At 44.4% G+C, this 70,008-nt stretch overlaps 6 protein-coding genes and 1 long non-coding RNA gene across 18 annotated transcripts; 3 read left to right on the plus strand and 4 right to left on the minus strand.

Annotated features, from left to right (window-relative positions):
- Positions 1 to 3,085: 3,085 nt before the first annotated feature.
- shisa9b (shisa family member 9b) lies at positions 3,086 to 12,935 on the plus strand. Of its 3 annotated transcripts, none has more exons than XM_029157913.3 (4): positions 3,086 to 3,899; positions 4,688 to 4,791; positions 7,081 to 7,221; positions 9,358 to 12,935. In XM_029157913.3, exons 1-4 carry the CDS (start codon positions 3,391 to 3,393, stop codon positions 9,735 to 9,737), a joined length of 1,134 nt encoding a protein of 377 aa, XP_029013746.1. In that variant the 5' UTR covers positions 3,086 to 3,390; the 3' UTR covers positions 9,738 to 12,935. The 3 variants fall into 3 exon arrangements, with proteins under 3 accessions (XP_029013746.1, XP_029013747.1, XP_029013745.1); XM_029157914.3 differs by having other exon boundaries at positions 3,087 to 3,797; positions 9,355 to 12,935; XM_029157912.3 differs by having other exon boundaries at positions 3,089 to 3,899; positions 9,355 to 12,935.
- Positions 9,726 to 22,228, minus strand: LOC114859865 (uncharacterized). The gene is made up of 3 exons (XR_003786558.2): positions 22,114 to 22,228; positions 17,302 to 17,487; positions 9,726 to 9,859 (listed from the first exon to the last, which is right to left on the minus strand). It is a non-coding gene; the product is annotated as an uncharacterized LOC114859865 (long non-coding RNA).
- igfals (insulin-like growth factor binding protein, acid labile subunit) lies at positions 19,232 to 21,853 on the plus strand. The gene is made up of 2 exons (XM_029157911.2): positions 19,232 to 19,359; positions 19,605 to 21,853. The coding sequence occupies exon 2, from the start codon at positions 19,610 to 19,612 to the stop codon at positions 21,341 to 21,343; it is 1,734 nt and encodes a 577-aa protein (XP_029013744.1). The 5' UTR covers positions 19,232 to 19,359; positions 19,605 to 19,609; the 3' UTR covers positions 21,344 to 21,853.
- Positions 22,224 to 26,700, plus strand: LOC114859858 (dynein axonemal assembly factor 8). Of its 7 annotated transcripts, none has more exons than XM_055510685.1 (16): positions 22,224 to 22,391; positions 22,691 to 22,736; positions 22,817 to 22,997; positions 23,079 to 23,367; positions 23,444 to 23,635; positions 23,720 to 23,848; positions 23,933 to 24,106; positions 24,195 to 24,302; positions 24,434 to 24,578; positions 24,724 to 25,000; positions 25,096 to 25,178; positions 25,301 to 25,455; positions 25,547 to 25,673; positions 25,806 to 25,937; positions 26,033 to 26,197; positions 26,335 to 26,700. In XM_055510685.1, the coding sequence occupies exons 1-16, from the start codon at positions 22,368 to 22,370 to the stop codon at positions 26,619 to 26,621; spliced, it is 2,514 nt and encodes an 837-aa protein (XP_055366660.1). In that variant the 5' UTR covers positions 22,224 to 22,367; the 3' UTR covers positions 26,622 to 26,700. The 7 variants fall into 7 exon arrangements, with proteins under 7 accessions (XP_055366660.1, XP_029013735.1, XP_029013731.1 ...); XM_029157902.3 differs by having other exon boundaries at positions 22,267 to 22,594; positions 23,522 to 23,635; XM_029157898.3 differs by having other exon boundaries at positions 22,268 to 22,594.
- A 140-nt stretch (positions 26,701 to 26,840) lies between these two features.
- On the minus strand, positions 26,841 to 41,478 carry unkl (unk like zinc finger). 4 transcript variants are annotated; one of them, XM_029157909.3, is made up of 16 exons: positions 41,320 to 41,478; positions 40,452 to 40,661; positions 38,878 to 39,054; positions 38,252 to 38,385; positions 37,988 to 38,123; positions 37,788 to 37,905; positions 37,540 to 37,624; positions 37,200 to 37,366; positions 36,791 to 36,979; positions 36,115 to 36,165; positions 35,819 to 35,996; positions 35,631 to 35,741; positions 35,299 to 35,535; positions 34,591 to 34,778; positions 34,228 to 34,485; positions 26,841 to 26,973 (listed from the first exon to the last, which is right to left on the minus strand). In XM_029157909.3, the coding sequence occupies exons 1-16, from the start codon at positions 41,382 to 41,384 to the stop codon at positions 26,968 to 26,970; spliced, it is 2,310 nt and encodes a 769-aa protein (XP_029013742.1). In that variant the 5' UTR covers positions 41,385 to 41,478; the 3' UTR covers positions 26,841 to 26,967. The 4 variants fall into 4 exon arrangements, with proteins under 4 accessions (XP_029013742.1, XP_029013741.1, XP_029013740.1 ...); XM_029157908.3 differs by lacking the exon at positions 26,841 to 26,973 and adding an exon at positions 28,633 to 34,055 and having other exon boundaries at positions 35,631 to 35,720; XM_029157907.3 differs by lacking the exon at positions 26,841 to 26,973 and adding an exon at positions 28,633 to 34,055.
- A 453-nt stretch (positions 41,479 to 41,931) lies between these two features.
- gper1 (G protein-coupled estrogen receptor 1) lies at positions 41,932 to 47,467 on the minus strand. The gene is made up of 2 exons (XM_029157915.3): positions 47,329 to 47,467; positions 41,932 to 46,074 (listed from the first exon to the last, which is right to left on the minus strand). Exon 2 carries the CDS (start codon positions 45,758 to 45,760, stop codon positions 44,696 to 44,698), a length of 1,065 nt encoding a protein of 354 aa, XP_029013748.1. The 5' UTR covers positions 45,761 to 46,074; positions 47,329 to 47,467; the 3' UTR covers positions 41,932 to 44,695.
- A 3,170-nt stretch (positions 47,468 to 50,637) lies between these two features.
- Positions 50,638 to 57,774, minus strand: gpr146 (G protein-coupled receptor 146). Its single transcript, XM_029159839.3, has 2 exons — positions 57,433 to 57,774; positions 50,638 to 53,967 (listed from the first exon to the last, which is right to left on the minus strand). The coding sequence occupies exon 2, from the start codon at positions 53,926 to 53,928 to the stop codon at positions 52,927 to 52,929; it is 1,002 nt and encodes a 333-aa protein (XP_029015672.1). The 5' UTR covers positions 53,929 to 53,967; positions 57,433 to 57,774; the 3' UTR covers positions 50,638 to 52,926.
- Positions 57,775 to 70,008: the final 12,234 nt, after the last annotated feature.

Below are 70,008 nucleotides of genomic sequence, written 5' to 3' on the forward strand. Positions count from 1 at the left end.
GGTGAAATGGATTTTGATTTCGGAGTCTTGTAAGTCATTTCGTTTTACAATCAAACGTGCTCTGGCGGAATTACGTCCAATCATGGGTCTCTGCATTAAACCTCCATCAAATATTCCCCTACAGCTGCCACACACTGACCGCAGGATCACGCAATCACGCCGGCCCAGTCAGTCCGTGTGCCGCAGCCGCCGGCGCCCGCTCCCGGTGGCCGGGTCATTATTCCCGGCGAAGCTTCGAGAAAAGCGAATTCTCATGCTCCTGTAATGAGCCCAGTATTCACCACAGGCGCGAGGCGCCAAAGCGGTCAACTTGGGCCGAGGCGGCCGCCGACTGGGGGAAATGAGCAGAGCATCTTATGGCAAATGGGCTGTTAGGTATCGGCTGCCAGGCATCGCCCCCTGGGCTGCTCTCCGCGGAGCGGGACGATCTGACTTCTAAGACACACGCAACTATTCTCGGACTCAAATCCGGCGGACGTGTTGACTCCTGCTTCATTCTTCATCCTGCTCTCCAGGTGTCTTTACCTTCAAAACACTTGAATCCCCTTTTTTTGTTTTTCTTCTAAGAGCAAGAGAAACTTTCTTTAATTATGCTGCATTGCCACAATAATGCACTCACACTTAGTTATTTTATACGTTGCATATTAGAACTTACTAATGTATCCATATAGATTCACCTGCCCCAATTATTTTTGCAGAGATTCAGCTTTTTTCCAAAACACAGGGACTTAACAGGCAACTCAACAAATGTATTGGACAGAAAAGGCCCATTTCCAAAATAGACCCATCAGGGAAAACAGCTTTAAACACAGGAGGTATTTGAAGTCTTTCCGGTGGCTATTTCCAGCTGGAGGAGACAGATACTATGAAGACTTTCTTACCAGGCTTTGCTGGAATAATAAGCAGACACAAATGCAGGTATGTCATTGACCGAGCACTTCAGCGAAGTTCAGCTGTCTGCTGAATGAATCCCCTTCCTGTTTCAGAGAGCAGCCTCTCCACAGTGAGCGGAGTCTGACAATACAGTTTTAAAAAGCCTTGAACAAGAAAGATCACTTACAACTGAAACATCAAGCTCAAAATAGCAGCAAAATTATTATTATTATTATAAACTCCATCTATTTAGAAAAGATGAGCTGATTCTGCCAGGACGAAGTTTTCACAAGTTCCTGAAAGGCACGACAGTGGGTTTCACGTCCTCAGTTTTAAAAGCAGCTTAAACGAATGTGAGCCGCATTAACGATGCGTCTCGTGGTAAAGACCATTTCAAAGAGAGCGGCGACCTCCGCGCGCGCTCGTCCGACGGCGGCGGCCATTTGCATCTGTATGAAATCTCCGAATAATATCCTGCGGTTGCACTATCGGGTCAGGAGCCGTGTGCAATCACGTCGGGGCTCACTCACGGCCACGCTGGTTATTTTTTTCCGTTGCCACGGCAACGCCTCTCCGCACTCCTCTGCCTCTTGATTGTGTGGAAAATGAACAGGGAGACAAATGGGAAAATGTCAGCGGCTGAGAAGCAGAGATTGAACAGTCGCCGCGGACTGCCCTACTTTGTCTACAAATTACTTAAAGGCTCGTGTGTTTGAGTTGTTGCACGTCTGACCAATTTTAGTCTGTGTTCCTGGCTATTTATAGGCGTGGAAAAGTGTGTCGCTCCATCTCACGGGCCAGTCATTCACTGTCATTCTCCATTAATATAAATACATCACATACAGAATAAAACTTCTCTCACTGACGGCTAAAAACAACGTAGGTTTTGTGTATAGGCTCTGATCACATCTGGCCTTTAGCACACGCTCAATACAAAAGACGAGGGTCCCGCTGTGAGGTCGCTACACAATAACAGTGGTTAGGAACTCCACGGGACACCTGTATTGTTAACGTGAGACACGGCGAATGGGAAAACGTACGGCGAGCCCTTCGCGGGGAGCTCGCGCCCTTTCCTCCGCAGCCTCGTGCAGCAGCGACGGGTTCGCGCTCTATCGAGAGAACCTGGAGATAAAAGGAAAACACGGAGCGAAGAAAGTCGAACCGCAAGGTCGCGAACACGTGTTCGCCCGCCTCGCTTTGAAGCTTCCAGTCACGCCGGCGTGAATGAGCGATACAGCGGCGAGCGGAGGCCGCGACGCTGCTCCACCCCCCTCCGCTTTGAAATCCATCTACAAAGGTTCTGCTGTTGACTTTATGGTGTCACTCTCATCAAAAAGGAGAAAAGTGCCGCATTTGTCGCCGCTTTAACAAAACAAAATACCCGGGCTGCGCTTTTGCTCAATCGGCTGGGAGACGTACCTGTATAGCAGCAAAAGCCGAGCGCGTGCCATGCGGCAGCTGTGCAGCGGGAACCACTGAGGAAGATGCCAATTAGTTACCATGATCTACAGGAACACCCTGCTTTCAATTAAATGTGGCCATACGTGCGCTTCCTTTCACCACTTAGAGTTGATTAAGTCCTAACGAAGCTCTAGTGTGCTTCTATTTTTTCCTCGGAGACTGTATGCGCTATTTATAGGGAACTTTAAAGCCAAACATCTCCTGACAGCCAGTTGTAAATAAAAGTAGCCTCTGATGGCAAAGTTGATTGCACATCAAATAAAACACGCTGTTTCTCAAGTGGCAGCTGATGAGCCTATTTTCACTAACGATTTATATAAAACGGGTTCTCTAAAAATAAACCTGCATTAAAACACTGAACATATACAGCAATGACACCAAGGAAGACCACGGTCCACGCATGACTACAGGGGCCTCGATCCTTTCAAACAGGATTCGAAACATGTATGGGTTAAACACACACACATGATAAATGCTGAAAAGGATGTAATTAGAGCCTCTCTCTCTTCACCTATCAATCGGGTTCTCTCTCTCTCTCTCTCTCTCTCTCTCTCTCTCTCTCTCTCTCTCTCTCTTCACTTATCCATCAGGGTCTCTCTCTCTCCCTCTCTCTCTCTTCACCTATCTATCAGGTTCTCTCTCTCTCTCTTCACTTATCCATCAGGGTCTCTCTCTCTCCCTCTCTTCACCTATCTATCGGGTTCTCTCTCTCTCCCCCCACTCTCTCTCTCTCTCTCTCTCTCTCTCTCCGCATCTGTGACTGGCTCGGCCCAGTGAAGCAGTCGCAGAGGTTTCAGACACACTCCAGCGCAGCCAGGGGCTCGTCTCCAACGATGCCACCCCTCCCCAGCTATTTACTACAGTAGACCGACCTTTGGAAACTACCTGCGTCGCCTTTTGCACACCTGCCCCTCGCTCTCCTCCGCCGGTGGCGCGCCGCGTTTTACGCGTGGAAGTTGGAATGTGCCTCGCTGCCGTTACGCGCGGCTGGATCCCGTCTGCGCGGAGGATGCTGTGGGGTTTATGAGCGCGGGTCCCACTGAAAAGTGAGCAGCCATGCGGGGCGCTCGGCTGCTGCTCAGTTACTTTCTGGCGAAAGTTATGGTGTGCGACGCGGAGGGCGAACCGGGTCAGGGCGCCGACGACTTCATCCTCGTGACCGGGTTCAACGGCTCCAAGGAGGCGGAGAGCGACGTGACGGAGAGTCCGCACGTAGAGGACAAGTGCCGCGGCTACTACGACGTGATGGGCCAGTGGGACCCGCCGTTCGTGTGCAGGACGGGCAGCTACCTGTACTGCTGCGGCACCTGTGGCTTCAGGTTCTGTTGCGCCTTCAGAAGCTCCCGGCTGAACCAAACCACCTGCAAGAACTACGACACGCCGCCGTGGATGATGACGCGCCGGCCGCCGCTGAAGAAGGACGTGGCACAGGACGCAGCCAGGGATAAAACCAACCTCATCGTGTACGTGATCTGCGGGGTCGTGGCCATCATGGCACTGATCGGGATTTTCACCAAGCTCGGTTTGGAAAAGACGCAGCGTCCGCACAGAGACAACACGTCGAGGTACAAGTGTATGAGACGTGTGATTATTCATAACTGAGCCAATGGAGCCAAAGCATCCAAAAAGTACCGTAACCCTGCGTTAATAACAAGTGCAACAAGTGAAATGAATGTGTTCGGCAGCATTAAAAAGTTTTAAATGAATATTAACCTGCCAGGTTTATGGACGTTGGAAATACCTGAGCTGCAGCCTAATTAAGGGACAACACAGTTTCTCCTCAGCCCAGACTTTTCTGTCAGACGTACAGTAATGATCCTGCATTTCACACAGACTGCACCGACACAAAACACTGAGCAAAACAAACCCACATTTTTAAAGAGATGCATTCGAGAGGACCACAGTCTAGAAAACATTCTCTGCATTCGTTGCTCTTAAGCTCATGTCACAAATCTCTGGAAAATAATATTTAAACCAGCCATAGTGAGGCGTAATATTGATTCAGGTGACCGTTCTAAAACTTTCAAGGTCAAACGCGGAGGCTGGGTAATAATTGCACCCAGTTATTGCACCATATGTGTAAAACTATTTGAAGAAGAGACGGAGGCTCCGCATCGTTGCTTAAACGAAGGGAGCGGTGCAGAACTCTTCCAGTCTCTCTGGGGAGTCATTCACAGCGTCCTCGCTTCTTCGTATGTAGACTGACGAAAATAGCTCCGTCACGAAGGGAAAAACAAAGAGCTGGGAGAATCCGGTCTCCTCTCTCACATCGTCACAGAAAGCGGGGACCGCTCGGTTCCGGAGCTCGCGTCGGTTACTGACCGTCCTCTCCTCTCCGGCCTCGTGTTTCCAGGGCGTTCGCCGAGGTGATCCGCCACCCCGCCTCGGAGCTGGACGACGTCCGGCTGGGTCAGCCCTATGAGAACATCCAGACCCGAGTCACGGTCAACAGCCTCCGTGAGTACGGACCCTGGCGCCAGCGCGATGTGCTCGGATCACTTAACAGACGCACTAATTATCGCACAGCCTCTATGCGATCACCCACACAGACACAAAGAAGAGGTCCCACCAACGCTGGCCTCCAGCTGCATCAATAGAGGTCACTGCCTCCTCCATTCAACCGATACATGTTTGCATTACAATGCATTGGAGCAGTGGTGTTATTATTATTATTATCATTGCATCAGCTCCTCTACTGCTCCTGTGACCTTTGACCCCGTGATGCAGTGCTATACAGACGCTACACAGATGAGGGAGCTGTTTAGACACGTCTCTAGCGCCTTTGCCCTAGTTCTAATAGCGGCGATCGAGACGCTCCCGAGGGAACCCGCGTTCCCCATCTGCTCCTGGGCCGCGTTCTGCGAGCCACCGGCGCCGGCAGGTCCGGCTCCCCGCCGGTGGCGCGCGTCCGCGGGGCAAATGTGAAACGTGGCCACTTTCCGCTCCGGGCAGCGGGCCACAGAGAACAAAGTCGCCCCTCACTGCCAGCACTCCACTGGTGCATGACAGTCCATTTCCTCAGTGCCAGGTAGAAATGTATTTCAGCTGCATTATGTCTGACAGCAGCTGAGAAATAGATCCCACGTGCACCTATTGCTCTATTTACCGCCTTCTTTTCAGCAAAAGCCTCAAAGCTACAAGAACTAATTACAAGTTGACAGCGAAGCTTTATGATTTGACAGTTTCATATTTGGGTTTGTAAAATATGAAATGGACTTTAAAGGTGGAGTTCCCTTTTTATTGTAGTTTTTCACCATTTACACTGGCCACTTTATTAGGTACACCTGCATAGTCTGCAGGTCACAGAGGCTGATGGTGTTTTACTGATGCTTATTTCTCCCTTTTCCAGCAGCTTTACCTCTTACACACTGTAACAGTGCACATGCAACATTTGAGGCACAGCTTAAATCCAGACAGGTTAAATAGAGCAGTCTAGAGAAACCAGTATAAATCAGTAGTTAATTAAATAATTCAGTTTTATTGGCTTACAGATGGAGTCACAGATTAGAACAGCGTGAAAGCTCAGTGGAGGCAAAGTAGTTCAATAATGAGGACAAATTCATTCCTAATGTGTCAACGAGCTTGTTTAATTTCCTGTATTTTAACTGTGTGGGACTAAATTGGTATTTACTGCATAGACCTGTGTATTATCCTAATTAATTGCATTCAGTGCATTTGATGGCAGCAGAAGATCTGACGTGATGGTTGGCTTCAATGGGAACACAGCAGCTTGGCCCACTTACACCCACGCCTATGAAAACGCAGCCCAGGACGAACGAACACAGATTGATTTTTCATAAAGATCTGCTAAATTAATTTCATTGACACTATGACTGACCATGACACAGAGCTAAACGCTGACACACAGTACAGTATTGTCTCATGCTCTGTATCGAGGAGCCCTCATCAAAAGCACAGTCTCCAATTCTGATCCACCTCATGAGCAAATTGTCCGAGCTGTCCTCTGCATCATTTCATGAGGCAGCATTGATAGTTTGAGAATTTCTCAATTAATTAGCACAGTAATAACATTTCTTGCTGACCAGCGGGGAATAAGAGTCTAATTAGCCTATTTTTGGAGTGAATGATATGTTTTCATCAGAAACATTCTAGACCAAGGACTAGTGGACTCCCCTGATTTTAAAGTTTGTAAACCAGAGACTTCGACACTGAGAAGAAGCCATTAAGCTCATGAAAAATACCAGATTTGATTGACTCCTGAGGTTAAAACAACCCAGCCATACTAAATGAGTAATTAATGAAGGATCAAACCTATCCAGACCATAAACTGCTCCATAAACGCTGACATCCTCATTCATTTTATAGACTCCCTGCTGATGCTGGTGAATTGGTACATACCATTAATCTCACCCAATCTACACAAGGAGAAGATGCTCCGAACATCTGTTTGCTCTGTCATGCCAGGAGGCAGGGGGCCAGTCGATCTGTTGCACACCCATTAATTTAGCAGATGTCTACTGTAGGATTAGTACAGTTGTACAAATAGCAGCCATGACTCTCCAGCTGGGCCTCCAGAAAAGCCTACTTAAGGAGAAGTGGCACTATCGAGTTGGAGCAACAGCCATTCTATATCTACATCCATCCGTCACATCTTGTTTTAGCGAATGCATCTAGACATTTGCACACATCCTAATAATTTGATTGTTTTTTTTGTGGAAGGCATAAAAAGTCTTATTCAGAGTGTCTGAATTTCTGCATTATGCACTTATGTTGTCCCTCGTTCAGACAGCAACCAGATGAACAATGTGGTTCAGACGTCAACCCTGATTACTCAACCTTACCTGACTCTGGGACCGATCACCAGCCCCTACGAACAGCAGAAGCCTGTCAAGGACCTCAACACGTATGCGACGCTCAAGGCTGTGGGTAAGTTCTTGTTTAGGATTAGAAATGTCAATGATGAGTAATAATAATCATAAAATGACATGTTGTATTTATTTATTACTATTATTATTACTGATATTATTAGTCTTGTTCTAATGTCTTGATCTAAAAATCCAACACATACTTGACTGGTCTTTGAACGCCTCACCAGGAGGAACTGCATTGTGTGCGTCCAGTCCCTGAATGCCTCACTCAGACTGCTGCTAGCTGGCAGAGACTACAATGTGACTTTTAATGTATAACCTGTGTACAAAGGCAAATAATTAGGAAGAGAGAGCATTTCCATCTCTACCACCATAATGAGATGATGGCGCAGGGAAATATCCACTGTTGTTTGATTAGCTGGGCGGTGAGCAACTGTCACACATCGACACAAATGTTTTGACTTGACAAACACTGTGGGTTGATTGGCAGCTCGCCTTGGCAGCTGCATCATGTCTGTGTTGGGGTCAACCTTGAATGCAGACAAAGGACAGAAGAACAGCAAAGCTTTATTCAGAGCCCTAGATTTAATCACCAAACAAAAAAGTAATACTATAACACTGTCACAAAGTGTTAGTTTCCGGTCTGAGAAGTGTCAGGAATGAGTGATTTAAAATCATAGAGACAGCGTTATAGTTTAGAAGATGTGAAATTAATCTGCTGTCAGAAATGTACTTTTCTGTAAATAGAATCAAAGTTGGTTTGATTTTCTATCAAATCCCTGGAGAACACACACTTAGTCAGTTTATCCACTGAGCATCAACTCTGAAACAGATGGAACTGAAACTGTATTTATAGCAGCAAGCTTGTTGTTCTGTGTTAATTTTGGAAACTTTAAGTGTCCAGACCAGCAGCAACTGTAGCGAGAAATCCCAGCTAGTAAAAAATAGCTGCATACTCTATGTAATAGTTTACAATTATAACAATGTGTTTATTTAGTACCAACAACAGAAAAAACATGTTTAAGTATTTTCTAAGGTTTACGGCCTTACACAACTAAACCCAACAGATCCCACATACAGCAAGCCTTTAATTGTTGCCACAATTATGATTTGAGGGCAACTTTGAAGAAGAAAAACTCCCTCTCTAATGAGGAAGAAAACTCCATTGAACCAGGTTAATGTAAGCAGTCATCTGCCTCGACCGGTTGGAGTGAGGCAAGATTACAAGTTGTATAACACACCCATTTAGTTAATTGTAAGAAGTCTCTCCACTACTTGGCCCTTTGGTCTAGAAATAAGTGGCATGAAAGCGGAGAGTAAATGTATTTGTAGCTCTGTGTTTGATGCTATTATCCTAAGTATAGGAGTCTTTTTATAGATGAGTCAATTATCAGCGTTTGACAGACCTGGTGGAAGGGACGGCAGCTATCAGCAGGAGTGTGCTAGGCCCAATCACAGACAAACACTCAGCTCTCTTTGAGATTCAGCTGCGCAGCTGAAGATTCTCCACTGCTAATCCGCTGAAGTGCTGTCAAACAAACTGATCATTAGGGAAAATAAAAATAGACCAATTCGTAGCTAATGAGACGGGGGGCAGGAATAAATCAGGCGCAATCAAAACACGAACGCCGGGCTACTGTACGATCTCCTCCATCGGGTCCTCGTCCACCTGCGCCGACGGACGCCGCTCGCATCGACGGTCCGAGTCTGATCGGAAAAGGCTACGCTGGAACGTAGCGCCATTCGTCTGAGCTAGCGGCGAAGCGAAGGCTTTCTGCACCCGACTGGAGATAAACAGTCGCACTGAGGCGCAAGCTTTGAACAAATGTCAGCAGATGTTTATGGCAACATACAGTAAATGCCATGAGGCAAGATAAAGAAAAAATAGCTTCGGTATCGCCAATATCATGTGTGACTTAGAACTACTGTCTCTAAACTAATACACAGGTTTCTCCTTCCACTTAGAATCTAATGTATTCATATAAGTGAGATAAAGTCAGTTTGGTTCATTTTTAATGAATCTCTTCATTATCCCTGATAACTACTGTGCAGGGTGTCAGATTAGATGACTTCACTTCCTCCCTCTGTTTTTGGGGGCCCATAGCTGCCTGTCTGCCTCGGCACCAGGAGCGCAAAGCAATAACTAATTATAAGAGAAACATCTCATCCCCCTTATTTGTGTATTTGTTAGCAGAGAAAGCTAACGACAGCTTCTACAGCAACCGCCGGCAAGTGATGGAGATGGCGAGCAAGGGCGGCCTTCCCATGGAAGCCATGGAGACGGAGGCCGAGCCCAGCAATCCCTACAGCCCGCCCAGGCAGCTGTCCGCCAAGCAGAACTGTCACAAATACAAAAGCCCCAAACGCCGCAGCGCCCAGTCGGTGTCGTACAACCCGGACGCAGCCGGCAGCCCGGGGGCGCTGAGGTGCTGGGAGAGCAGGGACACGCTGGGGCTGCGGGCGAGCTGCGGCGCAAAGAAACTGTGCATCATAGAGAAGGAGCTGCACACCACGCGCTACCTGCCTCCGCAGCCGTACTACGTCACCAACAGCAAGACGGAGGTGACGGTGTGAGGGACTGTGGAGGAGGAGGAGGGGGGGGGACGCTCCCTGCGGGTGAGTGACGTTTCATCCATGCTGAAGACACAAGCTGAAGGTGGCGTGTACAGGTACCAGACTGGTACCGGCCGCTGGGCCTAAGGAGGACACAGAGCAGAACATATCTGTCTTCATGTAATTAAGGCACCTGCTCTAAATAAATCACATGAAACACGTCACATATACAATGTTGCCAATATTCACTAAAGACCTGAGAAATAACAATTTTCATGTACTGAAAGGAAAGAAATTCATGTATTAATGCAGTAGCTGGATTATACTGGACATGAAGATGCGACGTCACAAACTTTCTCCTGAATATCCTTTACGTTTAAGCTCAGCTCTGTGTTGACGCGATTGGATGTTAATCAGTACACGAACACACTTCCACCTTAACTGACATATTGGGAGCACAGAGTGAATTTTTAGACCTTGCTAAAATGTATTTTCTTCTCCTAATGAATTAGACCCCAAGCTGTGCCGTACTCTCATTGTGAGTTGGTCGCACTCAGTTTGGATTATCGAACATCAGTGACTGCAAGAAAACGTGGAAATGACATGAGGTCATTTCTTACGTGGGTCCGTACATTTAGGTACAATCCACACTGTTAAAGTGTAACATTTGTGAATATACTGTGTCTTTTTTGTCCTGTCCAGCAGGTTAGCATGCAGCATGTAATGAGCTGAAGGTCACATAATGATGGACAGTTTGTTTTTTTCAGGAAGAGTAAATGAAGATAATATCATCCTCTTGTTGATCTGTGTTTAAAGTCGTTGTCGTTAAAAGACAACTGTGTGTTTTTAAATTGGTCGAATTTTGAGCATAACTGGATGTTTTTAGAACCAGGTCACTGCCAATAGTCCAACAACACATATGATCAGCAGTAGAAACAGCTGCAGAGTGTTAAACCAGTGATGCATGGGTGTAATGGTGCCTCTCATCACTACCAGCACATGTGATTATCCTGCCCCCAACAAAAGCCATTTCAGTGGTGGGGGATTCACATTTTCATAAATATATGCAAGTGAAGTCCTTCTAGTTCCAACTCTGTGTTTGAATGTTTCTGGCCTCCGTGAACAAATTCCGTCAGAGCAAACGCGAAAGTGTCGACTCGAGCGAGCCAAGAATTAGGTCAAGTCACTGGGATTCATGCCGCACCCCAGAAAAGTTCCCAGTCAATAATTGGAGCTGATCGTCTGCTCCAGCGACTCCCCAGCCGGGGCGTGTGTTAAGGGACGCTCACGCCCGCCTGCAGGTCTTAGTCATGACTATTTCAAGCAGCCGAGGACGAGGCTGGACTCAAACGTGATACACAAGTGGGAAGTGGGAGCTGGTAGTGTAAACGGCATATTTGAGCCTTCTCACGTCCAGTTCTTACGAAGGGACACGGATGCAGGTTGTTTTATTTGGGGAGCGATTAATATTCTCACACTTCCAAACAATCTGTATGCATATTTGTCCGATACCTATAAATACAGTATATACAGCGCACCAAGCTCTCTGTTCATATAATTATCAAGTTCACAGTTAAACTAATTCTGTTCACATTATTTAAAACCTATTATTAATTCAGCTAAAAACTTCATAAGAACTGTAACTGTTGTACAGTCACTAACGTTGAACGTGCCTGTGTTGTGAATACGAAATCAAATCATAGTCACATATGGAGTGCCAAATGTAAAAGGAGCACCTATAACATGTTTTCTCACATTTAGAGTAAATGTGCAAAAGTCTAAATGTAAATGTTAAATGTAAATGTAAATGTAAATTTAAATGTTAAATGTAAATGTTAAATGTTCGCCGAGTGTAAACTGAATATTCATGAATGTGCAAGTAGACTCCACCCCTACCCTCAAACAGCACTGGTCTAAGATCAGAGACGCGAACTCAATCACCTCAAACAGTGCGCGCAAACCCCGCCCACATCTGATCTGGAAACTTTTGTTTTTAGTCTGGACGTAACTTCGGCTAGCTAGTATAGTTAGCCAACTAATTCTACACCGGCGCCACAGAAATATTCTATTTAAACCTACTTAACTCTCCATTAATGGTGTTTACGACAGAACAGCAGTTTGAAGCGGAGCCTCAGCCCGCACACCTGCCGCTACAGCCCGTTCAATCTCCACTAGCGGGAGGGAGTCGGAGCTGGCGGCCATGATGGCTTCGACTTCAGGCTTCTCTCCAGTATTTTCGTGCACTGATCCAGAGTCAGATGTGGGCGGAGCTATGCGTACTGTTTGACGTGTTTGAGTCCGCGTCACTGATCTAGGATAATAGGGGGTGGAGTCTACTTAAATATTTAGTTCGATCATTTAACAATTACGTTTAATATTTACATTTAACATTTACATTTACATTGAACATTTACATTTAACATTTACATTTAACATTTACATTTATATTTAACATTTACATTTAGACTTTTGCACATTCAACTAAATGTGAGAAAACATGTTGTGTCATTTAGTTAAATGTGAGAAAACTAGTTATAGGTGCTCCTTTTACATTCGGCACCCCATAGTCACACGCTGGAGTAAATCATAATACAGGAAGATCTACTGTGATAACGCCGCATAAAACACCTTTGTGTATAGTAGTATTTGTTTGCAAACCCATAGTGAGAAGCAGCACTAACAGTATATTTGACTATGTTTAAAGTCCATATGATCACAAGTCAAATATTATATATTTGCGTCTGGTGATTTAACTGCACTATTAACTTAACTGTACGTACAATACAATTATGTTATGTTGGTTCCCACTGTTTGACGTTTCACATCATTGTGGTGTTTTATTTTGAAAATGGTTCAGTGCAGGCTGGGATGTTTTCTCTTGTGACTGCATTTAGAGGGAACACCCTGCAAAATGGTCAGGAACTCCACCTTTGACCCTTCAAACTGCAGCACGTGACAGTTGAACAAACATCCCTTCTTGATTATAACTGAGTGATTTAAGCATGTGGACGAACATCCACAGATGTGAGCTGTCTGTAGCATCTTTGGTGCCTAAGTGAACACCTGCCCCAACACCAAACTAGACGAGGGACGGACCGCTTTCATATGATGTGCTAGCAGTTGATGGGACTTTCTGTTTTAATATCACCTTTCTGTAAAAATGGTTCATCGTGTCATTATATTATCTGCATTAAATTATTTTGAATAACTACTTTAAAACCACATCCTTTGTCAGTGATTGTCATCTTCACCAAGTTGATTTGACAGTTGTGAAATGACATAAACAGTGATTACGACATTTTGACAGGTGACTTAGTCCAAAGTTCTGCGTTTGGAGGAAAAACCACAACTTTTCCCGAGTCTTACGAATGGGACCTACACACATTGGCTTGCATGTGTGCACTGGAGCCTCACTACTAAGAGCATTGCCTTCAAGGAGCTGCCTCTCCCATGTGTAACGCTCAGTGCATGTTTATCTGCCAAGGCCTCGTAGATAAAAGAGCTGAATGGATTTAGGAGCTGAAGCCTTGTGGAGTAAGTTAAATTCCATGGAGATGCCGAGGTTGGTCCTATGTGGATGAGTAGAGTAAATGAATAAAGAATTGAATTTTAGGATACAAAATGTAAACAAAACCAGTTTATTTAGTCTGTTGCAGCCAAACAAACAGCACTAGAGCTGACGACTGCAGGCAGCTTAACCAGAGACTGATCCTGAACCAGCTCAGCTCATGTCAGACCTGTTACAGACAACTCCTGTTTACAGCCGTCACATCGGGAGTTCTTACCAAGCCTCTGGGAAAACTGTCATTTTCACAAAGCACCAGGAGACAGACGTTAATTAGCAAATGATGCTTCCCACCACCAGAGTGGTTCCCCCTGGAAATTAAACCAGCACAATAACCCAGTTTTATTCTAATAGAGAGGCACATGTCCTGGTGTGTGGAAACTTTTAAGGCTCCAGGAATTAAATCAAAAGCCTCTGATTTTAAAAACATTAAACATGTTGTTTTACATAAACTAACACAAATAAAGGTGATGTTGGATTTACAGACTAAAGTGAAATGTTTCATGGCTGCGCCTACGACAATTTTTCCTAAACACAGATTAAAGTGGTCAGTACACTGTAAATTTAAATTATACACAGACGTGGAATCTTTGAGAAACGCCCATCAGGCAGCTGCACATTGTAAAATCAATTGGAGGGGGTGGATGGACTGATGAGCAGATGATAGAAGAACAGCAACCTACAGTACAGCATATCCTCCATCTATTGTGGGTGGCAAAAGATGCACCAGGGCCTAATTAAATGTGAGACATTGTGTGTGTCAGGATGGGGCATGATGAAAATGAAGCATTGAAAACGGATTTATGACTTGAAGCATTTAGCCAGAACTATCACATCACATCATGCAATCTTTACCCCTATTAAACGTGGATGGTATGAAACGAATACAAAGTCTGAGCCTGGTGAAAACTTGGGCTGATGCACACTGCAGAGACACTCACCCTCTACTGAAGAACAAGCAACCAGGCGCTGCTAAATTTACTGTAAGCTGTTGGGATAATAAGGAGCAATTCAGCATTTTGGGAAAACTGCTATTGTCGAGTTCAAAAATACCTACTGCATAGGTGTTAGCGACAGTTATACTGGAATAGGCTTCTGAAGGAAGTAGATATAGATGGTTTTCTTCCTGTCAGAGCCAGTGACAGAAGAGAAAAAAGAGCGAAAGACAAGGGGAGGGAAGTCTAATAGCTGTCTGACAGATTGCTGCTCTTTTTGCACCACAGCAACATAATGAACTAATGCTCTATTCTACGGATGTTGTGTAACGCCAGCACGTCCTGTCCTCCACAGAACACAATACAAAGCACAAAGCTAAATTCTACAGGGAGCTACCTTCATTTTGAAAGGAGACACGACATCAATGGCCGTAATATCATGTGTAGTTAGTCCAACTGGATGGTTAATAAGGGAGTCATTTACGAGGAGCCAGCAGGGCCAGAATAGGCTGTCCAGGCTCCCAACGAATCCATTCTACAAGCCACTGCAGAGCGACATAACCCAGATCATTCTGCCACTACAAGAGAAAAGCAAAGCAGCTTGGAGCCAATTCTGAGAGTTTCTGAAAGGCGGCACGCAGAGATTAGGAATGTGGAGCTCCACGGAGAGATGCCTCCACAGCAGACAAAGGCGTTTGAGGCGTCTTTCTTCCAGGCTCAAGGCTGAGAGAAATGTCATGGTGTTATTTTGGGATAGGAACTGTTTTCCTGGGTTAAAACTCTGCGATAGTCTGATTACCTTCACAGCGTCGTAAATGCAAGAGGCTGCAAAGTTGAGTTTAATTCTGTCACGTTGCAGCTTGAGGAAAGGATCCCTCCATCATCCATCCATCATCCATTTATCCATCCATCCATCCATCCATCCATCCATCCATCCATCCATCCATCCATCCATCCATCCATCCATCCATCCATCCATCCATCCATCCATCCATCTTTACATACATCATCCATCCATACATCCATCCATACAGCAACGTGTAATCTCTTGTGCTCTGGCCATACGTTGTGATGCTGTTTAACGTCTTACATCCCTATTAAGCAGCTCAGAGGCACCATTATCTCCAGGTGAAGCCACAGAGTCCACAGTGCTCATTTTATTTCCCAAACCTCTTCTCCAGTACAGCTTTGGTTCACGCCATCAGACTTGATTAACGTTTCAGCTGAATTAATGCACATATCATTGCTGAGACTGTTATACAAGTCTACTCTACTTCAGTAATTTCCTCAGAGGCAGGAAATTGCACTGAAGTTTTTGGCTTCAGTGACTAGAAATCCTGCAAATACAGAAGGCGAGAGCAGATAGAAATGTGAAGCTTTGCTGCAAAGGAAGCAGCAACAGTCGAAGAGTGAAAGTGGAAATAACTGATTCTGGTGACAGACACTGTGAAAAGAACGAGTGGCAGCAGACAGAAAGCTGATAAGAGCAAGATCCGGATCGACTTATTTAAATACCTGGCCTAGAACCTCTTAGTTCAGGAAAATATCTAGAACATCTCAGAAGGTTCAAAAACAAGGCAGACGTGAGGCGACGTGTTCACATTCAAGTTTTCTACAAGACTGAAAACAGACACGGCAGCTACAGTACAGGTCGACAAAAGAAGACATAAAGCATCCAGAATAAAACAAGAAGAATATCAGTAGGCTCATAGCTCATTGATGCTGGACAGAATGAGCTCATCTGAAACAAGACTTTAAAGAGGATACAGGTTAGTGGTACAAACTCGTGAAGCCATTTTGAAAATATGAGCATCTTCTTTCACCCTTGAGGCTCTTTATAGCTAACAATGCAAGCAACAGGTCAGTCTAACAGTGGCCTCCAGTGTGCTGAGTAGTTTGAAGACTTTATAACAAAACCTTGTCAAAGTGATAACTGTGTGTGTGCTAAAATCATTGTCTAAGAAAAGGAACCATTAAAATATTCCCCACATCCCACAGGCACGGTGTTATTTTTTATTATTGACCTACACTTCCATCCACATTTATTCAAACCACTACCCTAAATGTGGAGCAGGAGCCCTGGGCTACACACACACACACACACACACACACACACACACACACACACACACACACACACACACACACACACACACACACGATCAACAGTGTATTTATGATTAAAAACAAAGGGCTGACGTTTTAAATTAAATACATTTAAAGCCACCGTACAGAATTTTTCAAATCTTAATGATTTCTCCAAACACATAAATCACATAAACACCTGAAAAGTGGACTGCAGGCAGGTTGGGTCCTGGCTCGTGCCCTCATTAGTCTTTGATTTTACTATTGGTCCATGTTGAGAGGGACAGAAGTGACCTGGATACAGTTTGGCAGCAAGAAGGCAAGGATTATAATAGTGTAGGCCCTCATGTCCTGAAATGTCTGGATGGTGGAGTGAAGCCAAACAGGACATTTATAAGATTATATTTAGAAGACGAAGACTTCAAGGATGCCTGCTTATGGTTTGGAGATTATCCAATAAACGCTTGAAAGTCTGAGGCCAGAGAACTGACAAGGGGTAATTCCACAACTGTTACTGATTCTAGTGTGACAACCGCATTGACATGGTAGATGGATAGATCTATCCAGATGGCTCATGAGGACACAAGTACAAAAGAGAGACAGCTAGCCCGTTTCCCATTTCCTTTTCAAAGGCAAGGGATGAGGATAAATATCGAGGCTTTTTAAGGATGACACAAAGGAGATTATTTTCTATTCTGAGAACAAGTTTTGAAAAGTGACAAATTTACTCTCATTTGAAGAACTGAGAAGTACATGAACATGCTGACCTGCCCGTGACTGAGGAAGCATTTCTATTAAGATAATATAGGATCCAGTTTTGAAGGAAAGTAAAATAGCACGCTAATATAAATGAATAACTCATTTTAGATCAACTGTAAATATGTAAAAACCTCAAAACAGAGCAGAAAGCTTCTCCTGGGATTTAGCTGCTGCTGTTTCTTCCTCTGATTGGGGTCCACGTCTCCTCAAAGCACGTGTCTGAGTGTGTGGAGTGTCTCACCTGTCCTCTTCCAGCTCTCAGAAACTAACATTGCTTTGATGTCCTCAAGGTGATTCAGCAAAAGTCAAAAGATGCCGTCCGTCCATATGAGTTCATTTGCTTCCTTTCCCTTTGTAGACAGAGGACAGAAATGTGCGCAGTACATCCTCTTTGTGATCCGCCCCTCCATGCATTATAGCACTTGTTCTGTAAGCAGTTATAAAAGAAAACAATATAAGAAGAGTTTTCTTAGGAACTATGATTATTATGTTATGTCACATGTTTATTCTCATGCACAAAGCTAGAAGCTAGTGTGACACAATCATATAATAGCTCAGCTGCGATGATTTGCTCTGGTCACAATGATCACAATCAATTAAGCAGTGGCTCAGCTGCTTTCGCTCCCCAATGCAGAACCAAAGCTGATGGTTTCTCTCTCTTTTCCTAGAGCTGTGTTATTATTAATAGCCTCTGCATGGGTTTTGGTGGCTGTCAATAGATTAAGGTGGCACTAGGTTTCAAAGCAGTGGCTTAAATGGGCGAAAGGTCATCGAACAATTTTATTAACAAGCGTATTCCTCAAACAAGACATTCCTGGTTGTTTCATTGTAAATGCTAAGGGAAGACAATCCACCAGAGGATGGCGGTGTTGTGTGACGCTACATGTACAATTACATAGTACATTAGAGGTGGTTGTGACAAAAATGTCCCCATGTAATCTGTTTGATTTACTGTGATTGCCTGTGTAGGGACGAATAAAACAGTGTAGTTTGTTAAATGTTTTTACTTTTGAGCAGCAGATCATCATTCATCCTGCGCTATTCTTGGACAGCTACAAATATGTTTGCATTGCGTCCATTTGCAACATAAAGCAGCATCTGGTAAATCATAAAGAACTGGGCAGACCCTGAACTGTTACAAAATATGAATCTTCGTTCGCTTTTGTCAGCAGCCACGTCATCTACAAATACAAGGAACTGACTTCCTGTGCCCACACAATGGCAGCTACTCCATGCTTCACAGATGAGGTGATGTACTTTGGATAATGGATCATGGTTCCTTTCCTGGAATTATTCTCTTCCAATGCGTGTGCCACGAGTTGATCTTTGTCTCACGTAGTCCTACAGGTTGTTGTTGTATAAAATAAGAATACAAATCTGGTCTGAGGTGGAACAACTGTGACAGCTCCTTGTGACAAACCTGCTCTTTGACTGACTGACATATGACTAAGAGCATAATATCTTTTAATGGATGCAGCATTGACAAGTTAATTCATGTGTGAGCACACAGTGTTATCTGGATTCGGTTGTCCTTCCGTGCATGACCTGTTCATGGTTGTCCACGAGAACCCAGATACCAAGAAGAGCGCAAACAAAAAAGTTACTTTGTACAATCATAGAAATAGACCTCTGGAACTGACCTCATCATACACGGTCAAAATTATAATATAAATATATACATTATATAAAATAATGGGAAATAGTTCGATTTTTAAAGATAAAGTTTAAGCAAAAACTTAATAAACATGAATTCAAATAAGGACACTGGGTTCATTTTCAAAACTAAAGTAAATAAACTCTGTGTCAGGAACCTGCCATTTGTAAATACCAAAGGGCGTTTGGATATAGTGTCTTATTAGGTTGGGAATATGTAGGCGTGCGTGAAATATGGAATAACGAGATTGGGTGTACATTTAAAAGTTATTACTGAATTATTTATACCTTACTAAGGGTAACAGAACATTTGCGTATCTGATTGTTTGTATTATTACAGACCTGAAATAAGCATAATAATAATCAAAAGTCAAAAACATACATCTCTACCTTGAAGCTGGCATCAGCAGCTTATGCTAAAATAAACCATAACAATGAATAAATTCAGCAACAATAAGCCCTGAGAAAAAACCAACAGACCTTCAGCACCTGGAAATCAATGGGTTAATTGTACACTTTCAGTGTGTCTGACTCCAGAATGGTTCCAGGCAGACTTTCCATTCAGCAGGCAAATATATTGCACAAGATCCCTTCATTCAGTATTTCACAGCCTGTCCACCTTAAATCAAGAGCGTTCAGATTTAAGGTAAGCAACATCATTTCAATTTCTATCCGCTGTATTTTAATTACATTTATTTATATAGAGTCAAATTGTAAATCAATCATCCGTAGTCACTTGATAATGTAAAGTTTTAGACCTAACAATTACATTCAATATTTTAGCATTATGAAATTCAAATTAAACTTTATTTGAAAACTATTACAAAATCACAGGATTTTTTCAGTGTAGTGATTTGAGTCTTTATATCTGTATGGTGACATTGTCCACAGCTGGCATGCAACCCATTGTGCTGTTGGTGCTGTGGGTACTGGGATCATCACTGGTAATGCCAGACCCCGACACGGCCGCAGAGAAGGTGACTGAGGAGCCCGTTCCGTGTTCTAGGGGATGCACCTGCCTGCACGATGACTACAGCCTGGAGCTCAACATGTACTGCAGCGCCCGGAACTTCACGCAGATCCCATCGGACATGCCGCCCTCCACCCACTCTCTCTGGCTCGACGGCAACTTCTTCACCTCGCTCCCGCCGGCGTCGTTCAAGGACCTCGGCAACCTCGATTTTTTGAACCTGCAGAGCGGGCGGCTGGCGACGCTCGACCCCCAGGCTTTTAGAGGCCTGAAGTCACTAGCGCACGTTCACCTGGAGCGAAACCACATCCGCGCGCTGCCGGGTGCGCTCTTCCAGAACACACCTAACCTGGCCTCGCTGAGTCTGCACAACAACCAGCTGGCTCGTATCGAAGACAGACTCTTTGCAGGACTCTCGCACATGTGGCTCCTCAACCTCGGCTGGAACTCCATAGCCGTCTTACCAGAGACGGCCTTTCAGGATCTGCAGGGCCTGCGAGAGCTTGTTCTAGCGGGGAACAGACTCGCTTACCTGCAGCCGCAGCTTTTCCAAAGCCTCACCGAGCTTAAAGAGTTGGATCTAACTGGAAATGCCCTCAAGGTTATTAAAGCTAATGTTTTTATTAAACTCACTAAATTACAGAAGCTGTACTTAGCCCAGAATCAGATTGGGACAGTGGTACCCAGGGCGTTTTTAGGTATGAAGTCGCTCCGATGGCTGGATCTCACCAACAACAGACTGGCTTCTCTGCATGACGACACGTTCTTGGGCCTGCACAGCCTTCACGTCCTGCGCCTCTCCTACAACTCGCTCACTGGAATTAGGCCCAGGACTTTCCGTGACCTGCAGTACTTGGAAGAACTGCGGCTCAGTCACAACAGGATCCGAGCCCTGGGCGAGAAGATATTTGAAGGGCTCGGTCACCTGGAGGTTTTAGAGCTCGAGCACAACCAGTTGCAGGAGGCACAGCTGGGTAGTTTCACCGGCCTCTCTCGCGTGGCGGTTATCAACCTGTCAGGAAGTTGCTTCAACAGTCTACCAGACCAGGTGTTCATAGGCCTGTCCAAGCTTCACAGCCTTCACCTGGACAAAGGCTGCTTAACAAGGATAACAACTCAAGCCTTCACTGGACTCACTGGCCTACGGAGGCTTTTCTTGCAGCATAACAACATCTCCGTGGTGGAGCACCAGAGCTTCGTGGACCTGGTGAGTTTGCTGGGACTGGACTTGAGTTTCAACAAATTGGAGGTTCTCACAACCCACACATTCACTGGCCTAAAAAATCTGGAGTACCTGCTGCTGTCCAACAACGAATGTCGGCAGTTCTTGCAGAACGGCACCAAGCAGCTACTTCCAAAGCTGCGCTACCTGGATCTCAGGGATAACGCATTGACGAGCATCATTCCCGATTTCCCACAGAACATGGAAAAACTCTTGCTGTCTGGGAACCAGTGGAAATGCGACTGCGGCGCCCTGCCGCTCAGAAACTACAGCATGAGGAATCCAATGGTGATACCTCGGCAAGTGGAGACCCATGGAGAGGGTGAAGAGCCCGACACAACTATCACCATATACAACAACATCACGTGCATCAGTCCACAGCGTCTAGCTGCTCAAGATCTACGAGATATTGACAATGAATTCTTCCAAAGCTGTTAACAGTTTAATTTTGGGGAATGCCTGGTACAGAGTACACAACACTACAATAATCTTAGTTGTAATACTACCAAAACTGTGAATTCAGAAATGCAGATGTGTGATTCAGGTTTATGCTTCACTTGAACTATTGCTAGATACGCAGGTATCCTTTTAAAAATTGTATTTTGTTTCATAAGTTACCAGTAACTTTATTTTTTCTTTTGCTTCAGAGAGCTGCATTAAACCCATTTAACTGCCACAACAAATGCGCTTTAAAAGGAATAATGTGGAAATTAACTTTGAAAAGCAGCTTATTATTCTGCTTATGATTGACACTCTTTAAAATAAATAGATTTAGTTAAAGTTAAAGTTAGGTTACGTCAAGAGATCAGAAACTAAATGTTGGACAATATGTGCAGTTCGGTTGTAATGTTAGATGTCAGAAAGACGTAAGAAAACTCCACGTATGTCACTTTAAAATGTACGGTGAAAGTGGTTTTACAGCTGCAATAAAAGTATTTTAAACTTTGATTACTTTCTTCAGAGCTTCAGAAGGACAATGAAGTTTAACAGAATAATAAAGTGTGGTGAGCTAAAATCAACCATGTGGGAAAACAACAGGACGTAGTTACTAGACGTTACGTTTGAGGCGAATAAACAAAGTGATAGTACAGTGTAGCGTAACAGTCAGCTATAGCTTTTCCATATTTCACTTCATCAGAAGTGCAAACACGTCCATTCAGATTATTTATTACTCATGCCGCACTCTCAGCCTGCTGAGCAGAACCTACCCCGCACGGAGGACTGGACAGTGGAGGATAAACGTCTCCTTCCTGTATGTTTGCAGTTTAAGTTTGTTGCGACGCGTTTGAGAGCACCTGAACGCGTCTTAGTCGAGGAAGCGCGCGCGCGACGCTCGCAGGAGCCTTCTGTTGCCATGGGCAACCAACCTCCAACTGCCCCACACTTTTAGCACTTTTATCGCGCTTGTTGCGCAAATTTCCAAATGTACTTGAGTCCTTCGTCGATCTTGAAGCGTTGAGGAATGCAGAACTTGAATTTCGCAAAAGTAAGTTTATTTTATTTTTTTGCCCAACTAACGCTGGTTGCTGTCGACAGCAGATAACGTCAGCGATGCGAGCGACGGCCAGAAATATTTCTTCTTTTCCGTCTGAGCCCGAGGATGCGGGTGTTTCCAGCAAATTACAAAGACCAAGTGGTTGTTCCCTGAGGACCACTGAAGACAGTGTTTCCCCAGAAGATGAGGTGAAGGTGGTCAACTAACGTTAAAAGTAGCTATAAGGAACTAGGATGCGTTTGTGTGCGTTCTCAATAAAAAAAAGTCTGTTTTGTGTCCATGTTCCTCAGCAGCGAGATCTGGATAATTACCTCCAAAATCTTAGAGAAGATGCAGGTAAGCAAATTAATTGCTCAGAAGCTTGTGAATGCTATGCTTTTACAATACATAGTTCTAACAGACTCTTTTGTCGATAGATAGTGACAAGGACAGGTCCCATTTGGAAATAATGGAGAGACTGGTTGCATTCTCTAAGAGGCAGTTATCTAGAATCTCCCCAAATCTTCCATCAGAGTCCAAATCAACAGCCAAACACAACAGTCACCAGGAGGTGAGACCCAGTGTCGACGTGCACAGCGGAGCGACAATAGACGGCAGGTGAATATATCCTTTCTTAGCATTATTTATATTTTTGCATAAGTGTGTCAGCCAGTCACGCTGTTATTTGTCTGCCTACAGCAAAGGGACTGACAAGTTCAAGCTGCAAAGGAAAACACGGGCGGTGACTAGAAATGAGCATAAATCCCCCAGCGTATGTGCAGATCCTCAAGTCAAAGCATCAACTGCTCCCCAACACCCAGTCAAAGAACTAATCATTAACCAGAACGATGCATGTGTTAGTGGCCGACACAAGCCGCTTACACAAACACCACAACGCAAAGAATATGCGCATCACAAACATCACCCAACCAGTTCTGTCTATCGGAAGCAGCCAGCTGTGGAGAGGACAGATGTTCTCTACGATAATGTGAGTGGCACAGGAATAACAGAGAAATACATTTATGATTCATTTAAACTGCTACAGTACAGTTATTTTCCTCCAGGAGTCATCTCATCTGGAGTCCTTCAATGTGCTACCAGAAGACATAATAAGTGAGGACTGCATTGTGCTGATTGTCCAGCTCTCCAGTCCCGGTGTGATCAGAGGCCGAGCTCATGAAAAGGGAAACCGCCGGCGTCCAGCAGCGACCGAATCACACATCTACAACACTTTGGTCTCTTGGTTTCTCTCGTTGGTGAGTGAGTGGAGTCGCTGCAGGTTGTGCTTTATTTCACTGTAATCGTGGCTCAGCGTGGTGAGTCGGTACATGTTCTAATAGGCTGGCCCAGACCCGCATCCCAACCAGGACAGGGTCCCATTCAGGGTGGCGGGTCTTCAGCAGGCGTGGACAGAGGAAGGACTGGCTTTACGTGCTTTAGCTGTGGCTCATCACAGTTGTTCCCTGGGGGTGAATAGCGAAGTAAAAGAAAATCCAATTAAAAACATCCAATGATGCCGATACTGATGCGGCCCTTTTTTGTTTATGTTGTAGAGAAAGGATTTTGTCGCCTACGTCTGCAGGTTCCTCTCTGAAACCTCACTCAGTGAAACTGCCCACTGGCTGCCGAAGCTCCAGGATTTATTGGACCAACAGGGCTCTGCCTCATCCATCGACCTGCCTTCTTCTAGCTTAAACGCCTTTATCTCTGCCACCGCCAGCAAAAAGGTGGGGCACCACTTATTTTCCCCAAAGGTCTCCAATAATTTCCTTCCATGATACATCGTTGAGTGCATTTTTGTACTTTGTATTGCAGTCAGTGGACGAGGCGATTGGTCTCAGTCCAGGGTTTTACTGGCAGATTGTGGAAACTCAGGGGGATGTTTGCAGGAGGAGAGAGACCACACAGGAGCTGCACACAGAGGTAAGAACGGTGTCCTTTCAAAACGGCCTTTGTTGTTCATTTTAATTGCTTTCCTTTGATTTTAGGAATCAAAGAATCACAGACAAAGCACTTACTGTGGAGAACGTGAATGCAGTATGTCGTTGCCATAGGTATCATTGGCTCTGGGGGGCAGCGACGTCTTCCGGGATCCGCTCATAACACACTACACCCTTCAGCTGGTCCTGGACTCAGGACTAGACGTGTGTGGCCTCCGTCTGCTTTACCCCCCGCAGAGGTTCCTGGGTCACAGCGCCGGTAGGAGATGACGGAGGCCATCTGTTCATAAAATCGTGCTGCGGCGCCTTTGAGCTGACTGGTTTGAAATGAGTCCTGGAGCTAAACCTGTCAGTGGATTCATTGAGTAAAAACAAGTGAACGGAGCTCTCCCTCTGAATCACAGGTGTTCAGCGCAGCTCTGACTGCCAGCCCGTCTTGGCCCTGGCTGTTCGGGGCCCTCGTGCGTTCTCGGTGCTGAAGGGTTTTACAGACTCCTCGTGTCCTCTATTGTCCCAGAAGACATATTCGAGTTCTGCCGGGCCGCTGCAAAGCCAAAGTCAGGAACCTTGTCTCTTCCACTCACCCGGTCTGGAGAGTCAGGTCCACAAGGAGCTATGCTTGTGGTTTGCAGGAAGACTTCCCAGAGGAACTGTAGAGAATCACAACCAGCATCTGAACAGGTTTCTTCCTAAATTCTAATTCATACTCAATCTATTTAAACAACAATCTTATATACTGTACAGACCAACACATTTTACCTCCCCCATGTTAACAGGACTATTCCTTCGGGTGATGGTGTTGGAGGCAGCCTGTTCAGTTCAAGCACATCGCCTGCGTTTCTGTGCGCCACATCTACAGGTACCGTCACACGAGCAGAGCTGGATGTTCTGTTCTCCGGCCTCCATCTTGTCCGTCCTCGGGGGGAAACTTCGTTTGCAGCGAGGATGAGAGAATCTGATCCCTCTCTCTCTCCCGCCCAGCCGACGTGCTGCTCGTGGTCGCGCCCGCCGTGCCGGCGCGCTGTTACGGCCCGGTGTTGGCCGTGTGCGAACGTAGAGGCTTCGGTCTGGAAGGGCTGCGACGCCGGACGCTGAAGAGAAACACTGGCAAAGTGCTAGGATTAACCAGGGAGCAGGTTTGCAATGCTTTGTGTAGAACTTCATAACGGTTAAGGAGGTGCTGAAGGTGTGTTGAGTAGAAAGGCTAAATGTGTGTATTCTTCCAAGGTGAGAGTGTTCTGCAGTTTACACACAGAGTCCTTGGATCAGAAGGGGCTCAAACCACCTCCTCAGTGCTTAGTGGTTTTACTGAAGAAAGAGAATGCCGTGCATCACAGTCTCAGTCTGCCAACAGGTCTTGTCCTTTATCTGTCTTTATGGCATCGCTCAATTCCCTGAACTGCACAAAAAGCAACAAATGATCACTGAGACATTCTGCACTGTCCCATTTCCCCATTCTCAACAACCTCGTTGACACGACTTTCAGCTCTAATGAGAGAATTAAGGGCTCGTAAGCTTCTCAGCTGCATCCGCCTCAGAGACGATGGCGTTCAGACAGCGGAGCCCAGCCTCTGTTTCCACACTGTGCCTTACAGCAGTAACCTGTCCCACACCTTCAGTAAGCATTAATGGGTCTGTTCAGGCTCTTGCAGATGCTCTATAATGACACTCTTATCCAGTGTGGTTGTTACAGTGCGTTTGCTGTATTTCCAGTTAGGTCTATGTGGACAGTGCCTGATCCTACCAGAGTGATCCTGTCCCATCGCAGGCCTCACACTGACTGTGACGTGGAGCAGGTGGTGATTTTGACCCTGCGTGGGAAGGACATGGGTCACGGTTTGGGCCTCCTACATCGAATGTTAGCAGAAAGCCCAGAAGGTGGGTGAACTTTTCAAATGTGTTTAGACGTGGGGGTGGAAGCAAACAAACAGAACTTCAAATGCCCTTTAAGAAATGAGGAAATTGTATTAATTAAAATTCTTTTTATATCCAACATATTTTACTTGATATTGAAGGTGGCACAGAGCTGCTCGGCCTGAAGTGGCTGCCTGGCTTGACTCAGCTGCAGGCTCAGGAGCTGAGTCCCTACGAGGTGGGGGAGCAGCTTTTCCACAGTAGCGTGGAGACGCTCATGTCCTCCCCTTCCCTGTTATGTGCTCTTAAACGAAGGAACGCTTTTGCTTCGCTGAAGACGCTCCTACCATATGATTACCCTGGAAACCTGTCTGTCCTGATGTCACCCACACCTGAAGTGGCCTTCAGACAAGCAGCGCTCTTCTTTGAACACTGGATGACTGGATGATCTTTTTTCACTCGTTCACTGCTGTTAAATAAGATTTTTTTCATTATTTACATTTACATTAAACTGAGAATTAATAATCCCTCTGATGCTGCAGGCACAATTTTTTTAAACTTAATTACACATACTGTTCTGTTTCAATGTTTTCGTGCTATCTGTTCCATCGTTGGTTTTTACGATTAAAAGAATAAAATTTGACTGACAGAGTTAGAGTTTGTATGTTGCCAATGCAGCAAATGATACTTACCTGTAGGAAACGTTGGCGTGCATGCATCTGTGTGTTGGTTCTTCACTGGCCCTCTGCCTCCGGGAAGAATATATTATGCAGAGGCAGCCGAATATGCAGGACTCATCCCTGTGGGCAGACACACTATGGCTCATTTTATAATACTATTGTTTGGGGAGTGCCATGTACAGTACTGCATCATTTCAGAATTAAACTTCCCAGTATGCAGCTACAGGTGGTTTGAAACATCAGTGTTTAATGTTATAGGATGATGAAGATGAAAAAGCTTACAACAATAATCATCTTATATGTGGTGATGAAATAGAAGATTTATATATATATATATATATATATATATATATATATATATATATATATATATATATATATATATATATATATATATATATATATATATATATGGATAGCTCAATCGTTAAAGTTGCAAGACTTGTATACGGGTGGGCTCCGGACAGCACAGAGGCACTCATTCTGGCTGCACAGGAGCAGGCCCTGAGCACCAGAGCCATAGAGGCCCAGATCTACCACACCAGACAAGACCCAAGGTGTAGACTGTGCAAAGAGGCCCCAGAGACGGTCCAGCACATAACTGCAGGGTGTAAGATGCTGGCAGGCAAAGCATACATGGAACGCCATAACCAAGTGGCTGGCATAGTATACAGGAACATCTGCGCGGAGTATGGACTGGAAACCCCAAGGTCAAAGTGGGAAACACCTCCCAAGGTGGTAGAGAACGAGCGAGCCAAGATCCTGTGGGACTTCCAGATCCAGACTGACAGAATGGTAATGGCGAACCAACCAGACATTGTGGTGGTGGACAAAGAGCAGAGGAAAGCTGTAGTGGTGGATGTGGCAATACCAAGCGATGGCAACATCAGGAAAAAGGAACATGAGAAACTAGAGAAATACCAAGGGCTCAGAGAAGAACTGGAGAAGGCTTGGAAGGTGAAGGCCACAGTGGTGCCTGTGGTGATCGGAGCACTAGGGGCTGTGACCCCCAAACTGGAGGAGTGGCTACGACAGATCCCTGGAAAAACATCCGAAATCTCAGTCCAGAAAAGTGCAGTCCTAGGAACAGCAAGGATACTGCGCAGAACCCTCAAGCTCCCTGGCCTCTGGTAGAGGACCCGAGCTTGGAAAGTGGATGAGACCACCCGCGGAGGGTGAGAATAGAGTGTGTAGAGTGTGTATATATATGCTACTGTATGTCCTACATATGTCATGTACTGTTATGCACGTCTCATTTACTTTAAAGTCAAAGCACTGACCACTGCAAGGTTCAATCATTTATTAAAACCACACACAGGTCCCAAAATGAATTAATCATTTATTGGATCTTGGCAAGGATTGTAAAGGATGTTCAAATAAAACTCAAGCTTCAGGTGACCTTTGTAAACCGTTGAAAACCAAATGTTTAGTGTTTCTTTTTTTTGGCTTGTTCACTGATACTGTCTGCGATAGTTACGGTGCATAGCTCTTTCTACTGCACCACTGATCCCAGTGGCATTGCTTGAGAAGCTCCTGAGGTCGTGCTACCATCTAGTGGCAGAGAGGATTGAAAACAAACATGAGAAACTTCAACTTGTCTTAAACAGGTATGAACACAAACACATTGAACGTGTGACTAGAAGCTTCAAGTTCAGATTTGGAAAAACTGGGGGGTATCATTGTACCTTCATTAATGTCGTGTTTTCTCTTATTGCCCAAACAGCTTGAAATCAAGCAGTATTTAGGAATTTTATTGTGAGACAGAAATTCCGCACACACTTCAGATGGAAAATTTGCTTTAATTCTCAAGATGATAAAATAATTTTGTGAACTTTGTAAACCATTGCATAACTGTAGTGTACCAATTTAACAGGTGTTAACAAACTATGAAGAATAATACACTACAGAAAATAAGCATTACACAATCCTCAGTGTAAAAAAGAAATTTTAGTATTCTAAGACTTGCACGTATTTTGTATTCACACAAACATTACAAAAATATCAATATACCAACAGAATCATTTCTAAGATTATCAATAAATTCCTAAAGTTTGTCACAAAATAGGGAACACATTTTTACTCTATCAATTTATGTATCCGTAAATAATGTCACATCCCGCTTACATTAAGGTAAATCCTTGAAATGGTTTCCTCAGATATAACACATTCTGCATTAAACCACTGTATTACCCTGAGAAAAATACATTTCTTATATTACGTCGTATCGACCAATGGAAACTTCAAAAACTTGCAATTTGTTTTAGTTCTAATAAAATTTTATTGAATAGCAGTTCACAACTAGATGCTACATCATAATGAATTAATTGCGCTCCATAATATCCAGTGACCTATTCATTGAATATCTAATTTAGAACATTACATTCAATATTTCAGGGCATCAATGTTATCGTTTTAACATTTCTACTGAAACTTTCTAACATACTGTATATGGAACAAGTGCCTCCATATTCAGATTATTTACCTTTGACAACATTTGTTGCACTAGTATTTTTCTTAATTTCAACAGCTCCATACATCATATTCATATACATGTACAAGATTGCATAAATCTTCAGGCTCCATTTTATAATATTAAAACAAAAAGACAACACAACAGCTAACAATAATGCAAAATTGTTTAAAACTATTCAATGCAGAGCATAATGATACATCTATTACAGGTCATTTACAAGATAATTCCTATTTGGTGCTTTTCTTTACAATTTAGATTTTAATACCAAAATGACAAATTGAGACCAAAATTGTGTGTACAATATATATTGCTGAGTTTTCTTGAATGTTTTGGCAAATACAAAGTAAGAAATTTATAGTCTTCGCTTCATGTTTCCAAGCTACTGGAGCAAATCTCAAAGTATTATCCTTTTTCCTTTCAGGTCAGTTCAGGTCTGAATGGAGAAGATCATTTAGCAATTACATTGTGGTCCACAAAATCATTGTAAGGCACTAAAATTTTGATTGTAATTAAACACGTCATGAGTTATAATTTTCCTTATACTGATCATTATTACGTATTTATCAAAAAGGCACGGATATACTTCAAAGAGTAATTGGTCCATCACTTGAACAAATCTGAAAATGGTAAACTGTGCTTACCAAGTGTCTTTTTAGGTAGAAAATTTGAATTGGGGGAAGAGTAGACCACTAGACAGACCAACTCAACAACAAATTACCAGTTTTAATCATATTTGTATCTGACGCTTGTCACAATCATCTTCTGTTCCCTGCAATTTCTCAAAATAAAAAAACAAACAAAACCTAATTTGGACCACAGTGTTGAAAAACAAAAAGACTTTTTTAAAGCACCTTACAGTAAATGCAGTCCAATTACAACAACGTTAAATGCATAACCAGCAAAGTTATGTAGATTATGTAGTTTTGTAAAAATCAAGAAATAAAATTAACTTCAAAACAATAGCGTAGTGAAGTTTATATGGCCACTTCAGAAGCACAAATGTAATTCACATTTGACATCCTTCACTGCAGACAACAATTTACTGACACTGAATCCTCGCTTACGTCAGTATGTGCTAGCCAGTATTGCACAAATCTGCCATAAACGCCAAAATATATGCAACACAAAATCAAATACAAATACACATTGTTAGGATGTGACCCATGCATTTTTGATCATTTCTGCATGAACTCAACTTAGCCTACCTTTAGAAAGAGAAAGAAGCGATTCATTACTATTGAACATGGACGCTATCTATTTAAGGTACTAGGTGATCACTTTTTTTAAAAACTTATTTTAGCTTTCTTAGTTAAATAAAATGATGAAATGTAATACAAACGAAAAATAACAACAGTACAGGTCTTTGGTAAAAAATGGGCTTGTGTCCATTAATGTTGAGAAAAAAAGCCTGTTGTTTACTACTTGGAAAACATACGTCCCACTGGATGAAATATTAAAGCAAAAAACCCAACCCCCAAACAGAATTCCTCATAATGATGGACTTTTGAACCTGGGAAAGCTCCAAAGGGTCAGCGTTCAATTTTTATCCGAATTCTGTTCAAGGGTCAAATGTACTTTTACGATACATATTTGGGCGACTACTAGAATACTACTTTGGTTGCTCTTTAGATTTTCACACAAGACATCAATCACTTTGTTGAATTCACAGGGAAAACAACACTAACCCAACAACCATGTGAAACAAGCTGCACTTTACACCGCTACCCAGTGTAAGTGGTAAGATGCTTTTACTTATCTCAAAAATATGGGACGATCTAAACAGCAGTACAAGTCTGTGACATCAATCTAGGCGATTTACTAAGAAGTGAAACGCAAAAAGATTTACAGATGAAAATTGAAATAGGTTTTAGCCTAGTTCAATGCATATTACAGATTTGAAAGTTTATGAAACATTCAGACATCTAAATGTATAACATGAAGACTACATTAATACCTTTTTAAGTAGCAGCGAAGCTTGCAGAAGTTATTAAGCCTTTACTACACTAAAAATAAGTCAATACAAATATTCTGGCAGTGTGACAGTGCGATTTTTTTCCCCCCATTTTTTAGCTGGTTAATATACTGTATGTCATAACATGCAAGATCAGAAGAGATTAGCCTGCCTGGTAATATGTGGTAATTATAAAAATGCTAAAATACCATAACCTTTCTGAATAATTGTCCTCTGAGTTGCTTAATTGTCATGTATGTAAACGTAAACAATGCATTTTCCCACATTTATAAGTAGCAAAAGGTGTACCTGGAGATACATGGTTTTCTATTGATTTTAAAGCAATAATAAAAAGATTTTAAACACAGTATAAGGTCATTTCATTTAGAGGAAACGAGCACAAAACCTATGCAACATCCAACTTACATGTTACTACGGACTTCTTCATTTACTGCAGATATATTACATTAGAACTAAGTTATTGAACTGCTTAAAATGCACTTTTAGATGTTGCTATATAAATTTGCCAGTCAATGCTTGCATACTCCCAAAATGTGAAATTGGAAAACCTAATTTTGAAAACTGAAGCTGCACTGAAAGAGCACCATGACCAAGGAATGAGTGTATGGTAGCTGGAAGGGGGGAGGGGGTCACTTGTAGGTTGTAGTCAGGACACAGGCACTGACTGATGTTTGCTTCCAATTACCTTCTGTAGAAATACTTAGATTGGGCCAAATACAATGGCATATACAGTATTTATATACACAGACACACAGAGTCAGACACATTAACTCTTCTACAAAGGTAAACAAGACACATTTTGCTGAAAGTGTGTACAGCATGTACAAGCTTCAACTATGTGTGTTGTTCTGACAACTGTACACATAACCTTTTGAAGTAAGGCAAGGCACTTTAGAGTTGGAGGCCGATATGTTCTAGACAAGGTCAAGAGGCTAAATTCCTACAAAAATCACCATTTCAAGGTTTTTAGCAAATACAATACATGCTTTTCTAGTGGCTAGGCTATATAAATCTCTACAAACAAACCTAACTGACTGAAAACAGCCTTAACATGTAGCATGTGCTATGTCAATATTACAGCTGCTGGTTATGCCTAAAATGCATTTAAATTTGCACTTACTTGATTGAAATTTTATAAATCTAACTATGAAAGTAGAAATTATTCTATGAAGTCCTTTTCTATGAAATCTTAACATCTAGAACCATGGCATGATTTTAACAGTAAGAAACATGAAATATTCAAATTATGCTTCACAGTACACACAAAAGCTTCGGACATAAGCTTAAATAGAAACAAAATACAAAATAGCAGACAAAAGAATACCTACAAAGCAGCTTAAAGCAAATGCCTATATACCCTTTAATAAAGTCCCAGGTCAACAAAGTGCTTTGCTTTCATAAGAATTCAAACTTCAAAAAGGTTGGTCACAATATCAATGTTTGAACTGACTGCATCAATACAGACTGAAATTTGGGAGTTTAATGAAATCTGACTTTACCTAAACAGGAACATAGCAACTTTTCAGCATCACTATTTTTGTTATGTGGTACTTGGATAACCTGCTTCTCTTTTTTTCTCTCAAATGCTCCCAAATAAAATTGTTTGATTGTAATTATCTTCCTTATCTTAAAAATCAGCTTTGGGTTTTGTTCATTTTTACCTAATGTCACTAGAGTAGTAGTAGTAGTAGTAGTGGTGAGTATTTTAGCTGGGTTCCACACTGGCTTTTTTTTGCAACTGATATGGCACTAGTTGTACTGAACACAGTGGGCTGCAGTGAAGCTTGCTGCGATAATATACTGATTATCTTTTTCTTATTTCCAGAATGAAAAAAACTATTTTAAATACAGCATGTGGTAGACATGTACTTTCTAAACTATTTTATAACCATTTGCAGTTAAGATGAATATTAAAATAAGAAAGCTTAATTTTTCAAATACTGTATGGGAAACTTTGAAGTAGCTTTACTAAAACATTATTTAGCTTCAAATGTGCTCTGAGGAGACTCTAAGTGCATTAAGTTAAGAACGCTACCTCAGGGGATTAGAGATGGATCCACAGTAATACCAAGTGTAGCAATAAGTATTTGGAATCGCAAAAAGAAAAGCATGATGGTAGAAATAGTGTATTCACTTTTTAAATAAATGAACTGGTCCCATCTACATTTCTTATGTTTAAATTTATATTTACTGTACACTGGAAATGCGTATGTGCATTTGGTTTGAAAACATGTAACTGTGTGTTGTATGTGTATCTGGGCACTAGATTCGTGTCTTAAACATGATCAGTTTGAATTTGGACTGAACATTTGAGAAAAAGCAACACAATGTGATTATATATTCAAATCTGAATGCATGGCTTTTTAAACAGAAAGCCATCTGGTTGACCAAAGTAACATTCATGAAAAATGAGCAAAAACTATAATGAGTGAAATCCCTGTACATTCTCTGATTGACAATACTATTTTTTTTCAGTCAAACCTCGCTGTATTTCAATTTGTTTAGCGACTGTATTAAAACAGACATTGCTATTTAGAAAAGATTTCTTAGTAGTTTTTCAAAAAAGCTAATCCTTTAAATAGTACCTCGAGTAATTTTACATCACCACTTCACTATTTTTGTTCTACAGTAGGGACATTCTGTTTTACTAGGTGCACAATTTTCACATAGTACGTAATGTTGGCAAGGCTGGAGAACAACACAGCGATCATGCTTTTGGCAAACTATACATTTCTTTGACTGAAGCTGATATATTACCTGTTGGGGGGAAAAAAGAATGGATATCAGCTACAACTTAGGAAATGCAAATCATGCAGACTTTTCAGATAAGCATGCTTAATGCCAAAGCGCACTTGCTAGCCTTACAAACAGTTCTGAACCCATGTAGATGCTACAAATGAAATGCTGTGTGTGATCTAGTCTTTCTTACCCCATCTATAAGGTCTAGGTCATTACGCAGCTGACTCTGGATGGAATGAAGCTTTGACAAGGGGAGCTGGTCCAGCTCTCCATAGCTACGTAGAAGAGCTGTTCCAGAAGTGCGACAAAGCACATCAAAGTCCCCTTGGAGTTCTTTCAGCTTGCGCTCAGTTTCCTCGCGTTTCTGTTCTGCCAGCTGCCGCTCTGCTTCGGCTGTTTTTGCTTGTTCCTTTGCTTCATGAGCATCCTTCTGTGAAGCCTCGCAGGCCTGGAAACAGTTAAGTCTTATAATTAAAAATATCCTCACATTGAAGAGGAAATCATTTAAAACAGGAAAAAATGTCTACAGAAAGATAGTGTGTTTACCACTGACCTGTTTGGCCTGATGCCAGGCTTCCTCCCACTGTTTGATCTTCCTCTTGGCCTCATCCAGCTCTCTAAAAAGACGGGCCAGATCAGCACTGCTGGTCATGGATGTTAAGCTGCTGAAAACTGGGGAAGGACTTGGTGAAAAGCTGCCACTTACAAAGTCCCAAATGTTGCTAGCGCCTCCATTCAAGCCTAGATGAGTGAACACAAATAGTTACTGTGTTGAACTGAAATATGTTTTTAAAAAATTTAATTAGGAACTGTGATTAATGGTATTACTTTTTTCCCAATTTGCTCTGTTTAAGGCATGGATTTGTTCTCAAATGGAAATGTGCCACTTTAAATTTTCTTTGTTTCACTAAGTTGTTGTGATGCTATTTCTTTTATCTTTTCTCATGGGAAGTGGAATATGACATTTATTTAGCAAGGTTTCTGATCATACCACTTGATGCACTGCTGCCCCTCTAATTGACTTAATTTTTACACTGGAAGTTTTTTATCCAGATATACATTACAGCTTTGAATAACTCATTAGAAGTACACCAAACAATACATCTAGGTTGAAACACCAGCTCAATATTGCAATCTAGTACAACAATACACAACAATATTGTTGAACATAGTAGAAGTGCAGCGAGTTTAACATTCAGTTTAACATATATTTAGCTTTTCAGCTCAATATAAGCAAGCTGTCTTGATGCTATCAGCTTACCCAGAGAGTTCTGGGAAGAGGAAGTGGGTGTTCCCAAGAGGCCATGTTCTTGCTTGGCCAACATATTTGAAGGTTGATTTTGCTGAGAGACTGCCCCAGACAGAAGGGACTGTGACAGTGACTGGGAGAGAGAGCTTAATGGGGAGGTGGAGAGGGATGATGAAGAATTAAAAGAGGATGATCGTGCCAGGGAGCCAGGAATGTTAACAGGAGCAGATCCGACTAGCACCCTTTGACCTGAGAGAATAAAATCAATTCTATTAATGCTTTTAACCTCATATGAAAGAACAATGAGACCGTGATCAAACACGAGGCAGAAAAGGTGTCCTTACCTGCCAATCCAACACCGTTATCTTGCTCCTCTAACTCCTTATCTAGGGATGCAACATTAATGTCACTAAAGTTGAGGTCCAGAGCAGATCCTGAGGGAAAACAAAAAAGATCTGACTGCCAATTGACAACCAAATAAAAGAGCGACGGTCAAATCAAGCAGTTTACGGTTAGTTTTACATGAACTTACCGATGACAGACTCCACTGTGTTGCTCCCTGGATAGAAAGGAGTGGCTTTTGCATTCATTGTTGATAAGGTGGTGGGTGAAGAACTATCTGAGCCAATACTGGAGGCCAAGCTTGACGTTATACTGGAGGTGAAGCTGGATGCTAAAGGATTTACTGCAGAGAATACAGTATTTTGTGTCTGAAAAGAAAACACAGAAAAATTTTGTTTAATTTACAAATAATTCACTATTATTATTTTTTGTATCAAATTAATGTACAACATGTAGTGTAACCTAATGTCTTACTGAAATACAAACCTGTTTTTCTTGGTCCATGGATTTCTGATCCACCTGCCCCTTGTTCTTAATCTATAAAAGTTTGAATAACAGAAAGTTTCAGTGTAACAAATGAAATTAAATTTTTTTTATCTGTAGAGAGAATTTTGCCATTATTAACTTAAAAGTAATTAAACAAATATTATTAATTACTGTGGTAATTTCAAGTAGTTCTTGAGTGTGCAGTAAGTTTCCTGAATTAAATTCAGGTAGGACCAAAAGGTGTGTAAATTGATTCTGAAGAATTAGTTTTAGTGTAAATAAGTTGGTGGCAGTACTGTGTACTTACATATTAGACTTCAACAATAATATTAAACATTTATTTAATTTATTATTCAGAAAGGTTCAGGACCTCATTGCCTTACACTGTATAGAAATTTCATATTTTATTTTTGAACGCAATAGTGTAATTATTCAATCTGTACTATTGTATAGAAGCTAAAATTAATCATTGATTAAGAAACATAGGACCCCAAAATAAATGTACTGATCAATAATATATGCAAAATAGTATAAAGTTTTAAAAAGAGGAATGACATGACAAATAATGGATGAGTAACAAAAAAAAAGTGACTTCAAAAGAATGATAATGATGTCAGGGCCTGTACTGTGTGTTGTATTGTATTCTTTCTGAAGCTATAAAATGCAGTCTGAGTACCTGATCCTCACGTTCAAAGCCCGGAGCTCTAGGGTAGTTAGACGTCAGAGTTGAGAAAGTGGACAGGGTGGACTCTGAACATAAACTACTGCTATTTAAGGATTTGGGCCTGCTGATGGATCCCACTGGGGATAACAAACTTTCGCCTTCTGAGCTTGGCGTTACAGTTGAGCTATTAGAACATGAAACCTGAGAAAGAGAAGTGCAAATGGACTTAATGATGATGGTGATGAAAAAAAAAATTAAAAAATAAAATTCTGAATTGACTATGAACGTGATGGCTGTAAGAAATAAACATCTACCACTGGATATTGCATCATCTGTTCTTTAACATAAAGTTATGTAATGTGAAAAGACATCTCCACAGCATGGCAGGAAATGTGTCTACTGTTGAACAGGGAAAACATACACTTCCTACTTGTCCGTTGCTACTGGTTGCACTGGAGGTGGAGTTTCCCCCACTGTTCCACTCACTGACTGGACACTCTGAATACTGCTGAGAGCCCAGCTGGGACTGTGAACTTGACTGTATTGCTGTTAGCAATGAGCTCATGGTATCTTCTGTAGAGGGGATTCCTGGTAAGATATTGCAGAACAAATATCAAAGTGAAAAAATCTGCCTTTTCACATGTCAACTATCATTTTGCATTGTCTTGCGACTCTGGTTTAAACATATCACGTATAATACACAAAACAAAGTTCATCATGAGAAGTATATGAAACAGTTTCCAACTGTAACTTCCACTTACTTTCTACATGTGCAAATGCACAGAACGGTCCTCTAGGACAGTATCCAGTTTGTCGCATGTCATTGCATTTGGTAGATTTGTAGATCTTGAAGAATGAAAATCAAATCAGTTAGAATCAGAGTTACACAGTTCAGTATCTGGTGTAAAATCTGCCTATATAAAAATAAAATGTCACTAAAATGCCATTTAACAAAGAAGAGATTGTTACTTTCTTCCTTGTTAGTTCATGGAAAACACAAGAAAATCACCTCCGGATGAAACTGCTGTTCAGTACGAGAATGGCAATACTGGCAACTGTCTCCACTTTCACACTTTGACGGTTCGCCCCATTCATCCCCATGTTTCACACTTGGACAAGGAGTTGACCTGAAGTTTTAGTCATATTCATTAATACATTGCAATTACACAAATTATTATGTATTTTAAAGCCATTAGAGTCACGTTTTACCTATATTTGAACTTGCGAGGATTCCGTCTTCGATCTCTACTGTTGTGGTAGTGGGGACATGCATAGCCCTGTCTGCATAGTCTTGGGGGCTTAGTACACTGATCTGTTTTATAATTGGCTAAAACAAAGTTGGTATCTGCAAAAAATACATACAAAGTTCTTACTTCGTTGCCCTTTCATTTAACAGTAAAAAACATAACTTCATAATAATTTGTACCCTTTACACTGAAGCACTGAATTAGATCATATCAGGAAATAACTCACCTTGCCACCGGGGGTCTTCAGTCAAAATTTTTTCAATCATTGCTTGGCTAGCTAACACACCAGGCTGCAGGTCAGGAATACCTTCCCCTGATCCCAGCTGTCCGTTCTGAAGGGCCTCCTGTGCTTGGATCTCCCTGTGCATGAAGTAAAGTTCATTTCTATTTCTTACTCAACAAAACAAATAATACCAAAAACTTCTTAAAATAACAAACATATTCTATTTTAATACTTTCAAAAGCATAAACTGTCCATCAAACTTTATTTATTTAGCAAGTTAAAGAAAATGTAGTGAGGCATGTGAGTCTGCCAGTTTAAGTAAACGTTCTGTTCAGGAAAGCCTTTGTTTAAAGTCTTGGTATCAGTCGTATCAGCTGACCTGACCCAGACGCTTTCAGTAGCACAGGGCTGAATGGAACTTGTTTATCCAGTATCAGGTGGTTGTATATTTTTTGTGCTAAAAGAAGGGCATCAAGCCGAGCCTTAATACCACGGTCCAAACAAAATTATTATTATTCCGCTAATCCAATAATAACCATAAAAACAAATATTTTGCTGACAATGTGTGAGGCTTGTGGGTGAAATAATTGGCAGGAAAAAGAAAGGCTACTATTTGCTTTGTATGTCACCTGATATCATAGACTGGAGGTCGAAGATCATGTGGCCCATGAGCAAAAGCACAGTGGAGGCCATTCTTCACACAATGCCCTCGAGCATCGGTCTCATGGATACAAGTGCCAGTCTTGTAGTAGCGTAGATGGTACTTGCGCTCTGTGTCACCAGTGGTCCGATGTAAATACGGACAGCTAAGAGAGCAGGGATACGACATTTAAAATAGTAATAATAGTAATATCAATGTAATAGAAAAAAAACGTCTGAACGCTGACGATAACCAACAACAACAAATAAATATGACATTATTTTGAAGAACACTTAAATTCTCATTTCAGAAACCAAAAAGAATGACGCCAAAATGTAGAATGAAAGTGTAATAATAGCTGCATGCATTTATTTTAGGGACATCTTGTGAATTTAGAGCTGAGGGAGTAGCGATGCCCAAGAAATGTATGGGCAACAAGCCTCTTGAATAAACTCAATTTTCCTTTCTTGAGCAGCAATAGTTGCTATAGCAACACATAAGGTCATACAAAAATAGCTTAGACTGGCAGAAGAGGAACTGTAATGACTGCAATTCTTCTCTTTCCATTTGTTAAATTTTTTTATATATTTTTGTCTGTGTTAAGCCCAATTAAATCTTGTTACACTTTTAGGTAGGTTGCTGTTTTATAACATTACGTACAGAAAAAATACTGTATATTTTTATAAATTTCCTGGATAAACTGCAAAACTTAATAACGCATTCTAGAAATTCTCACAACAAATACACACATTGCACTTTCATTTTCCAGCAACCATATTTAAAAACGTAAACTTTCATTTGCAACTGTTTAAAAAAAAGAAGATATGCTGCCGCAATACACTTTGCATAACCAGAAGTCAGCAAGGGCCCTAAGCAGTTTGGTGCCCTCGGCAAGAGCTTCAACATCCTGGTGTAAGTCATCACTAAGCCAACATGTTATTGTTATCATATTTTTATCTCTTGTAATGAACTTGTAACAGCAAAAGCATTAGCAAAATCAGCTACAAAAATACCTTCATACAACTGTCTATTACTATAATTCCTAGTAAAACATTTTTTAAATATTTAAAAACAAAACTTTTTACTTGAAGTTTACAAAATTAGAATTGCTTAGGTTCACCTAATTGTAGAACTGGCCCTGCCAAAAGTTTATACTCTCTGTTTAAGTCCAGTTAAGCTCATGTATATATAAATACCATTACATGGAGCACTTCCTTAATGCTGCGTTACATAACAACAAAATCAAGCATAAATAGAAAGCCAGCCATTTTAGAGCTAAACTGCAGAGGTTTTGTTCAAACAACACAAAGGGCAAAACTTTCATTGAGTTTATTTCACTCTGAAAAAATGCTCCTACACAACTTTTCCAGATGAGCACTCATCTGGAAGTTATTTGCGAGAAGCCAACGAAACACTCAGCTACTACCACTAAAATGTGTCATCAATTGCACTGTCAAAGTGCTGTCACCCTTATCTCGACCACATTAGCAGAACATCTGTCAGCAGCTGCAGCATAGTAAGTAAGTAATTATGGCGGTTGTAATGACTGAATGTGGAACTTACTCATCTCCATCTGGGCAGATGCCTGTGGTCTCATCATATTTGGTGCAGTACACGTCGGGGCTGTAGTTAAATGTTCCGTCTCTCCTCCTGATGGGACGTCTTCGCCGCTGGTTAAGGAAATGCCAGTGAAAGCACGTAAAGGGTCTGTGCTGCGTACACTTGTGCTGGAGGAACAACGGGCACTGCTCTGTCCTGAACTCCTTCAAGTATCTGAAACACCAAAGGCAAACGGAAATGCAGCAGCGGGAAATCGATTTTTATTACAACTACAAATCACGAGACGAGTCGATGGCGGAGGAAAAAGTTCAGAAGCTGCGTGGTGCCGTGTTATGCAGCTAGTAGTGCAGGCTACTCCACAGCCTGGGTCACTAGCGTTAGCCCGGTATTCAGAGAGCTAACTGCGCAAGTATTGTGACGTACAGCCAATTGAAAGTCCCGGAGCATACGTCTACAAATGTGCGTAGTAGGAGGGAACTCAAAATAAGGCCGAGCTATTTACAAGCAGACTGGTTAGCGAGTTCCTGGCTAATCATGTAGCAGACCAAGCTGACGGCATATTATTCAACGGGTAATTCAAAACAATTCTCTCAGTCTGTACAACAACCGGAAGCGACTTCGTTAAAGACTGGTTAGACAATTAAGCGACCAAATATGTCCGTGTTTGCTACATGGGGGCTGTTGACGTTAGCGCGCAGTGGCTGCTGGCTATGCAACGTTAGTCACAAAGCCAGGAAAGCACCATGTTTTAACGCACACACAAGAGTTGAGGAATGCAAGAAATTCAAACGCGCGTGGATGCACGTGCGATAAAACATTTTGGACAACGACAGACTTAGTTGTTTTTTTTTTTGCAAGCAGCTTTACTTACGTATAGTGGGTAGGTTTCTCGGTTTGAGGAGACGCATTGGCCGCCGTTTTCGAAACCGACGGCATTTTCAGTCAAAACAATATATTGCGCATGCGCTCGGTTCTGTTGCTCGCGTGCATGCACGTCCGCCTGCACACAAGTGCACTGCAAAACACGAAGCAGTGACGCAAGGGGGGCGCTGCAAAAACGAAACGACGACACGTGACACACCTCTGACAATGTTTATGTTGCTGTTGCTCGCGCGCCTACCGATTAAAACGGAGAATATATTACATCAGAATGTATCCTGAATGTATGGCAAGTTAACCAAGATAAAGTGTAGGTTTCATGTACGTATTCTTGCAGATTTGATGGTAATGTGTGGTAATATGTGCAATGTTTTCTTGATTAGCATCTTACTTGTGGTCAAGTTATCTTGCAAATGCACTTCATAGTACAAAATAATACGTACTTCAATAATTTAATACTATTTAAATGCTTCTTCTCATTTAAAATAAACTCAATGACATATCTTGGTAAACATATTTTTATATATGAATATTTATGTATATATGCCATTTTGATATCGCAAACCTACTTGCAATAATCAATTTGAGGCGTCAGCTTTTTTCTGTCCTTCTGCATGTAGGAAGCTAATCTGTACTATCAGTTCTTTTTTGTCCTGTGAACGATTTTAATTTACAAATGCAATTATATGTCTAATCCAACATTCATCTGCTAAGGTCAACGGAGTGCACGGCCTTATAATTATGCATGTGCTCCTCTCTAGCCTATTGTAATTACCTTGACAAGCCCCATCCCTCCTCAGTGTACCTTTCTGATGAAAACACAAACAGACAAACATTTATTCACACGTTGCATGTAATAAATAGGGCGGCTTTTATGTCTGTTTCTGTGGCAACATTTCTCTTTCCAATAAAAAGTACCATTATTTCCATTATACTATTTCTCTAGATTACATTCTTATCATCATTTAGTTATGCAAATATCACCGATTTAAAGATGACCAGTACAAGATTAGATTAGGTTATGTTGCTCTTTCGTCACATAATAGTTGCTTGTAAGATAATTCTTTATTCAGCATCATCCGAATTAAAGATTGTGGATGTAAACAAGATGGAAAGTCACACCCCTCTTCTCTCTGTGACGTCAGTCACAACAAACCTTTAACCTCACTCAGTAATCTCAGCTGTACACACAGTCCCCTGTCAGTATCTTCTCACAGCCTCAGATCTCCAGTCGTGTGTGTAGCGTGTAGATGTGTGCATGTGTGATGTAAAGACGGCCCTTTGCGTCTCCCTCTGGTTTGAACTTGGTGGGTCCTGCGCTCTGGTGTCTAGGGGTTGCTTGTTTATATCAATGAACTTGACAGCCCTCATTGCATTATTACTGGCCCGTCCTCGTGCTGTCTGTGGCTTTGGGGGAACCAGCTGTTCGTCCAGAAGATTCTAGTCTTCACACGTCAAACTAACACAAACAAAATGCAGAAACAGAATCTAATGTATACTTGGAACAACTTTTTTTATCAAACCATGAGAAGCAGAACATGCTGAGAGTTTTAATGGGATGGGAAGTAAATAAGTCATGGAAAAATCACACAAAATAATCTTTAGTAACCTGTACCACATGTTTTGCATTTTTGCCGTGCTCTGATAAACAATCGCTCAAACAAAAGTTAGCTCTGTTTCCCAGGCTGCTGAGACTATTACAGCTGGAATAACATTTTGTGGTCTGGACTCCTGGTTTTCCCATCCGACAGCAAGGCAGGATGATACACAAACACAGAACAAGTTCACCACAATGTGGCAGTACCCCAATTTTTAAGTCCAAAAGAACAAGCTTCATCTCAGGTCCAATCTGGTTCCCGTGACTTTTAGACCTCGTCTTAACGTTTCTTACACACAAAACGACAGATCACATAGAAAGTGCTTTGAATTTGTAATAACACATACTGTAAAACAAATACTTTGCAAAAGCTCATGACAGGTTTCATGGACCCTCTAGAGTCTGATGCAACACAAATGTAGTGCACCAGTGCAGCTTGGTCATTTGCAGCATCTGGAGGTGTAGTTATTGATATAACTAAATATATTATAGACTTCCACTGGTGTAGTTCAGGATCACAAAAATTTAAATAAAAACAAATAACACGCAAAAGTGAACTAATGTGTATTGAAATGAGAACCTTGAATGTCACACCCATTACCTTAATGCGATGGCGGCCATTTCTTTTTTATCACACTCCTTATGTTATGATAGATAAGAACAAACGATTAACAAAGCTTCATATTGTCACCACTGAATTATGTGTTTACCCAGTTCCACCCCCTTCTGGCAAAACAACACCTGCTACTTTGCGCCTTGTGCCATAATGCTAACGTGAACTGACAAGTGGCCATAAATCAGCCGTTTGTCATTCCTACATTAACTGCGACACATTCTGTCTGAAAAAAATGCATCCTGCACTGCATATCTTCAACTCAGAGATTCAGCATGAACAACTTGTCGTGTAAATAAGCCGTTGGCTACATCATTTTTTCAATAACGCACAACTCACATTATGTGATTAATCTCTTTTTCGTTGATTTGGATTCAAGCCCTTTTTTTGTTTGTTTTCCCATGTTAAATCTTCACCTCTGCATGTTACACTTAAGGACCTGGCTTTGACTTTGGTCTGATGGATGCCTTTTCGCTTTCCCCGCTTACCTGTGAGCTTTTACTCCAGCATCCAGAGCCATGCTGATCAGTTACCTGCATATTCTCACTCGGTGGCAGCCGCCATCGGCCCCATCGCCCCCCATGACCCCTAACAAATGGACGTGCACGCGGACGCTTGCGCCTCTGAAAATGGGCAGCCTGATTCGATTTGACGCCACACAGTGTTTCCACTACGCAGGCGGCCTTCGATATCTGTCCAGGTCGTCCCACGCGCCCAGAAAAATGCAAAATGTTTCATTACTGCCCGTGGTGCACAAAATCATTCTCCTCTGGGACTCGTCCATCCATTAATTACCTCTGCACTGTACACGCTCTACTCCCAGGGCAGACGCTGACATTTTGCTCCTCATTTTATTTATTGTTTCCTGCTTCGCCTTCTGGAGGAAATTGTGAAGAAATGATACAACCAAATACAATCAGCATGCAGATAAACATGAGCACAGTGCTGTATGTGCTCTACTTAGAGATAAACATTTATGTCCCTTGAAGATGCATTCCTGGTGCTTTTTGTTATTTTTTTGTTTTGTTTTTTTGTTCAGAAAGTGAGCTGCTAACTGAGACAACTATGATGCGAAGCGAAGAAAAGGAGAGTTCACGAGCGCTGAGGTCATATTTCACACTGGGCGATACACGTTTTGTGGATTCCGCAGCCGAGTAATCACACCTCCGATACTTTGCTCCGGACGGGAAGGTGCAAATTAAGGCTGTGGTGGCAGAAGCGGTTGACGACGGACCAGCCGGCCTTCTGCTTTATGAACAGGCGCAGCTTGTCCTGGAAGGTTTCTCCCAGGAAGCTGTAGATGATGGGGTTGAGGCAGCTGTTGGAGAAAGCCGCCAGGTTCACAATGTGGCCCGTCAGCGGGTAGTCGTGCCATAAGGTGGTAGCAGTCCGCTGCGACGGGTCGGCCGTGCCCTGCAGGAGCTGGATGCTGATGAAGACGTTCTCCGGCAGCCAGCAGATGAAGAAGACCAGAACCACCACCACGATCATGCGCAGGGCCTTCTGCCGCCGCGGCCACAGCCCCCGGTGCTTCTGGGCCGTCATGAGGACGCGGCCGATCAGGGAGTAGCACAGCCCGATGATGGAGAAGGGCACCAGGAAGCCGAAGGTCACCTCCAGCCACTGGATCTCGAAGACGTTGGCGAAGCAGAAGTGCACCTCGCCCCTGTGCTGAGTCTGCACTATGGTGAAGGGCAGCAGCGTGGCGATTATGGAGGCCATCCAGATGAGGCCGCAGCTGAGCTTGGCGTGCTGCATAGTCCGCAAGGAGCTGCTGGTCATGGAGCTGGCCAAGGCCATGTACCGGTCGAAGCTCATCCACGTCAGGAAGAAGATGCTGCTGTACATGTTGACCTGCAGGAACAGGGACATGAAGGTGCAGAGGACGGCGTAGTCGTAGTAGCGCTCGTTGAGATTGAACACCTCGATGAGGGAGTCTGCAACCAGGATGAGGTCGGCGATGGCCAGGTTGACAAAGTAGAGGTCGGGGATGGTCATCTTGTCCCGGTGGTTCAGGTTCACCACCAGGATCAGGATGTTACCGATAAATCCGATGGGAAACAGGAGGATGGTGTAGAGGCAGGACAGGAAGAGGCCGATGACGTAGGACTGGTACTTGTCGGAGTTGTCGGTCAGCTCCGTGGTGTTGTACTTGTATGAGCTGTTCAGCTGCTTTGTGCTGTTAAGATATATCCAGACCAAGGAGATTTTCTGCACTTCCATGCTGAATACTTGAATCGCTGACCACACGCGCGTGACCTGGAGCTGCTACATCGTTCGACTGTGAGGGAAAGTCATGGATGCGGAGTTGGCTAGTTCATGGCTAGTTCGGCCCCATGCTGACCTCAGAGTCCACCCAGCACAAGGCTCCGGACCTGCTCCGTGTCCAAGCATCGACGCTGGCGCCTCGCGTCCTCCGCTCCGTCACAACTCCTCTTCTGAGTCATTTGATGTGAGCGTTGTTTTGCGGCCGAGCGCACGTGGGTCATTTATTTAGCGAGGCACGACCGGAGGCGCTTTCCCCCGTGACACCTGAGCTGCGCAAGGAAAAAAAAAACACACACAAAGGACAAAAGCGTGAAATGCACACAAAGCAAACAAACTGCCAAAAAGCCCAACCGAAGCCAAAGACGTGGATCTCAGTGCAGAAAAGTTCAAATCTGAACCCAGAGCAGCATGGTGCTCTTTTCACAAGTCAATAAAAATGATATTTTTTAGATTAAAGTATTAAATAAACACATCTGAAGGTGCTGTACATGGATGAAAGTAGGCACATTAACATTCAACCTTCAGACTTAAACAGATGCATTGAAATCCTCCGTAGAAATCCTCGACCGGTCTGGGCTCACTCAAACCGGTTTGTCTGGACCTGACTATTAATTGGAGAGATGAAAACGTGTTTGCGTTCATGGACCTGTGCGTAAACTTCAACCAGAACCCAATAAATGTTTGTCTCTTTTCCGTAAGCTGTTGCACTACAAAGCGCCTCCAGGCTGTTGCTACTATTTAACCTTGTTCAGCCGTTAACGCCTTGAGGACCTGCTTCTGTGGAGCTGTTTCCTCAGAGGGTTAACACTCGACGTGATAATGGCCTTGACGGCGCCAGACTTTATGAAATGGGCCTTTTTTTTCAAATTTGAAACCTAAGACTCCATTTGATAGAAAGGCAGCGATGTTATTATTCGTGTTAACTGCACCAGAGGAAGACTTCCACAACTATCATTTATTTTAATAGCAATAAGCAGAAAAAAAGCTAAGAAAAATTTCATCAGAAATCTATATATGACTTCTGTCTTCAACCTTTCTCTGAATAAAAATCAAAATATGAAACATGTTAAGAGCAACAACCTAAACTAAACTTTTCAGGACACATAAGCTGTAAATCATATAAGACTGTAATGTTATTTGATTTAATGTCATGTCTAGGTTATAGTTATATATATTCTAATTTAAATACTATTAGGGAAATATTTAGAAATTATCTCTTATCATCCTAATGGATGTTTTAACCTTTTTTAATTCTGCTGTTGTTGGTTTAACCTTGTTAAACTCACCGAGACATAAAATTATGCAAAAGACACTTCTGGGAAACTATGTGGACTAATATACAAGATGTTATGTAATTGGATTCCACAAGTTTAATTCTGCATCATGCTAAAATTAGAAACATATTTGTGTAAAAGAATAACTCTGCACAGCAGCATCACCTCTAACTGATGTTTTGAGGATTCTACCTGACATTCACATAAATCACACATAAACCTCTGAAATAACATAAAAGCAGCACTTACCTCAATTTGACATTTGTTACTACTTCATGCTTGTCCGGCTCAAAAGTCAGGGAGCCACAGATTTGCAAAACCCCGTCCTGGCTCCGCTTGTGTACCACCTGCTGTTTGGCCCAACCCTATCTGGAGAGGAGAGGAGGGTGGGAGAGGCAGCGAGCGCAGAGATGATCCGTCACCCGCGGTTTCTCACTGAGCTTCATCAAATTCCCCTTTATTCTCCACCCCGTCTGCGACTCCTGGTACCGGATCATCTGTTAAAATGACCCAGGACCTGAGCTGGTTCCAGCACGAAGCCAAAGTTTGTACAGCAAATAAGTCGAATGCGGCATTTGACCTGATGTGGATGTGTCGTCATGGAAACCACTTTTATGTTGTTCCGTGTTGTTCACCTTGGTGTGTACCTTTAGTCTGCATGCGACCTTTCTCAGGCTTTCCATCAGGATGTTTGTAACATAGCTAATGATCAGTTCATATCACTGAGTCCCACGTAGAACAGAACACAATGAGCCATGCTTATTTAATGTTCACTGTCAATATGACAATTACGCTCAGATAAGGCGTTAAACCGGGGAGCTTTCACTCCCAATAACACAGAAACACAACAGACTCTTGGCTCCTGGGTAACATTAACATCATTTGCACTAATCTGTGTGTCCAACCTGGGACTATGGAGACCTGCACTATATGATGTGGTGTTGGTTAGTGTAGAGTCTCACTGGCAGCCAGACTTACAATAATCATAGACAAAGGAGCAAATATAATGACATGGAACCACTGCAAACTGAACTTGATCATTAAGAGGAACTAAAACTGGAGTAAATCTAATAGGTAATAACGCAGGACAGAGAAGAAGAGTGTGTGTCCAGCACAACCAGAGGAATTTCTCCTTTTACTCTAGGGTCTGTGTTTGATTGACAAGATCACATCTTTCAGAGACATCTGCCAGGTGGAGGATGCAGCTATTTCAGCATCACTCTGCTCCGGCTCTTGGCCTTGAATCTGATTGCAGCAGCCGGTGGGGTTCTGACCTTTCCTCAGTCTCGGTACAAGGAAGTTCAGATCTGTCTCGATTGATCCTAAGGAAAAAGTAGCAGTTCAAACCAGGCTGGCAGTGATTTGCCCTGGGTCTTTAGTGAAAATGTGCCGAGCTACATCAGCGTTGGTAAAAGCAGGTTACAGTCAAGTAAAACAAAGATGATACCAGATGTGACGTTGTCTTAATTTAGAAACAGGGTAAAATAAAATTATAATGTAAAATGAATATTAACAAAACATGATGTTTCATGTCTCACCATTGATTAATCTAGATAATAATCTAGATGTTTTCATACTCTGGGTTATTTGGCCAGGCTTGTTGGACACGATGCAGTTCCCCGTCACATCCACTGGGTGGCGCAGTGACACAAACTATAAAGAGCAGAATTCCAGAACACTGCGTACGGAGTACAGGCAGAATCAAAGGAAAGTGTAATGTGATAGACATGCATTTGAAAATATAAATATGAAATTTGTCTGAAACATAAAGTATAATAAAATATAATAAAGCTTCCTGGACATGGTATGACATCACTAGTGCTGATGACAGTTTAACTGATTGCGGGTCAGGAAGTGGAAGTTGGCGGATGCAGCGAGCTCATCCACCTCCACTCCCCAGTGTGCTGCGCTGCTGGCTCCATCATCTGCGTCTGCGTCTGCATCTGCATCTGCGTCTGCGTCTGCATCCGATCCAGCCCCCACCACAGCATCCGAGGCCCGGCTCCTCCGCACGGTGTCCAGGGGCACGCGTGACATTCAGCAGACGCCGGGATCTCATTGCTTATTGATATCCATTAACATTCTGTCCGCTCCCGTCTGAAGAGGAAGAGGAAGGAGCGGGAGGGGGGGTCCATGTTCCCAGAGGAGCTCAACTTTGTTCTATTGACTAATTCCTGGAAAAAAATGTTGCAAACGCAAAATCTCCACAATCTCCCTCTCTTACCTTTGGTTTGGGATCCTGTTCAACATCTGCCTTGTGTCACACTTCGGAGCACAGCGGGGCAAAGACTTTAACCTTTTGTGGTCGTCGTTATGTTCTGCAGCCCAATTTGAGCCACATTAAAGAAAACGTCGGTGGTCTGGGGTTGTGCGGAGAATTTGGTCCACGGCCAGTGAAAACATTTTAAGCCACAAGCCAAATGCTGCGAGTAGGTGGTCTGACGCTCGGCGCTGACCCTCTTGCTTTTGTCTCGACTCGACCTCCGAGGGGGAAAGACAACATTAAGGCTAATGGAAGATGTTGGTAAAAACTGCCGAGCCAGCGTTGCTCCGTTCCCACACAGATGGCTAAAATGTTACAAGCTATTTTAGTACAATAACTCAATGGGACACGAAGGACTCTCGACTTGACATTTTGACAGTATCCAACTTCACAGGTTTTAAATTGACCATCTAGACGCAGACAGGGACATAACATTCACTTACTGCTCTTATGTTCCTGCATGTTGGTAAATAAGCTTGTCACAGAGCAACAAACAATACACAACATGATGGACGGTTTGTGTTCTTTGTGTTGTTTACTTGAACTAACGGATCTGTGTCAGAAGCCCCAAAAGTCCATTCCTCGGAGGGGGAAACGGTAACCATGACAACCCTGTGTAATCCTCTCCATCATCATATCATTTCCAGATGTGGCGCATATAATTTAAGACACCCCCCCCCTCCTTCTCCTCCAGATCCACCTCCTGTTTGGGTCTGAGCACATACACTATTGTGCAACCCAGCACTTTGACTGTGCCTGACTGTAAGAAGCAGCGCATGATGTGAGACGAGGGCTCCTCCCTGCGACGCTGCGCCTCGTGTCTCGATTGTTGCGGCGCTTGCATTGTTCTCCGCTCCTGCCCGCGGGCGCTCACGTGGCGCTGAGCGTGCCGCATCGCTATCGGACGCCGCCTCCGCCACGCTGTCTTGACGGCCAGCGGCAGGGGCGCCGGGACCCCTTCGACCCACGGAGGGCAGAGCGATTCCCAGAATGCCTGGAATGCTGAGGAGTCTCACCGCAGGCAGTGTGCTGGTGGCGGCGGGTGGGGGGGGGGGGGGGACTGGGGGGGCATCGCCCACCACTGTCACTGCACGAATCAGGACGTGACCTCTACAAGCATCCCTTCATTACAGGCTCCAGGGGTGAAGAAACCATACTCTGAACCAAGTGTGAATTCAGCGAAAGATGAGGATGTGTATTTCTATTTCAAAGGACACTTCTGGAGCGAAACAGCAAGTTTTCAAATACAGAGAGCAGATGTTTCATGTAATGAAATGAAATAAGCAGCGGCGTGACCGTGTTAGTTGCGGTTTAATCTTCGACTGGATTGAAACTGGAGCAGATTCCTTACAAAATCTAAATCACATCTCTCAGAAAATAATACTGTACTTTTAAAAGAGCTGAGTAACTTTTGGTGTAAACCTGTCACATACAATATATACACATCATTTCATGTTACACATATACACTTACAGCACACGCGCAGCTGCAAAAGCATCAGATCCGACAGTGAGCTTTCAGATGTGCTGCTTTGGAGACGCTGCCCTTTGAACAGCTCAATGCATCTGTGACACATGAGAACTCTGAAGGTTGTTTTACATTTGGTCTGTTTGGGCAATTTGAGTAAACTGAGATTGTTGCTCAGCTTTCTTCACAGCGGTGTGAGATTATGGCCCCTCTGGAACAACAAACTCCTGACTTCTGAGCAGTGAAGATATGAAAACACCTTTCTCAAACATACATACTGTACATACCAACCACCATGTTAAACACACACTTCTCTTTCAACCAAATTTAGATGCGACACACACAACACAGCATGTTGTAAAGCTGTACGATTGTCTTTCACGTAGTTCAACTTAAGCCAGACTCTGACATTTATTGTGAGATGCACAACAGACGTCAACCTTCAAAATGAAACATGTTGAAAACATCCTGAACATTTAATCCATTATACCTATTATAATTCAACTAAGCTTTGATTCGTAGCATTTATCATTGGACCATTTACTAGCGTATGCATTCTGATCAGCAGCATCAGGACTTTGAACCTGCTCCAGATAATGATTAACCAAGATATGCAAGAGACTTGTACAGTGTGTACATTCTGGTGGAATCTTAGAGTCTATTATTATTTTTACTGATTCTGATCAATTATTTGGAATTACCTGTGCACAAGGTGCAACTATAAGTTAGAGTTGTACTGAATGTCTGTATATGTACTGTACTGTATGTTTTCAGAACAGAGCTAATGCAAGAACATCCTTGCTTCCATCCACTAATGTGCAGATTACCTCAATACATCTGAGCAGCAAGACTGTTCTCCCTCTGTGCCACGTGAAACTGTTCACAGCTATCTGTCTCCCGGCGCCTCCCGACATATTTCCACGGGACAATCCAAACACTGAGGAGCGTGCACGGAGTTCGGGGAATGCACACGCCACCTCCTCAGATCCCTCTCTGCACGCCCTGTCTGGACTTGACTCTGACGCTGACTCTATATGAGGTTCTGCACGCAAATGCATGCAAATGTCCTACAGAAGCCAAACACAGCCTGGCTGAGGCTCTTCAGCTCAAATTAGTGAGTGGATCTGAACTGCATATGGTGAACAGGTGAGGTACACTGGTTATGTCTGAACCCTGAATACTGGAAACATTAAGATTTCATTAGAGTGGTGTATATATACGTGTATATATAGTAAAATCATGTGGAGCTTGGCATATGCAAAAATAATCTCTTTATGCATTAAAGTGGAGCGAAACCTCAGAACTTAATTTAGAAAAGTACAATAAAACATCTCTTTATACAAGTACTTAACTCTAGCTACAGGGCACTAGCATCAATACAAAAACAGCTTTAGAAATTAAGCTAAAATGTCTATAAAAGACTATTAACATTGCACTCCACCTTTACAACGTGAAGTATTTTTAGCCGGATAGTGTTGACTCACTATCCCCACACTTAAATAACAGGAAAATCAGGCGGTGAAAAGGCAGAACTTTTCCCCCATGCGAGTGATTAAGACCTGTAGTTTGAGGGCAGTAAACGGCGACATACTTCGCTGGCAGACCAAACACATCGCGCTACGGTGTTCACTGCGCTCATTAACTAACCGAGGCGCGGAAAAAAATAACTTAGCTTCACTCGGTAATTAGGGTTTATAGCTTAGTGGCTCGGCTCGTGTGTGAGGGAAAAGCACCTTCCCGAAGGGAAACACCTCAAAACGCATATGGACTCTGTACAGTGGTATTAGTCAGGTATGGGCTGACATGTATGCTGAAGCATACAGCTTGTATCACAGGATCATTGTCCCGTCCCAGGTTTACCGCCCTCAAACTACAACCCTGCGCGACAAAAAATAACAGCACTTAGTGGTTGTTTTGCTTGATTATTCCTCCCACTGCAGAACTGGAAAGATTAGACCAGGTCCTGAGAGGTGACAGGAAATTCCACAGTTGCTCCTAACACAGTCCAGAGCAGCGAGGGCGCCCAGGAAGATACTGGCCCTTTGGGGGGGGGGGTATAAGTGCTGGCCAGACTGAGAGGTGGAACAGGACGAGTGGGAGGGGGGGTCGCGGGGCTCTCACGTCATCACTTGCTGCATTGTCGAGCGTTCGTGAGGGCAAGACCGGTCTCTGCAGCGCAGCCTCCTGAGGAGCCGCTGGAGCTTGTTGGAGAAGTTCTTGTTCATCTGCTTGTACATGAGCGGCATCGCAAAACTGCTGGAGAAAGCCAACAGCTTCGATACGCACGTTAGGAAGTAATAGGAAGGTAGGTAATGTGCGTTGCTAATGTGCCCGGGCGCACCGGCGATAGTGTCCACCAACAGGGTCATGTAGTACGGAGTCCACAGCACAAACTGGACACAGACCGACGCCAGCAGCAGCCGGTGGATGGAGGGGTCCAAGCGGGCGGAGTCCTGGTCCAGAGGCGTGGACTCCTTCCGGATGCGTAAGATGAGCACGAAGGCGTAAAGCACAGCCACAGCCGGAACCACGTAGCCGATGAACATCATGATGGCGTCCGCCGCCTCCTTGTTCTGCATCTTGGAGCACTCCACCATCTTGGTGGAGATGTGGTTGCACACGTAGAACAGCAGCGACGAGAAGCTGGTGAGCACGGCGCCGCCCCAGATGAAGCCGCACACGTGCTTGGTGTTGTACACGCTGGACATGTACGTGCGCGGGAGCGCCCTCTCGATGTAGTAGTCCAGGCTGAGCAGGGTGGTGGAGTACATGGTGACCAGGGAGGAGATGTTGAAGAGGATGAGCAGGGTGATGTAGACCTCGTTGTTGTACTCCCAGGCGTGCCAGCGGGTGAAGGTGGAGCTCAGCAGCTCCACGGGGGCCACCAGGTTGAGCACCAGGCCCGCGATGGCCATGTTGACGAAATACACATCCGGCATGGTCATGGACACCTTGTTGGAGAGGTTGACCACGACGAGCAGCACGTTGTAGCACAGCCCCAGCGGGAAGCAGACCAGGAGGTAGATGAGGGAGAAGACTGAGAGGATGAGGCCAAAGTCCTGGCAGAGCCGGACGTCCACGCTGCTGTCCGTCTCGTTGTGAAGCATGCAGATCCACATTGCTGACCTCTGACACAGATCAAACACTCAACAGGTCGACTGCGGGCAGAGAGCGACAAAGGAAGGAAGTTAGCCGTGGGTGTGCCAACAACTAAACAAGTTCCTAGTTCTGTAGAGTGCACTTTACAGGACCTGGCAATAAAGCTCTTTCTGATTCTGATTCTAATGATGAGGATAATACTGAGGACTACAGCTACAGCCACAGTGACAAAAACAAGAAAAAGAAAAGGTGAAGTGTTCTGTCTGAGTCACATTCGAGGGGGGGGCACCTTTTGCTTTTGACATCGTCAGGGAGTAAGATAAAGAAGACCCCCCCCCCCCCAAAGCCCGCTCTGATTAAAAGGATTTAAGTGAGAAGAGAGTTACAGGGTTGGAGTTCAGGGCAAGGTCAAAGGAACCGACCACGCACATGCTGGAAGAGTGGGAGGTGTGGTGGAGCTGCAGGTCTCTGACACTTACGCAACGTCCTGCTGAGTGATTAACTCAGACCGCACGAAATAAGCTGATAACAGAAATATGGTAAAGAAAGGAAAGGTCTCAATAATATTAAAGAATTTCAGCAAAAAGTCACCTTAGTGTACTGTATAAAATATCCCTAGTAATAATTGGCCGCATGCAGTCTCCAACTGGCACAAATTCAGGGTAATCTGCGTACGTTTTTCTGGAAACCTCTGCCCTAAAATCACCGGAAAGTGGAGGGCGGGAGTTTGTTTTCAGCAAGATGAGTAACGATGCCAGTAAAGAGGAAACATTCCACCATTTACTTATGTAACTTTACTACAGAGGGGCTGTTCTGGCCTTAAGCACACACACACACACACACACACACACACCACACACACACACACACACACACACACACACGGTCAGTCCCTCCTCTGTACTGCTCCAATTGGCTGTAATGGGACTAGAGTGCAGGCTGGAATGGGATCAGGAGATCCCGTAGTGATCTCTTCATGAGGAGGGTCTCCGGCCGGACCGCTTGTAAACGCGCTCGGCCGACACCAGCAGTTTGGTGACTCACTGGCTAAAGCAGACCATAACAAAAACACACATCGGAGCGTGCGCCACGGAGGAAAAGCGGCGTGGAGGCGATCATTGCAGAGCGCTCGCTGCCCCGTGGCTGCCTGTGCCTGGTCATTACCACCGGCTGCATGCAGTCATGCGCTACTCAGGCCCAGTCGCAGCAAGGGAGGCAGCAGGCTTACAGTAATCATCAAGTCACATCCAGTACCGCGGAAATGGGCTATGACTAATAATACTCATCTCGAACGGTGAACAGTGTCTGTTTTCTCTAGAATGTGACGCAAGGTCTGATTGGAACTCGATGCGATGAAGAGCAGAGGAAGAAGAAAGCATCTTCCTCAGTTGAAACCAGGAGGTGGTTGAATATGCAAAGCAGTGGAACACGTTCAGTGGCTATAGCTATAATATAGTATGGGGCCTTTCCTTTTAAAAAGGCTTGTGAACAAACACCACTAACTTCACACTTTCTGGATCAATTCAATGGGGCAGCTCGCGCTCGTAAATGTCACTGCGGCTGCACATTTCGCCCGCGGCCCGCGATAATGAAATCTCGAGTTTTCCACTCAGCCGAGGGAAAGACGGACGAGGTGGAGAAAGGAAAAGCGTCCACTTCTGCCGTGGAGGAACGGCACGTTCGCGCAGCACGACCTGCCCTTTATTGAAGCAACGACGCCCAATGAGGTCACAGTTCAGGCCTAAGACAACTGGGAGGTGATGTCGCTGGGATGATGTCATAGATGCATAGAACATGGGAGCAACTTTAAAATGTTAAAACAGCATTTGAGGCTTGTTGAATTGAGGAAGGTTGGCTTTTTATTAGTTATAAGAAATCTATTACTGTAAGTTTAATCATCATTTCTGGTTCAAGCTTCTCCATTACCAACATTTGAGTCTGACATGTGTCCAGACTAAGTTCATTTGGGGGCTTTGGGAGCTTTATTTTGTAATAACAACATAACTACACTGCCACGGCTTTACAATCTCCTGGATCAGCTGCATGTCAAGAGCGGTTGGGTTCAGCATTCCCAGAGGGGGGGTTGGGGGGGGGGGGGGGGGGGGGGGGGGGGGGGGTCCTGCTTCAGCGTGCTCCGGCCTCCAAACGTGACCTCGTAGGAGCGACGCCCACACGCTCGATGTCTCAGCGCTTTGAAGGCAGATCTCGCGGGCTGATACGCCTCATATACCCTTACAGGAATGCACCGGCCCTTCTGAGAAAGTAGTGCCTGACGTCATACGATTCCCAACGTACCTGCACACGTACTATGGAATGTAATGCAGTGACATTAGATACATAGATTTTCTATTATGAAAAGTAGTTATTTAGATGCAAATGCACACTTAAAACAGCTGGAGGGACATGACTACAGGTTTTATACCAAATTATAGGCATTCACCTGCCTGTACAATGAAATAACTACCACACAGTCCGAGAGGTTGATGACTCACTGCTGCACAGCACATCTACAAAAAAAAAAACACCTCTCACGCATCAAAACAAGTTTTAGTGTGAGAGACTGTGGTCAAGCACAGGTCAGGGTCAACCTCAACAACTCGCCGTCTCTCCGGCAACACGCTGAACTGAACTGTCACCGGCACCGACACGGTCCGGGTTCAATGGTCAGCACAAAGCAGGCTTACTGCCATTAAGCCGCGGCGCACACACGCACCCGCGTCCCCTTCGGTCGCATGACGAAGTTGACGACAACAACAAGTGCGGGGCTTAGACGTCAAGAAGCATTTGCGTTGATGGGGGTGAGTCGGGTCTGATGCCGGCGCTCGGTACGGCCCGCTGGACCCGCGCCATTACTGGTTCTGCAACTCGCAGCTTCTGAGAAATCCCGTTTGGCAACAGTTATGGTTATGCTGAGCAGAGGTAGTGTTTGTTTTTAAATTCAATGACTGGCCACTTTATTAGGTACACCTGTCCAACTCCATCCAATACAGCAACTCCACCATGAATCTTTATCTGTGGATGGTTCCAAAGTGTCAAAAAGAGGTAATAAGATTTCTAAACTCCACTTTGCCTCCTCTTTATAAACAGTACATCCTGCTTGGCCTTAATTTAACGGATTGTGTTGTTACCATAAAGGACCAGTGTTTATGGGCTTTGGGAGCAGCCCTCCGGAGAAACACACCGCCGAATCGCAGACAAACATCTCCAGGTGCTGATTTCCAACGATAAAGGCGTCGTGGAAACGGTGGCGCCGCTCCAGCTCGAGCTGGAGCCACGAAAACAACCCACATCACCCCGGTGTGTCATTGTGATAATAATAATCTGGGTCTCTCCATCACACTTGACTGCGCCGATCGAGGCGTGAATAGCTGTCACGGCTTTATCATTAGTCCGCGGCTACTGTCTGGAACAGTTTCGCACTTTTAGCCGCCTCCAGCGGGGATCGATCGTGTTTCTTGAACTTCAGGAACCAACGTAGCGCATTTGTGTGGATGAAAAATTAAAAAAAGAGGAGAGAAACTCACCAGAAGCGTACACGTTTGGCACGGGGACGAACCTACGGAGGCATAGTGTTCGGATGGAGCGTTCCCACTGGCGCTTCTACGCGCTTTCATTTGTGAAAGAGTCGCCTCGTCCCTCCGCGCGCTCCAACAACAAAAACAACAGCAAAACCGACGGTCCGTCTCCCTTTCGGCTGAGTCGCTCTCCGGCCAGAAACTTTTCGGCGAGGCTTGTTGTGGAAAGGGGCCGTCCGCTCCGTTTTTACTACTGCTGGTGGGCTGCGGAGCCCCGCACTGTGTACACACGTGACCCTCCCCCACCGTCTACTCGCTCCGCTCGCTGCCGCTGCACGGTCGCGAGACCCCGAGCGGCGGGTTCTGGGCTGTGATTGGACGGGAGGGCCGAGAGGCGGGACGCGCGAGAGGCCGAGGGGAACGGAGCGCGGCGCTACGCTACGCGCTCGCTCGAGCAGGCTGTTGTGCTGTAGCTGCTGCTGCGGTGGAGATAAGCAGGTCATGTGCGGCTGCTATTCAGACGCGGACGTGCGGCGCGAGTCGCTGCTGCAGTGCGGTTCTGGTGCAGCACTGCTCAAACTTTGGTGCAACGCATCCCAGACGCAGCCGCAAACTTAAGGAAAACTTCAAATGCTTGTTTAGTAAAATGACTCCACTAGAAAAGTTATGTTTGGTTTGTTACAATTACATTTGGACAAACGCAACATTTATTACTATACAAATATGACTAGGTTTCTAGGTTCTCTGAGAGGAAATAAAAAAAGTTCTGTTAAAAGAAAATATTTAACAGTTAATTCCTAAAGAAATGGTCCATATTGAACCCTTAACCAGCCAAATACAGCTACCGTCCGAACCAAATATATAGAAAGCATTATATAGAAGTTAAGTCTTCTACACAAAACAGACAATATTATAAATAAATAAATATTATAAATCACAACCAAATGAAAAAACACCTTATTATTTTGCTGATTGCACATTCTTCATATTGATCATAGTGTATGTTAACAAGCTGGAAAATTTCAGGGTCTCATAATTATATAATCCATATACTGTAGCTGAGCATTATCATCAGCTTGTAGTGGGCGCTGATTAGTCACACAGAGACGGTTGCCATTGGAGACCATTACAAGTTCACATGGTCATTATTAGGTTCTGTCTCTGAGTGTTTACCTGCGTACAGAGCTGTCCTCTATGTTTAGCACCTGAGGGCCACGGCTGAAATGCCCTCAAACAAAAACCTGAAGAAGGTAACAACATGTTCCATAAAAGAAACAAAACACGATGCTGTGGCTTTTCATCCCAGTGAAAGGTAATGATTAGTTTTAGGCCAGCGATAAAAATGAAAAGCATTGCTGAAAATGTGGAATGTGAGTTTCAAAACAAAATGTCTCGCCTTTATACAGAGAGCGCGTAGGAGAGATGAACTCTAGTCTTTTGTGCCACTTTCAAAGCCGGCGAATACCTGAGACGTCTGCGTTAGAGTGGTCACTAGCGCAACCGTGCACCTCCCGAGGCTTCGTCAGAGACAGATCCAAACCAGGCAACCAAGCCGCTGTGATAAACAAGACGGAAAATCAGTTTCTTGTGAAGCATCATCCCAACATTTTGAGTTGTGTGTGGTACGTGGTATGATAACGCCATACAGGCTCACAGTTCATTTGCAAGTCAACAGAAAGGTTTTGTCATTTTTTATAGAAAAAAATTGGATCCATCCATCTGTTATGTAAAGTGTTTATCTTAATAATGGTCGCTGGGGCGTTGGACAAAAGGTTCCGCTCTAGGGAGGGATGAGACGCACCCAAACAGTACGACTCATTCCATCTACAAACAAATTAATCACCAATAAACCGCCGGCCTGTGTTTGGACTGGAAAACCCACACAGCACCAGGACTGCACACATATAAAGGCCTGGATCCAAACTAGGAGCTGTCTAGCTGTGAGGCAGTGGCATTAACCTCCTCCCGGGTGCTTGTTTAATGTCAGATCAAATTAGGAAACAAAAAAAACTAAAATCGATGCCCAAACACCGAGACGCTGTATTGAATGAATGAAATATATTCGAACGGGAAACGGGTGATTAATGCTTGAGTGCGTAGCAGGGGTGAAAGTGAGTGTTAGCGGCAAAGTGGACTAAAGCACAGTTCATCCCTAATCAGGCTTTGAAAGTTGTTTCTATTCCTGGAAGCTCAACACTAAGACTGTGGCCTGCTTTACTGTAAGGTCCTGTAGCGCGGCAGCATATGGCTGCTTCACTAACCAGTCTGTGTCGCTTGTTTGCGTGGCGCCTTTGGCACCAGATGGCCTCGGGCCCGTCATGTGACGCTAATTATAATAATTAAGCTGCAGCGTTGGCGGGTCCAGTGAAATTACTTCATTAGCAAAGTCGTGTCCGGTGAAAAAAGAGCCACACTCGTCCGCCGTACGAAAAGATGATGTCATCCTCTCGTGACCCGCAGGTTGTGTGTGTTTTCACGTGAAGCTCACATGCACAAACACAAACGGGCCGCACGGCGACCCCGGCTCAAAGGCACGGGAGTGCACATTAAGCTCATTAGGCCGGCGCTGCAGATTACGGCGTGTCGCAGGCCGGGCGCCGTCTCCCTGCTTCTGCTGGCAGGAAGGAAGTGGGTGGACGAGGGGGAGGCGGTGCTCCGGTTTGCTCCTCCGATCCAGTCAGGTTGCTCTGTTTCCACAGACACCGGCTCGTGTCATTCAGAGGTTCACTGTAAATGAAAAGCATAGCACGTCAGGACACATGGACGTACAGTAGCAGTGATTTTGTAGCAGGGGCGGTGGATTAATGCGCCTCCTAAGCTGGTGTTAGTGTGTGTTTCTCTGCCGGGGCAAGTAATGGTTTTGGAAATGCTGTTGATGATGAGTTTTTGATATTCCCCTCCCATCTGTCTCCCTCCGACCACTTTCCCCTGGAGATTCATTAACCTTTGGGTTCTGCAATCCAAATAATGTCGCAAGCAGTAATGATTGTCTTTGTCCTTTCCCGTAGCTGAATGGTGTTTCTGTCCTGTGATGCCTCAGAGCTCGATCACGGGCTCCATTTTTTCCTGATTATTATAACAGTATAACATTTTAATTTAGCCTCCGTCTCAATAAACCACAGCTGCTGTGCACAGGCCTGCACGGCTTAGGACGTCTGAAGAGGGAATGCAGGTTACCTGAGGTGGTGTTTGAGTTCAGGGACACAAACACACTTAGACACAGCTGTTTCCACCTACTGCCCCATCGCCGAGCCAAAGAACGAGCATTCCCCTCGGGTCGACCCTGAAATGAATACTTCTTAATAACATCCACCCCAGCTGAATAAGTAAACAGTCGCTTTACGGCACGCTCCTGGGAGTTTCTCTGTGTCCCAGGGCAGCGTGTGCGTCGCCTGCTGTCGCCGCTCAGATCCGGTTCGCGCAAACGAAGACAGGACGGACGGGCCGTTTTATAATTGTGTGCATGATAGCACAAACCCGCGGCACAGTGCATGAGGGTTTAGCCGCATTAAAACCCGCAGCCCTGCTCAGCTGTGGGCCTTTACTGGAGCTGGATCTGGGGAGACCACGCAAATCCTCTTGCACCTAATCTAGTTAAGAATTTATTGGGTTTGAACACATTCATTGTGGAGCCGCATTTGTTTATATGCTGGAATACTGAGTGCTGAGCTAAAGATTCGGGACTTGTTGGAGCTGCGTCTTCCCTGAGCGGGGGGGTGCAGCGGGAGGGTGCAGCGGGGGGGGTGCGGGCCGGGCCGGGCCGGATTATTCCGCCGCTCGGTTCCACCAGATGCGGCAGCGGCGCTGGACGGGCGCTGTCTGGCCCCGTTGAGCAGATCTAAGCGGGATTAGCGGGCTGCCGCGGCGGGCTGGCGGGAGGCTGTCCACACACAGCTGTGTGTTGGGACGTTTCATAATGCTCTGGCCTCTGGCCCGGCTCTGCCTCTGGCCCCGGGCCCGGCCCCCCGGCCCCCCGGGCCACCTTTCCCTCCCGCCGACCTCATGGCTCACGGAGCTCTAGCACTACAGACGGCGGCAGCGCTGAGATTTCTGGAGCGGCATGAGAGCTTTGAAAAGGAACACGACCCCCCCCCTGTGGGACTGTGGGAGAGCAGTGCTCAGACGCTGTATCGTCAGAAAACAAGACGTTCTTTCAGCGGATGCAGTCATTTGGGATTGATCCAGCGTTACAAAAACATTTTATTTACTATGCAACTAACTGTTGACGTACATTGGGCAATGTTTTGATTGTATGTGAAAAAAACCCCTTCAGCTGAGGATCCTCCTGCTGCCACAGACAGCCGGAGCTGCCAAACTGTGATTACGTCCTTTCAGGGACTGCTCATATTTCAGGTTCCCCCCCGAGCAGCCACTGTTGCTGGTGACAGTTTCTATTTACAGAAAACAATCCTAACCAACAAAGAGCCGGTGGAAGGCGTCAGATGATGAAGCGTCTCGTGGAAAGAGAAGTCTCAACATACCAGCAGTTACATGTGGGTCCTGGAGAAATACATAAAACACTGGACGACGTTTTATCCAGAAGTCATGTAACTTTGAGAACATTCTCTTCTTCAATGACGATGACTTTAAAGGATTGACCTTGACTTTTAAATGACCTCATTCAAAAACTTAAAAATGAACTCAGCCAGCAGAAACAATGGTGGATTTCATTTTGTTGTTGAGCCACGTTTGTGTTTTTGGCCTGAGTCACGTTGTTTTCTCCACCACTGTCCCCGAAAGCATTTTTCCTCAAAGCCTTTCCCAATAAACCTGAATGTGGTCAAGGGGGAAGTCTCTGTCCTTCCTCCCTTCTTTCTTTTCTAGAAGGCCGAAGTCGGCACACATCGCTAACAACTGTTTAGGTTCGCTGTCTCTTCGCTCTCTCGCGTTTCCGTGCTTTTGATGTCGCGGTTTCGGGCCCTGTTCATTTCAGAGCGGCTGCTCTGGGCCTCGCTCTGCCTCGCTGGCTGTCGTCCTACACGCTGCGGCCTACGATCCATTACAATAACTGCCTCTGTGTGTGTGTGTGTGTGTGTGTGTGTGTGTGTGTGTGTGTGTGTGTGTGTGTGTGTGTGTGTGTGCAGCATTTCTATCTGCGCCCAGGCATTTTCCACAATAAACCGTCTCCCCTATAGGCTTTGTGCTGTGCTATGTGCTAAGTCCTTGTTTAGTCTGGAAATGGAGGCGAAGCATGAAACAGAGTGACGGGCTGTCGACCGGTGCAACAGCCAAGCTCCAGTCTGGAGTATTGTAGACAGTACTGCTGTCTAGGATGAGTCATAGATAACATATGTGGACTAAATGCATGATTGGAATTAGATACTTTACTTTGCAGCACAAACACAGAGCACGTTTGACCCACATGTGTTTGCATCGTGAGCCCTGAAGCCGTTCGGCGCGTTCGAAGGAGCCAGCGGCAGACAGGAAGCGCGTGGGGAACAACTGGAAGGGAGGAAGGAAGCGAACGCGTCAGTAGCTGTTTGAATTGGGAACAAAACGCCCATGGACCTCTGTTTTTACGACCCCGCTGTCTGTGCCGTCGAGCCGGACTCCGAGCGCGGAGACCTGAGCTGAGGTGGATGTTTGTGCAAGGAACGCGACGACGGTAGGGGAGGATCTTCTAATGATCTTTATGGGCAATAAACACCACGTATATCTTCGAGCTGATAGATGCGTGTGACATTCGAGGTGATTTAGTTACACTTAGGAATCTGAGTGAGCAGAGAAGGCGGACGCTAAAAGGGTCTTAAAAAGTCCAGTTGAAAGTTAAAAGGCCCCAGAATAAACTGCCTGCTTTGTTTCTGCTTCGCTTCACTTCAGGGTCTAAAGCCTCTTGACAAAACACAGCGTTCTAACTTCCACCTATGCAGAGTCAGTGACTAACTAACGCTGACGGATGCCGTTAAACCCACATAGAGGCGTCTCCAGCACCAGTGGGTCCAATATAAAGTCTAAAGGTCCATTACCTGCCTGTATAATCATCATGGAGACGCTCCAGCTACATGCACATATACTGTAGTACAGTACGTAAGCAACATCTTAGCTCCTTCTGCTGTGGTTATGGCTCATGTCGTATATTCACCACTATATCAGGAGATTTGTCTTCCTACAGCCTTGTGGTGGACCAAATAACAGCCAGCGGGGGCTCTGACATCAACCAGCCATTTGTAGAGAGCGAAGCCGCAGAACCAGGGACCACATGTTTCACTGTCGCATGCAGTTTGCCGCACGTTGGCTTCAAAGGGCCGGCGCAGCAACGGCTCCAGCCTGGATCTGAGGATGGGCGAAATACTGCAGCGTCCAATGCAAAGCGCAGCCAGCAGTTGTGCGCCAGCAGGGGCTGAACCGACATGGTCGTCCCACCTCTACGCTGCCAGCGATTACACAGTAGTCGCAAAAACCTGCCAGATGAGAGCGCGACCTCGACGCGGGTGCGTGCGCGCGCCGCCGACGGTTGTTTCAGCTCCTCCGCAGCCGCGAAGGGGTGAAACCGAGCCGCGAGGTAGATGCGGCGCAGCGCCGCGTGTGGCGACAGCTGCTTTTCATTGAACCGATAAGCCCCCTTTAAGCCCGACAGCAGCGGTTCCATGTAATCAGCTCCATATACTGTATGTGAGCTCACTGTCCGCAAATCAAGTCTATTGATTGCTGATGCTAATTATCTGCTCGGCCGGTCACGAGAAATGTCTCGGAGCGGAGTAGATCTATAGATATAACAAATGCTGAGTCAGCGATGAGGCTCTGGTGACACTCTCGCTTTCTAATTACGACGAACGGATGCGAATGAACAGTAATCATTGCACTGTGGCCTTTAGCATGAATGGCTCCAAGGGGGTTCATCACTAGCCTGAAGGCAAAGACCAGTTATCGCAGTGGGCCAAGAGGGAACTCTTCAGTTTCCACACTTCTGGACCACAACATGCAGGACTCCACAAAGTTGGACAGTAGGAAAAAATTGTGATCTGTCTTATAATATGAGTCTGTGCAGTTTCAATGTTTGCTTTAGAGAGCAGTGCTGTCAGCATGGGGCTACATGCCTCTCTCGCCCTCTCGCTTTCTCTCTCCCTCTCTCTCTCTCCCTCTCTCTCGCCCTCTCTCTCTCTCTGTCCTGCTGCTCTGTGGGCTTTTTCAGCCTCCCCTCTCTGGGCCCCCTTTCCCTGCAGAGTCCTCCTACTTTCTATTGTGCGTGTGTTTGGCGCTTTGTTCGAGGCCTCCTCTTATCAGCTGTGCGCGCTCCAGCTCTCCCTATTTATAAACCTCCAAGACACCTCCCCGTCTGCGATACGGCAGCGCTAACGCCACCGCCACTGTGACTGCCTGCCTCCGTCGCGTCCCGTGTCACCGGGCCGTCTCTCTCCTCCGCTGGGCGATCGCCAAGCCCTGCCTGTTTATTGGCCTCTTTAATGCATGGTGGGAGGTTTGTGTGAAGGTGGAGCGGAGGTGGACGCCCGTGTGTGCAGGGTTTGTTTTATGGGAGGTCTACGTTCACCACATAGGGTTTTGTATAGACGCTGAGACGTGCCCACCTCGGATTTTACACAGAAACAAGATGCTGGAGGAGTGGAAGCCATTGTTCCTACAGTGTGTTCCTCGTGTGCACATTGTTTATGTGTTTAAGGGATGAGGTCTGTGAGCATGAGGTCATGCAGAGGTGGGACTGTCTTTATGGCCGACACATGGGAGACCTGGGGTAGAGTCAGCCGGCCACAGTGGTGTCATTACACATTTCCTCCCCACCCCAAAACACAGAGAAAACCAAAAAATCATCCATGAAAACGAGCACTGAAGACGGACTCCTTCAACTCCTGTAAACTGGACATAACAGAATCACCACTCTGTGTCTTTACATGTACATGTACAGTTTGCTTCATGGTGTCAACTTCATGCTTGTATTCATCTGCTTGCGGTGTGTGACATCATACTGTAGGAAATGTTGATCCACTACATCATTCATCGCATGCTTTAAGGGCCTCACATTGAAAAACTGGATCATATTATATAGAACCATATGAGATTTTGCACCTGGATGCAGTAAAGTCTTCTGGGATTTTGGTGGAAGGATTAAATCACTAATACTGTGCCTTCATGCTGTATTGTCCATATGCTGGCAGCATATTTAAACATACAGGATATGTTTAACATGCTTGAGAACCTGACATGTAGCAGCATTTACACTGGTTTACTCTCCTGCTGCTGAATCATTTGTATTTGTGTCATGACACATTTCTTGATCGATTTACAAACAATATTTCTATTTGATGGTAAAAGATCTAAAAGATTCTTTGTGTATTTTATCATCTGAAATCATGTGTTTGTTTACCTTTTTTTATTGCATTTATGACTAAAGGTCTGATTACATTCCTGAACAAACCTAGAATTCAAGCAATGGATTTACTTAACAGCAGTAGATACGTTCAGGTTGGACTGAAGCAACCCTTGAGACCACCCGCAACTTATCTGCCTTCAGACATCTGCTGACAATAAAAGACGCCAGCGATCAGAGGTGGGAGATAGACACACAAACAAAAGACAGCGTGTTTTTACAGCAGGGGCTCTTCCACATGAATCCATCTCGCCTCCCATCAAAGGGTGCAGCGCATTGTGGGGCGAACTGCAGGATTTTGCTGTTGTGTAACAGCCAAGCGGTGTTTCTAGGATTTGGGAAAAAAAAAATGGCTGAGTGAGTGTGTGTGTGTGTGCGTGCGTGCGTGCGTGCGTGCGTGCGTGCGTGCGTGCGTGCGAGCGAGTGGATGATCTGATAAAATGCAGTCTGTCTGCTCATGCACTGATTATCAGCTTGGTTCTTTTCCATGGAAGGTTTAGGTGATGAACTGAATGTTTATTAATGTGACTCCGGCACCACATACTGTATGAATAAGAATGGAACAAACCGGTTTTGTCTGTTGGTTATTTATTGGTAATCTTCTGCATCTTTCTGCACGTTAAACGTCAATAGGTCATAGGTCAAATTAGGACATACATGTAGCATGCAGTACAACATTGATCGTTTTGATTAATCTCTTCTCATCGATGGTTCATTGCTTCAATTTCCTTTTTTAAGTCAGCTTTTTAGCTTGGTCATTGTCCATGGCTTCATATTTTTCTGTTTGTTAGTGTTTCATCAACTGTTTGGCCTTTTGAACCTGACATCATCTGCATTTTTGCCAGTCAGCAGCATATCTGTCCACTCTGCAGTGTTTTTGGACTTACGTAACAGTTGGGGAGCTATTTAAATGAGATCCTTTAGATCATCTGACTTACTCCCCACCGATCACCTTACAAAGTCATCTGGACCCGCGCTGCTGTGTGCAGATTTCTCAGATTCTGGAAAGACTGCGAGATCGTCTCAATGACCGAGCTCCATGTGACAGAAACCCATCGGGGGGGGGGGGGGGGGGGGGGGGGGTCAATGAGACAGTGCTGTTGTTGGCAAATAGCAGGCATCTGGATTGAGTTTCACCCGCCGGTGCTTAGTCGTCACCAGATGGTGCTCACCAAACGAGCGGCGCAGCGCTGATTAGAAGCAGAGGGGCGGTGCTCGCACTCATGTGCACTCATTTCATGCATGCTTGTCAGAGGGCCAGCGAGAGGCCACGAGATGCACCTCAGAGAGGAGCGCGTCCATGCTGCTCTGTGGTCACATGTGGAAACCTTCATTTGCAATAAACCAGGTGATGATTGATCAACGGTGTTTGTTTCTGTTGACACAGAGACAGTGTGAGTGCTTCAGAAATATGAACATGTAATTATGTTTAATTAATTATTTTATAATTCCGGGTTTACTGTATTTTTTAATGGCAATATTTGTTAAACAAATGCTGGCATGTGGATGAATAAACATTTGCATTATAACATCTTTACTAGGTTAAACAGTGCAAAGGGAGGTGGGGCCAGTAAAGACGCAGTTCCACCGGACTACAGGACGCCAGGTTCCTTTGAAAAACTCACCCCGTGACGTCCACATGATACAGGAAACACACACAGCGGTTGAGCTGCGTGGAAGCTGATGGGAGTGTTGGTGGTCCTGGACTCTGCGACCGCATCCACCAAAACGGGGCAAAGCTGGGATTGGAGCTCAAGGTTGAGTTTTAGACACAGTCATAGTCAATGCAGCATACAGCACACATCATGTACAAAGAACGTGCTCCCATATTTCTGATGAGGTGTGAGTTAACAGGGTTTCAGAATTAGGATCAGAATCACACGCGGGCTGTGGTTGGTGGCGCTGTTTGAATGATGAGGGACTGATGCCTTGACCCCAGAGGTTCTCTACATTTAGAGAGTGTTTCTCACTCTAATTCCCTGCGGAGAGGATTCCTTCGCTCCGTTCCCACAGCCTCCACGCGAGGGTCCAGTAAGAAGAAATACACCGGCTTCCTTGAGTTCAGTACCTCCTGCAAGACTCAATGAACCCCTTCAGATCGTGTATTGACATTTTCCATTTTACGTTTTATAGAATTGATATCATTTTTTTCTGCTTCCTCTATTCTGAATCATTCACGTGAAATACTATACCTCAGCATTTTCCACAGAAACTCAGTAGTTACGATGGAAAAACATTCATGAAGCAGTTACAGTTATACAGAAACACAGTCAGAGCCCGAGAGGAAGCACATTGTGTTTCAATCTGCTTCTGCGGCCTCTATTTCCTGCATGAATCACAACACTGGCTTCCCAAGGTGCAGCGGTGGTCTGCCACAGAACGCTATTCTTGTCCAACAAAAGTTTGGGAAGTGTAAAAAGTCCGCTGACCTTGACGTGAACCAGGGGATTTGGTTTTATCTGCGCATTCTCCGCCTTTCACCGCCGGTGGCCGTGGAAACGCGCGTCTTCGTCAGCGGCCTTCAAAGGCTTCAAAGGCTGAGCCGCCAACACTCCGGCTCCGTGACTGACCACTTGACCTTTGCAGGTCCTGCTCTGCGACAGGAAATGAACCGGAGATCGGGAATAATAACGAGGAAATGACAGAAATACAGAACAATTCGTCGTAAACGCTGGAGTGGAGGTTCTACGGTGCAGCTTCAATTAATGCTGACTCTGAATTCAGACTAGCTGTGTTATTTCTTGCATCTGAAAAGGGCAGCAGCGACATCGAATAAATAACAAGAGGACTAAACAGCTCCGGTCAAAATGTCATCTTGAATGTCAACGCGTCACCGACGCGGCGGTGAGAATTCGTCGATGAGCAGCGGAGAGAAGCCTCTTCCTCCACGAAGCCAGAGATTCCTGCTGTGATGAGGACGATCTCGCGTATTTCTTCGCGGCTTAGAGTTCGTCCCACAAACTGAGGTAGTAAAAGTACAACTGTGTGACAGTGTCTGATTAATGGGATGGAAAAAAAGACACAGCACCAGAGGAAAATGATTTTAGTCGACGTCTTTAATGAGAGCCACATTGAAGCCTTGGCTTCTGACACCGTCCTCCTCATTCTGGCTTTTGGCTCATTGTTTTGTACTGGTTTGCTTGAGGCTGTTTTAAAACAGACCCATTTCTGGTCTCTTCTTCTTAAAAGTCGCGTTTGTCTTTTATTGTTGTAATTTACTTCAAGGTGTGAGTGAGTAGAAATATGTGAGTGAACCACAGTTGCTGTGAGTGAATGAACCGCAGATTGATGTTGACAACAACAACTTCAACTTTCTTTTCTTCTTCACAGATTCTGCTTTCATTTGGGACCCAGACATCAAACGCTGCCGCTGGTTAGTCTCCACTTCATGCTTTTGTCTGTACTTTCCTCTTTTCTTTGTTTTTTTAAAAGCAGCACCATCTGTGGCGAATCAACCAAGACAGAAGACGCACAACAACAGGACGGTAACAACGCCAGGCTGTTCGTGCGGCCTCACGGAGACGTGAATGAAACCACGCACCCTCCATGTGATCACCTCTCATGTCATGAGGCCTCTGAGCGCCCAGACTCACGTCTGGCTCCGCGTAATCTACAACTGTGCAGCTAATTATACCGCTTACGGCGCAGTTTGTGCGTAGGCATGATGGAGGAAACGCCAGCGGCGCAAACGGCACCGGCGGAGGAGGAGGAGGAGCCGAGTGGAAGCTGCTCTTTGGCCTGTGTGTAAACAGCAACATGTTGACAGATCGAGAAGATTTAGAGCAACACTGACGTTGATTTGGGATATTTTTATTACAGAAGCCTTATATCTGAAGCATAAACAAATATCACTTATTATTATTATATAAACATGTAATTACATAGTTGAAATCGTTCCAATTTACTTTCCATTTGGATGAAGAGCTCAAAATACTGAACAGGAAGTTGTTTTGCGCTGACTAGAGCAAAAGCATTTTTGTGGTTAGAAGCTAAACGTTTGTTGTTGAAACACTGTCACCGTCGGCTCAGATCATTGGGAAATAGAACAATTACGCATGATGACTTCTCCTGAACCCAGCACGAGATAGGCCTGAACTTGCTCCTGTTCCAGTTCCAGTTTGGGATTTCCCCCTTGGCTTCTATTTAACGCGTAACAATGCTGTAATTTGTGGGTAAAGCCGACACGAGGTCTCCTGCGAGTAGAGGCCCCGCGGCGCTGACGGAGGTGCAGCGTTTGTGCGTGGAAGGTCGGACCCCTCGAG

The sequence above is a fragment of the Betta splendens genome, chromosome 8, assembly GCF_900634795.4.
Source record: "Betta splendens chromosome 8, fBetSpl5.4, whole genome shotgun sequence".
Classification (NCBI taxonomy): Eukaryota; Metazoa; Chordata; class Actinopteri; order Anabantiformes; family Osphronemidae; genus Betta; species Betta splendens.

Bases quoted from the DNA above. Each gene is read 5' to 3' on its own strand.
- shisa9b (XM_029157912.3), top strand. From the start codon at position 3,391: ATGCGGGGCGCTCGGCTGCTGCTCAGTTACTTTCTGGCGAAAGTTATG. The intron at 3,900-4,687 runs GTACAAGTGTAT...TCGTGTTTCCAG, and splicing joins CACAGAGACAACACGTCGAG to GGCGTTCGCCGAGGTGATCC. The intron at 7,222-9,354 runs GTAAGTTCTTGT...TGTATTTGTTAG, and splicing joins TGCGACGCTCAAGGCTGTGG to CAGAGAAAGCTAACGACAGC.
- igfals (XM_029157911.2), top strand. From the start codon at position 19,610: ATGCAACCCATTGTGCTGTTGGTGCTGTGGGTACTGGGATCATCACTG.
- LOC114859858 (XM_029157898.3), top strand. From the start codon at position 22,457: ATGCGAGCGACGGCCAGAAATATTTCTTCTTTTCCGTCTGAGCCCGAG. The intron at 23,636-23,719 runs GTGAGTGAGTGG...ATGTTCTAATAG, and splicing joins TCTCTTGGTTTCTCTCGTTG to GCTGGCCCAGACCCGCATCC. The intron at 25,456-25,546 runs GTTTGCAATGCT...TATTCTTCCAAG, and splicing joins TAGGATTAACCAGGGAGCAG to GTGAGAGTGTTCTGCAGTTT.
- unkl (XM_029157907.3), bottom strand. From the start codon at position 41,384: ATGCCGTCGGTTTCGAAAACGGCGGCCAATGCGTCTCCTCAAACCGAG. The intron at 37,625-37,787 runs GTGATTTTCTTG...TCATTCTTCAAG, and splicing joins AACAGCAGTTTCATCCGGAG to ATCTACAAATCTACCAAATG. The intron at 34,779-35,298 runs GTAAGCTGATAG...TCACTCATCTAG, and splicing joins CTCTTCCCAGAACTCTCTGG to GCTTGAATGGAGGCGCTAGC.
- gper1 (XM_029157915.3), bottom strand. From the start codon at position 45,760: ATGGAAGTGCAGAAAATCTCCTTGGTCTGGATATATCTTAACAGCACA.
- gpr146 (XM_029159839.3), bottom strand. From the start codon at position 53,928: ATGTGGATCTGCATGCTTCACAACGAGACGGACAGCAGCGTGGACGTC.